The 70797-nt window shown below is 42.5% G+C and overlaps 6 protein-coding genes across 6 annotated transcripts; 3 read left to right on the plus strand and 3 right to left on the minus strand.

The window, feature by feature from the left end:
• Positions 1-4752: 4752 nt before the first annotated feature.
• On the minus strand, positions 4753-21487 carry LOC117526336 (calcium homeostasis modulator protein 1). Its single transcript, XM_034188404.1, has 3 exons — positions 21400-21487; positions 19582-20166; positions 4753-5601 (listed from the first exon to the last, which is right to left on the minus strand). The coding sequence occupies exons 2-3, from the start codon at positions 20125-20127 to the stop codon at positions 5098-5100; spliced, it is 1050 nt and encodes a 349-aa protein (XP_034044295.1). The 5' UTR covers positions 20128-20166; positions 21400-21487; the 3' UTR covers positions 4753-5097.
• A 770-nt stretch (positions 21488-22257) lies between these two features.
• On the plus strand, positions 22258-24172 carry LOC117527029 (inositol 1,4,5-trisphosphate receptor-interacting protein). Its single transcript, XM_034189171.1, has one exon. It carries the CDS (start codon positions 22258-22260, stop codon positions 23917-23919), a length of 1662 nt encoding a protein of 553 aa, XP_034045062.1. The 3' UTR covers positions 23920-24172.
• Positions 24042-28223, minus strand: zp3c (zona pellucida glycoprotein 3c). Its single transcript, XM_034188740.1, has 8 exons — positions 27693-28223; positions 27430-27542; positions 27207-27310; positions 26107-26293; positions 25908-26034; positions 25758-25843; positions 24349-24422; positions 24042-24169 (listed from the first exon to the last, which is right to left on the minus strand). Exons 1-8 carry the CDS (start codon positions 28221-28223, stop codon positions 24042-24044), a joined length of 1350 nt encoding a protein of 449 aa, XP_034044631.1.
• An 884-nt stretch (positions 28224-29107) lies between these two features.
• LOC117526011 (ras-related protein Rab-40C-like) lies at positions 29108-40430 on the plus strand. The gene is made up of 6 exons (XM_034187997.1): positions 29108-30667; positions 30761-30821; positions 32273-32333; positions 32435-32512; positions 32681-32903; positions 37514-40430. The coding sequence occupies exons 1-6, from the start codon at positions 30514-30516 to the stop codon at positions 37801-37803; spliced, it is 867 nt and encodes a 288-aa protein (XP_034043888.1). The 5' UTR covers positions 29108-30513; the 3' UTR covers positions 37804-40430.
• Positions 40431-44862: 4432 nt separating this feature from the next.
• On the plus strand, positions 44863-52292 carry wfikkn1 (WAP, follistatin/kazal, immunoglobulin, kunitz and netrin domain containing 1). Its single transcript, XM_034188741.1, is given in 7 exon segments — positions 44863-44883; positions 45680-45910; positions 49596-50277; positions 50280-50354; positions 50357-50383; positions 50386-50774; positions 50776-52292. Coding segments are annotated over 7 exon segments (1755 nt in total). The 3' UTR covers positions 51106-52292.
• Positions 51673-57515, minus strand: mettl26 (methyltransferase like 26). The gene is made up of 7 exons (XM_034187998.1): positions 57231-57515; positions 54851-55013; positions 53990-54049; positions 53840-53907; positions 53508-53586; positions 52382-52458; positions 51673-52322 (listed from the first exon to the last, which is right to left on the minus strand). The coding sequence occupies exons 1-6, from the start codon at positions 57422-57424 to the stop codon at positions 52402-52404; spliced, it is 621 nt and encodes a 206-aa protein (XP_034043889.1). The 5' UTR covers positions 57425-57515; the 3' UTR covers positions 51673-52322; positions 52382-52401.
• Between the last annotated feature and the right edge of the window lie 13282 nt (positions 57516-70797).

Raw genomic sequence — 70797 nt, forward strand, 5'->3', positions numbered from 1 at the left:
ATCACTAATGATTAAATGCAGAGTGATGCATACGGAGCAAAAAGAGAAAGAAACAGTGCATCATGGGAACCCCCCCACAATCTACGTCTAAAGCAGCATAACCAAGGGATGGTCCAGGGTCACCCGATCCAGCCCTAACTATAAGCCTCGGTGAGTGTATCGTCGAGTGGGGAAAAACGGTTAGAGATGTGAACGGGTTGACGGTGTACACGGGGCTTCTGTTTAGGGCTACGCTTCCTCCTCACAGTCACCCAGTCGGCCTGCTTTCCCGACTGCCCGGGATCTGCCAGGGGGGAACTAGCGGCAGCTAAGCTACCTTGGTCCGCACCGACTACAGGGGCCTGGCTAGCTGTAGAATTTTCCACGGTGCGGAGCCGAGTCTCCAATTCGCCCAGCCTGGCCTCCAAAGCTATGAATAAGCTGCACTTATTACAAGTACCGTTACTGCTAAAGGAGGCCGAGGAATAACTAAACATTTCACACCCAGAGCAGAAAAGTGCGGGAGAGACAGGAGAAGCCGCCATACTAAATCGGCTAAGAGCTAGTAGCTACGCAACCTAGCGGATTCCTAAAAACACACAAAGTGAATAATGTGTAAATAATTTAGAGGTGATTCAGCAGAAGGAGTGCCCCAATCAAGGCACCAAACAGGCCATGAAGCAGCACAGGCAACGCACGACAACAGCGAACGCACGACAACGGTGCTAAAATAAAATAAAAATCAACTAAACACGCTGTGGAGCAGCACAGATAACGCACGACAACAGTGCTAAAAGAGAAAAAAAAAAAATAATAAAAAAAAAAAATAAAAAAAATAAAAAACGAAAGCGTTAGCAAGCTAGTTAGCTTGCCAACGCTTGAAAGTTAGCTGATAAAAGTGCTCCGTCGCGATGTTTTGACCGTTAGAGGTCTTCCTTAGGCGTTGGAGCACAGTAAAAAAGTTAAAAAAAAAAAGTAAAAAGGTAAAAAAGTCTTGAAAAAGACTGTTAATTCAAGTCCAAAGCAGCAGGTAGCAGTCTCTGTGTAAACAGTCCCAACAGAGAGCCAAAATTCTGATGCCAACACGTAAACCAACACAGCAGCATCAGTCCGTGCTGCTAATCCCCGACCGGGTGGGAGAGGCCTCGGCCTCGTCTCCTGACAGCACAACTGCAGAATTCTGAGGAGCAGCCGGACTGATGCCTCACCTGGAAGACTGCTCACTGTGTAACGATGTTCATAATGATAAGAAGTGTGGAATTAAAATAGTGTCCAAAACACAGGAATCTAAATGAACTCTGAACTTTTAGCTACAAGTTTGCATGTTTGCTAATAAAGTAAAGTACAACATTAAGGTTATCTAAATTTGACTGATAAATCTGAAAAATATATGAATAATACATCAATAAATAAATAAAAATCTGGAAAAATAATTCTTGAAAAATATTAAAAATGCAGTGGGGCAGCACGGTGGACTAGAAACTTTAAACTGACCGTAGGTGTGAATGTCTGTCTGTATGTGACACTGTGACAGACTGACGTTCTGTTCAAGGTAAACCCCGCCTCTCTCCCAGTGACCGCTGGGATAGGCTCCACCCCCTGCCACCCTTGATTGCACTAATTGACATTTAGGAAACATTACAAATGCATATTTATTTATTTTTTTTACCCAGTATTCTGTGTACCAGACATATTGCTTGTTGACAACTTCAGAATGTTCTACAGTTGTATGTAAACGTTTGGGCCCCCCTGATAATTTTCATGATTTTCCTTTACAAATCATTGGTTGTCTGGATCAGAAATTTCAGTTAAATATATCATAGAGCAGACAAACACAGTGATATTTGAGAAGTGAAATGAAGTTTATAGGATTTACAGAAAGTGTACAATAATTCTTTAAACAAAATTAGGCAGGTGCATAAATTTGGGCACCCCAACAGAAAAAATACATCAATATTTAGTAGATCCTCCTTTTGCAAAAATAACAGCCTCTAAATGCTTCCTATAGCTATGTACAACTTAAATCCTTCATCAAACTTACTCATAAAAACTAAAATGCATGTAAATAAAGTTTGTACATAGTAAATATTATTTTCAGTGAGAGGTGTGAAGTTTATTTTTTTTCTATTTCTCTTAATTAATAAATGACACTTTGTCAAAACTAGAGTTTTGAAAATCCTAATGGACTGTTTATCTGAGACAAGATGTTTCCATCTGAGAACCACCAGCATTTTGGTGTTCAAGAGTTGAAAAAGAGTTAAAAAGAAAAAGCAGACACACACTGAGGTGAAACCTCCAAAACCCTTCTCAGGTCTATGAGAAATGACCCATTTCTGTGTATGTCACTTTAAATGGAAAGGAGCTGTTGTCTGCTACACACCCTCCTCAAAGGGAGGAGGAGGAGCAAGACCATATGGGTGTGTCTTACAGAGCAAGCATCAGTCTTGAGTGTCCATCCCCCCTTTTTTTCCTTCTGTTTATTTTTTAAACTTTGCCTTCTAAAAAGAGGATCTGGATCCAAACGTGTTTGAAGTGTGTGATGCAAACGGACCGACATCTTGGTCTAAATCTAACCACCAGCTGGATGCTGATTGGCTGAGAGACAATGAGGGCGATAATTTTAGCTTTGTTAAAAAGGAGCACCATCATTTTTTCAACAAAATCTCAGACGATTCCAGCATTTGTTGAGCTGCTTCACCATTTCTGCAGTGCCCTCTAGTGGTCACAGTGGAAAAGGCCTTGTGTTGCATCTGAGTCCTGTCTATGAGGTCTCAGGGACTGGGGGCGTGGCTCTAGACTTCAGATATGGACTTCTGCGTCATACGTAGTTTTCTTTGAAACACGTTGCTCCAGTTCTAGTTTTAATGTGGCGTTCCAAAAGTGTTTTACAGTTAAATGTTGGACAACTGGACTCCTTTAATACAAAAAATAAATAAATAAATAAACAGGACGTACAGGGGTGTGGAAGGTTCCCGGTTCAAATCCCACCCCTGCCACATTTCTGCATGTACGAGGTCTATTAGAAAAGTATCCGACCTTATTATTTTTTTCAAAAATCATATGGCTTTGATTCATATGTTTTTACGTCAGCCAAGCTTGAACCCTCGTGCGCATGCGTGAGTTTTTCCACGCCTGTCGGTTGCATCATTCGCCTGTGAGCAGGCTTTGAGTGAGGAGTGGTCCACCCCCTCAGCGGATTTTCATTGTCAGGAAATGGCGGAATGATTTGGGCTTTTTTTCCATCAGAATTTTTTCAGAAACTGTTAGAGACTGGCAGCTGGGAAACCATTCGAAAAATTTATCTGGCTTTCGGTGAAAATTTTACGGGCTTCACAGAGAATAAGGACTGTTACTATAGCTTTAAGGATGGCTTCAAGGACGCTCGGCGCGCCGCGCTCCGTGCCACGCTCTGTGCCGCCATCGAGAGCCAGAAACACCCGGATCATTTCTAAACGGATGGCTCTGTGGAGCTGGACCTTCGTGTGCACTTTCTCTGGTTATCACAAGAGCTGGACATCAGCCATTTTCCGGCAGATTTCACTTTTAACAAGAGATTTTGTCATGGAAAGCCGAGCGGAGGCTTCGCGCATCACGATGGATTTGCTGATGGAGCGAGACAAAGGAACACCTCCGTTTTGGTCTCACAGGACGGCTTTGAGATGGCGTTCAGACAGCTGTCGGTGGTTTTTCCATTGAGTGATTATCCGAGAAATTGTGGATGTGCCTGGACATGCCAGAACATGTCCCGTGAGGCTTCATCACGGTGTTGCTTTGCGCCATGCGGCACTGTCGCGACGTGCGGAATTCCTCCGCTCCTCTTTCCATGACAAAAACTCCTGTAACAGTGGAATGTGCCAGTTCATTTCCAAACTGGACGCTGTGTTTTATCCGGGACGTCGTCTGACTAGCACAGGAATTGTGAAAAGACGAGGACATCAGCACTTTTTCGGCACATTGAGACAGACGTGCGGAGGAATTCCGCGCGTCGTGGCGGTGCCGCATGGCGCACAGCAATGCCGTGATGAAGCCTCATGGGACATGTTCTGGCATGTCCAGGCACATCCACAATTTCTCGGATAATCACTCGATGGAAAAACCACCGACAGCTGTCTGAACGCCATCTCAAAGCCGTCCTGTGAGACCAAAACGGAGGTGTTCCTTTGTCTCGCTCCATCAGCAAATCGGTCGTGACGCGCGAAGCCTCCACTTGGCTTTCCGTGACAAAATCTCTTGTTAAAAGTGAAATCTGCCCGAAAATGGTTGATGTCCAGCTCTTGTGATAACCAGAGAAAGTGCACACGACGGTCCGGCTCCACAGAGCCATCCGTTTAGAAATGATCCGGTGGTTTGTGGCTCTTGATGGCGGCACGGAGCGCGGCGTGCCGAGCGTCCTTAAAGCTGTAGTAACAGTCCTTATTCTCTGTGAAGCCCGTAAAATTTTCACCGAAAGCCAGATAAATTTTTCGAATGGCTGCCAGTCTCTAACAGTTTCTGAAAAAATTCTGATGGAAAAAAAGCCCAAATCATTCCGCCATTTCCTGACAATGAAAATCCGACGAGGGGGCTGGACCACTCCTCACTCAAAGCCTGCTCACAGGCGAATGATGCAACCGACAGGCGTGGAAAAACTCACGCATGCGCACGAGGGTTCAAGCTTGGCTGACGCAATCACACATGATTCAAATCCATATGGTTTTTGAAAAAAATAATAAGGTTGGATACTTTTCTAATAGACCTCGTAATGTGGAGTTGCCTCAGGAAGGGCATCCAGCGTAAAATCAACATGCAGATCCACCTTGGATTTGCTGTGGGGCCCCCGAGTGCAGCCAAAAGGTCTTACTTTACGTGTCCCACCTGCTAAATATTTTGTGCAGAATTTACATGTCAGTGACTGTGGCTGAGGTGGGTCTGCAGGTTGTCCTGAAACCAAACACTTATTGTTCAGTTCAAACCTGTGTTTATTTGCTGTGATGTTTAAGGATTTCTGTCTTGATCAGGTAGATGTCCTACAAATATTAGAGAACTAATGTGGAAAATGTCATTAAATGGTGGACTTACAAAACAAACAAAAAACCCACAGACTTTTGTAAAAGGTTTAGTATTTTCTCTTTGAAGTCCTCAGACCTTACTGTAGTACACCGCCCATTCCTTTTTCTCCACGTCCCGGGTGTGTCCTGCTACAAACCCGTTGCTGAACCCGTTGGCGTTCACTTTGCCTCTGTCCTCATTGTCCACTTGCTCCTTTCTCAGAGCGAGCGCCGGCTTACAGGTGTGCCAGTTCCACAGGACTTTGTTCATGTCGTCCTGGGCCCTGATCCCGAGAAGCTTCTCCTCGTCGCTCCGCTGGCTGTCTTCGTCGTCTTCGCTGTTGTGCCTGCTGCAGTGGTGCTGGTGGAAGCTGTGCATCTCTCCGCTGATGTTCTCAAAGTACTGGTGGATGCAAACCTTGGCGAAGCTCTTGGCGTGCTCCTTGCAGGTCTCGTCGAACATCTTGCGCTCGATGTCGATGTAATGAGACCAGTACTTGGTCTTGAGGAATGCGGCCTGGGTAAAGCACGGGCGAACAGCACGGATCAGGAAGGCCGTGAAGGTCATCAGCAGCAGAAACATCCATCCACACGCCTGTAAAGGACAAACGGTGTCAGTGAGCACACAGAGTACAACAAAGTAGAAAAGAGTCCGAGTTCAGAAACCAAAACGCCTTTGTTCCCGCTTTCCGAGTGGAAGCTGCAGCGCTCTTTGAAAGACTCAAACACAGAATCAGATCTGATTGATATCCAATCAGCCAGCAGGAGCAGTGTCGCTCTCTTAGACAGTGTTGTAGTACTCAAGTCCAGTTTGGGTCTCAAGAGCACCTTCTCACTTACTTGGTCTCGCCTCCTCCAGAGACTCTGTGTTGACTTGGTCTCAACTATTTAAAAATCCCAATGTCAACTCACACTCGACCCTTTAAGGTCTTGCTCCTGACTCGGACTCTGTGTGGTCTTGTCTCCCTACTCTTTGAAACTGTAAATGTTACCACTGACGTTTCAGGTGTAATTCAGCCAAGCTGCCACATGGTGGCAATATACCAAATATTTATTCTTTGTATTTGTGGGTGATTCTTAGACTACGGGCACTTATTTTGTCCTTTGATCATATTGTATGAAAAACAGAAAAAAAGGGGAAATTTCACACTTTTATAGTTATCTTTACAATGAAAGTGTGTTAAGAAATTTGTTCTAGTAGTCTATGATGAATTTTTCACCTTTTTTCAGCATCATTATATGCAAATATTGCCGTTTTGTGCTTGTCCCACACCCAGACTTTTGATCTTCAATGATAAAAATGAATGGTAAAGAAACGTTTTTTCTAATGTTTTAAAATATCAGTAAAATAATCAAAACATAATTGGGGTATTCAATGTCATACAACTGTTGTGATTTTTTTAAACAAAATGTAGTTGTCCCACACTATTGCTGTAATTTCCACCACAACACTGTAATGTCCCTTTAAACAGTTTGTATGAAAGATTGTTTGGGTAGTTTCTATGGAGATAAACAGTGACATCAGAGCACATGTATATAGCGCCAAATCACAACAAACAGTTGCCCCAAGGCGCTTTATATTGTAAGGCAATGGTGTGGTGGAAATTACATTTACAAGGCCAATAGTGCCCGTAGTTAAAGAATCACCCTTGTATCCTGCTTTTGTGTGAAGAACCATTTTCAATCAGTCTACATAAAACATGATAATCAGTGGTATCAAGAGGAAGAAACTTTTTTTGCTCTTGACCTGGATTTGGATGCAGATTTTGACCTTTATGTTTGTATTTTTTTAAACAAGATGTTGTGTGAGCCGCTGAAGAGGAGGTACTGCTGGCCCACCACCACCAGATGGCGCCCTGCTTGGAGTGCGGGCTCCAACCACGAGAGGGCGTCGGACCTACTGGGAGTGACAGCTGTCACACATCATCAACACCAGCTGTCACTCATCAACCACATCCTCCATAAAAGCCGGACTGCAACTCCACCTCCCCGCCGAGAAATCAGCTACCAATCAGGTAACTTCTCTGCTGACTTATCAATCAATCAATCAATCAATCAATTTTTTTATATAGCGCCAAATCACAACAAACAGTTGCCCCAAGGCGCTTTATATTGTAAGGCAAGGCCATACAATAATTATGTAAAACCCCAACGGTCAAAACGACCCCCTGTGAGCAAGCACTTGGCTACAGTGGGAAGGAAAAACTCCCTTTTAACAGGAAGAAACCTCCAGCAGAACCAGGCTCAGGGAGGGGCAGTCTTCTGCTGGGACTGGTTGGGGCTGAGGGAGAGAACCAGGAAAAAGACATGCTGTGGAGGGGAGCAGAGATCGATCACTAATGATTAAATGCAGAGTGGTGCATACAGAGCAAAAGAGAAAGAAACAGTGCATCATGGGAACCCCCCAGCAGTCTACGTCTATAGCAGCATAACTAAGGGATGGTTCAGGGTCACCTGATCCGGCCCTAACTATAAGCTTTAGCAAAAAGGAAAGTTTTAAGCCTAATCTTAAAAGTAGAGAGGGTGTCTGTCTCCCTGATCTGAATTGGGAGCTGGTTCCACAGGAGAGGAGCCTGAAAGCTGAAGGCTCTGCCTCCCATTCTACTCTTACAAACCCTAGGAACTACAAGTAAGCCTGCAGTCTGAGAGCGAAGCGCTCTATTGGGGTGATATGGTACTACGAGGTCCCTAAGATAAGATGGGACCTGATTATTCAAAACCTTATAAGTAAGAAGAAGAATTTTAAATTCTATTCTAGAATTAACAGGAAGCCAATGAAGAGAGGCCAATATGGGTGAGATATGCTCTCTCCTTCTAGTCCCCGTCAGTACTCTAGCTGCAGCATTTTGAATTAACTGAAGGCTTTTTAGGGAACTTTTAGGACAACCTGATAATAATGAATTACAATAGTCCAGCCTAGAGGAAATAAATGCATGAATTAGTTTTTCAGCATCACTCTGAGACAAGACCTTTCTGATTTTAGAGATATTGTGTAAATGCAAAAAAGCAGTCCTACATATTTGTTTAATATGCGCTTTGAATGACATATCCTGATCAAAAATGACTCCAAGATTTCTCACAGTATTACTAGAGGTCAGGGTAATGCCATCCACAGTAAGGATCTGGTTAGACACCATGTTTCTAAGATTTGTGGGGCCAAGTACAATAACTTCAGTTTTATCTGAGTTTAAAAGCAGGAAATTAGAGGTCATCCATGTCTTTATGTCTGTAAGACAATCCTGCAGTTTAGCTAATTGGTGTGTGTCCTCTGGCTTCATGGATAGATAAAGCTGGGTATCATCTGCGTAACAATGAAAATTTAAGCAATACTGTCTAATAATACTGCCTAAGGGAAGCATGTATAAAGTGAATAAAATTGGTCCTAGCACAGAGCCTTGTGGAACTCCATAATTAACTTTAGTCTGTGAAGAAGATTCCCCATTTACATGAACAAATTGTAATCTATTAGACAAATATGATTCAAACCACCGCAGCGCAGTGCCTTTAATACCTATGGCATGCTCTAATCTCTGTAATAAAATTTTATGGTCAACAGTATCAAAAGCAGCACTGAGGTCTAACAGAACAAGCACAGAGATGAGTCCACTGTCCGAGGCCATAAGAAGATCATTTGTAACCTTCAATAATGCTGTTTCTGTACTATGATGACTTCTAAAACCTGACTGAAACTCTTCAAATAGACCATTCCTCTGCAGATGATCAGTTAGCTGTTTTACAACTACCCTTTCAAGAATTTTTGAGAGAAAAGGAAGGTTGGAGATTGGCCTATAATTAGTTAAGATAGCTGGGTCAAGTGATGGCTTTTTAAGTAATGGTTTAATTACTGCCACCTTAAAAGCCTGTGGTACATAGCCAACTAACAAAGATAGATTGATCATATTTAAGATCGAAGCATTAAATAATGGTAGGGCTTCCTTGAGCAGCCTGGTAGGAATGGGGTCTAATAAACATGTTGATGGTTTGGATGAAGTAACTAATGAAAATAACTCAGACAGAACAATCTGAGAGAAAGAGTCTAACCAAATACCGGCATCACTGAAAGCAGCCAAAGATAACGATACGTCTTTGGGATGGTTATGAGTAATTTTTTCTCTAATAGTTAAAATTGTGTTAGCAAAGAAAGTCATGAAGTCATTACTAGTTAAAGTTAATGGAATACTCAGCTCAATAGAGCTCTGACTCTTTGTCAGCCTGGCTACAGTGCTGAAAAGAAACCTGGGGTTGTTCTTATTTTCTTCAATTAGTGATGAGTAGAAAGATGTCCTAGCTTTACGGAGGGCTTTTTTATAGAGCAACAGACTCTTTTTCCAGGCTAAGTGAAGATCTTCTAAATTAGTGAGACGCCATTTCCTCTCCAACTTACGGGTTATCTGCTTTAAGCTACGAGTTTGTGAGTTATACCACGGAGTCAGGCACTTCTGATTTAAAGCTCTCTTTTTTAGAGGAGCTACAGCATCCAAAGTTGTCTTCAATGAGGATGTAAAACTATTGACGAGATACTCTATCTCACTTACAGAGTTTAGGTAGCTACTCTGCACTGTGTTGGTATATGGCATTAGAGAACATAAAGAAGGAATCATATCCTTAAACCTAGTTACAGCGCTTTCTGAAAGACTTCTAGTGTAATGAAACTTATTCCCCACTGCAGGGTAGTCCATCAGAGTAAATGTAAATGTTATTAAGAAATGATCAGACAGAAGGGAGTTTTCAGGGAATACTGTTAAGTCTTCTATTTCCATACCATAAATCAGAACAAGATCTAAGATATGATTAAAGTGGTGGGTGGACTCATTTACTTTTTGAGCAAAGCCAATAGAGTCTAATAATAGATTAAATGCAGTGTTGAGGCTGTCATTCTCAGCATCTGTGTGGATGTTAAAATCGCCCACTATAATTATCTTATCTGAGCTAAGCACTAAGTCAGACAAAAGGTCTGAAAATTCACAGAGAAACTCACAGTAACGACCAGGTGGACGATAGATAATAACAAATAAAACTGGTTTTTGGGACTTCCAATTTGGATGGACAAGACTAAGAGTCAAGCTTTCAAATGAATTAAAGCTCTGTCTGGGTTTTTGATTAATTAATAAGCTGGAATGGAAGATTGCTGCTAATCCTCCCCCTCGGCCCGTGCTACGAGCATTCTGACAGTTAGTGTGACTCGGGGGTGTTGACTCATTTAAACTAACATATTCATCCTGCTGTAACCAGGTTTCTGTAAGGCAGAATAAATCAATATGTTGATCAATTATTATATCATTTACCAACAGGGACTTAGAAGAGAGAGACCTAATGTTTAATAGACCACATTTAACTGTTTTAGTCTGTGGTGCAGTTGAAGGTGCTATATTATTTTTTCTTTTTGAATTTTTATGCTTAAATAGATTTTTGCTGGTTATTGGTGGTCTGGGAGCAGGCACCGTCTCTACGGGGATGGGGTAATGAGGGGATGGCAGGGGGAGAGAAGCTGCAGAGAGGTGTGTAAGACTACAACTCTGCTTCCTGGTCCCAACCCTGGATAGTCACGGTTTGGAGGATTTAAGAAAATTGGCCAGATTTCTAGAAATGAGAGCTGCTCCATCCAAAGTGGGATGGATGCCGTCTCTCCTAACAAGACCAGGTTTTCCCCAGAAGCTTTGCCAATTATCTATGAAGCCCACCTCATTTTTTGGACACCACTCAGACAGACAGCAATTCAAGGAGAACATGCGGCTAAACATGTCACTCCCGGTCTGATTGGGGAGGGGCCCAGAGAAACTACAGAGTCCAACATTGTTTTTGCAAAGTTACACACCGATTTAATGTTAATTTTAGTGACCTCCGATTGGCGTAACCGGGTGTCATTACTGCTGACGTGAATTACAATCTTACCAAATTTACGCTTAGCCTTAGCCAGCAGTTTCAAATTTCCTTCAATGTCGCCTGCTCTGGCCCCCGGAAGACAATTGACTATGGTTGCTGGTGTCGCTAACTTCACATTTCGCAAAACAGAGTCGCCAATAACCAGAGTTTGATCCTCAGCGGGTGTGTCGTCGAGTGGGGAAAAACGGTTAGAGATGTGAACGGGTTGGCGGTGTACACGGGGCTTCTGTTTAGGGCTACGCTTCCTCCTCACAGTCACCCAGTCAGCCTGCTTTCCCGGCTGCTCGGGATCTGCCAGGGGGTAACTAACGGCGGCTAAGCTACCTTGGTCCGCACCGACTACAGGGGCCTGGCTAGCTGTAGAATTTTCCACGGTGCGGAGCCGAATCTCCAATTCGCCCAGCCTGGCCTCCAAAGCTACGAATAAGCTACACTTATTACAAGTACCGTTACTGCTAAAGGAGGCCGAGGAATAACTAAACATTTCACACCCAGAGCAGAAAAGTGCGGGAGAGACAGGAGAAGCCGCCATGCTAAATCGGCTAAGAGCTAGTAGCTACGCTAAGCTAGCGGATTCCTAAAAACACGCAAAGTGAATAATGTGTAAATAATTTAGAGGTGATTCAGCAGAAGGAGTGCTTTAGTTAAGGCACGTAAAGATTACACTGGGAAACAAATCGTAATCTAGATAACTAGATCAATCTAACTGCGCAGATTAAACAGCTAACAGATACAGAAAAACACCGCTGTGCTCCAGAACAGGAAGTGATACAATACCGCAGTGAGAGCCAACCACCACTTAAAACTGAATAATAGTCCGAACTCTTTTGCAGCCGTTTTCCTGTGGTGTTTGCCTTATCTGTGGGATTGGCGTTTGGTGTGATCAGCGACGGCTTCGCTTCACACCCCAACCAGATAAGTGGTTAGACAGGAGCTGCACGAGTGTGTGATTGGAGGTGGAGGTGCTCCCTCCTAACTAAACACAGACTGTGGGATTACTGAGTGTGCGAACTCACACTCATCAATACTGTTTCTGTTCTCTGCCAGCAGTACCGGGTCTGACTGCTGAAGACAGTGGCCACCTGGGGCGCAGGGCTTGGTGGCTCCGGTGTTCTTCAGATCCGTTGGTTTTGGAAGCTGTGTGGGATCTGGCTCTTCTCTCGCCAGATGTCTTCTATCTTCGAGCCTGCCCACACGTCACCTTGTGTATAATTGACATTCCACCATATTGTTATTGTCTGTACTTCGTTGTGCGACAAAACATTAAATTGTTACTTTTTGGCTTATCCATTGCCCGTTCATTTACGCCCCCTGTTGTGGGTCCATGTCACGACACTTTCACAACAGGATTTCTCGGCCAGCGTCATGGATCCCGAGGGGCGTCAACCATCGCTTGAACAGCCAATGGAAGAGCGAGGTGCACAGGCGCCAGCAGGAGGCGTGTTAGGTGAGCTGCAGCACATCTTAACCGCTTTTACTGCTCGGTTGGACTTAGTTACCGAGCAGAGCATTATTCTCAATCGAAGGATGGAGGCTCTCACTGCCCAGGTGGAAGCGCATGCTCAGGGCGCTGCTGCAGCACCTCCTCCTGCTGACCGTATGCCAGAGACAGACATTCCACTGGTCGTTCAACGAACCCCCCCCACCTTCCCCTGAAGCATACATAAGCCCTCCGGAGCCGTACGGAGGCTGTGTGGAGACGTGCGCGGACTTCTTGATGCAGTGCTCGCTCGTCTTTTCACAGCGTCCCGTCATGTACGCGTCATACGCTAGCCGGGTGGCTTACGTTATAAATTTGTTTCGAGGAGAGGCACGCGCCTGGGCTACGGCGCTCTGGGAGCAGAATTCACGGCTCCTAACAATTTACACTGAGTTTGTGAGGGAGTTCTGACAGGTGTTCGACCACCCTCATAGAGGCGAGACCGCTTCAAGTGTGCTGCTGTCGATACGACAGGGGTGTCGAAGCACAGCGAAGTATGCAGTCGACTTCTGCATCGCGGCAGCGCGAGCTGGCTGGAATGCTGTTGCGCACCGCCCTGCCTTTGTAAACGGACTGTCTCTGGTCCTTAAGGAGCACCTGGTGACGAAGGATGAGCTAGATGGGCTTATCGACCCGATTAACAGAACACTGACGGGAGCGAGACAAAGGGCCTGGTCAGGCACAAGCCGTCCTTCTTCCTCCCGGGTCCGAAAGGGAGCCGACTTCCCCACGCTCCACAGCCAGGGCTCTCCACGTGACGACAGCTCCCCCTGCTGACGTTGCTATGGAAACGAGCAGGGCCAAAGAGCGATCAGATCAGAGACAAAGGAGGCTGATCCTTGGGGAGTGTTTTCTCTGCAGCTCAACCGAGCACACACAGAAAGAATGCCCCAAACTGTCAAAACAGCAGCACTTGTCCTTAGAGACTGGGCTAAGGGTGGGTCACAACACCCATGCGGGGAGACCCCGACAATCTGCACGTATCCCAGTCACGATCCTGAGTGGGGATCTAACCCTTCACGCCCCAGCACTGGTGGACACGGGGTCAGAGGGGAATCTGCTGGATAGCAGATGGGCAAAGGAGGTTGGGTTCCCTCTAGTGGCCTTACCGTCACCATTGACGGTGCAGGCACTAGATGGCACCTTCTTCCACTAATCACACACCAGACACAGCCAGTGACATTGGTTGTGTCTGGGAATCACAGGGAGGAGATTGTGTTTTATGTAACACCTTCTACCTCCCGAGTGATTTTGGGTTTTCCATGGGTTTTAAAACACAATCCCCGGATTGATTGGCCGTCTGGGGTTGTGGTTCAGTGGAGCGAAACCTGCCACCGGGAGTGTTTAGGATCCTCGGTTCCACCCGGTGTGACAGCTAAGGAGGAGGTTTTAGTCCCCCCCAATCTGGCGGCGGTGCCAGCCGAGTACCATGACCTTGAGGACGTCTTCAGCAAGGATCTGGCACTCACGCTGCCTCCACACCGTCCGTACGATTGTGCCATTGATTTGATACCGGGCGCTGAGTACCCGTCCAGCAGGCTGTACAACCTCTCACGTCCGGAACGCGAATCAATGGATACCTACATCCGGGACTCGTTAGCTGCCGGGTTGATCCAGAACTCCACCTCCCAGATGGGTGCTGGTTTCTTTTTTGTGGGCAAGAAGGATGGCGGACTCCGTCCATGCATTGATTACAGAGGGCTGAACGAGATCACGGTTCGCAACCGATACCCGTTACCTCCGTTGGATTCAGTGTTCATGCCCCTGCATGGAGCCCAAATTTTCACGAAATTGGATCTTAGGAATGCTTATCACCTGGTTCGGATCCGGGAGGGAGACGAGTGGAAGACGGCATTTAACACCCCGTTAGGTCACTTTGAGTACCTGGTCATGCCGTTCGGCCTCACCAATGCGCCCGCGACATTCCAAGCATTGGTTAATGACGTCTTGTGGGACTTCCTGCATCGGTTTGTCTTCGTATATCTAGATGATATACTCATCTTTTCTCCGGATCCTGAGACCCATGTCAAGCATGTACGTCAGGTCCTACAGCAGTTGTTGGAGAACCGGCTGTTTGTGAAGGGCGAGAAGTGCGAGTTCCACCGCACTTCTTTGTCTTTCCTGGGGTTCATAATCTCCTCTAACTCCGTCGCCCCTGATCCGGCCAAGGTTGCGGCGGTGAGAGATTGGCCCCAACCAACGAACCGTAGGAAACTACAACAGTTCCTTGGTTTTGCAAATTTCTACCGGAGGTTCATCAAGGGCTACAGTCAGGTAGTTAGCCCCCTGACAGCCCTGACCTCCACAAAAGTCCCCTTCACCTGGTTGGATCGGTGCGAAGCCGCGTTTAGGGAGTTGAAACGCCGGTTCTCAACTGCACCGGTTCTGGTGCAGCCTGATCCCAATCGCCAGTTTGTAGTTGAAGTGGACGCCTCTGACTCAGGGATAGGAGCCGTGCTATCCCAGAGCGGGGAGTCCGACAAGGTTCTCCATCCATGTGCCTACTTTTCCCGCAGGTTGACCCCAGCTGAACGGAACTATGACATCGGCAATCGGGAACTTCTTGCGGTGAAGGAGGCTCTCGAGGAGTGGAGACACCTGTTGGAGGGAGCATCGGTACCATTTACGGTTTTCACGGACCATCGGAACCTGGAGTACATCCGGACCGCGAAGCGTCTGAACCCCAGGCAAGCCCGCTGGTCGATGTTCTTCGGGCGTTTTGACTTCCGGATCACCTACCGCCCCGGGACAAAAAACCAAGATCTGACGCCCTGTCCCGGGTGCATGAAGAGGAGGTCAAGACCGAGCTGTCAGACCCCCCTGAAACCATCATCCCTGAGTCCACTGTCGTGGCCACCCTTACCTGGGACGTGGAGAAGACCGTCCGGGAGGCCCTGACACGGAGCCCGGACCCGGGGACAGGTCCGAAAGACAAATTGTACGTCCCATCAGAGGCCAGGGCTGCAGTCCTTGACTTCTGTCACAGTTCCAAGCTCTCCTGTCATCCAGGGGTGCGAAGGACCGTGGCAGTGGTCCAGCAGCGCTTCTGGTGGGCGTCTATGGAAGCCGACGTCCAGGAGTATGTCCAGGCCTGCACCACCTGTGCCAGGGGCAAAGCCGACCACCACAAGGCCCAAGGCCTCCTCCAGCCTCTGCCCGTGCCTCATTGCCCCTGGTCTCACATTGGCCTGGACTTTGTCACGGGCCTCCCGCCATCCCAGGGCATGACTTCCATCCTCACGATAGTGGACCAGTTCTCCAAGGCGGCCCACTTCGTGGCCCTCCCGAACCTCCCGACGGCCCAGGAGACTGCAGACCTCCTGGTCCACCATGTCGTGCGTCTGCATGGGATTCCATCGGACATTGTCTCGGATCGTGGTCCTCAGTTCTCCTCCCAGGTCTGGAGGAGTTTCTGCAGGGAACTGGGGGCCACCGTCAGTCTCTCGTCTGGGTACCACCCCCAGACGAACGGGCAGGCAGAGCGGACGAACCAGGAACTGGAGCAGGCCCTCCGCTGCATGACCTCCACGCACCCGACGGCCTGGAGTGACCATCTGGCCTGGATCGAGTACGCTCATAATAACCAAGTTTCATCTGCCACCAGCCTCTCCCCGTTTGAGGTGTGTTTGGGGTACCAGCCCCCATTGTTTCCGCTAGTGGAGGGAGAGGTCGGGGTGCCCTCGGTCCAGGCCCATCTGAGGAAGTGCCGTCGGGTGTGGCGTACCGCCCGCTCTGCCCTGCTCAGAGCCCGGACGAGGGCTAAGGCCCATGCAGACCGCCGGCGTTCCCCGGCCCCTGCATACCAGCCCGGGCAGGAGGTTTGGCTATCCACAAAGGACATCCCCCTGCAGGTGGAATCCCAGAAGCTCAAGGACAGATATATATATAAGACCTTTTGTCATACTCAAAGTCCTCAGTCCTGGTAGCTTCACTGCGGATTCATCCAGTGTTCCATATCTCACGGATCAAACCCTACCACACATCGACTCTCTGCACCCCCGGACCGGCGCCGCCTCCTGCCCGGATCATAGATGGAGAGCCTGCCTGGACCGTGCGCAGGCTCCTGGATGTCCGTCAAAAGGGCCAGGGGTTCCAGTATTTGGTGGACTGGGAGGGGTATGGACCCAAAAAATGCTCCTGGGTGAAGAGGAGCTTCATCCTGGACCCGGCCCTCCTGGCCGACTTCTACCGGCGGCACCCGGACAAGCCTGGTCGGGTGCCAGGAGGCGCCCATTGAGGGGGGGGTCCTGTTGTGTGGGCCGCTGAAGAGGAGGTACTGCTGGCCCACCACCACCAGATGGCGCCCTGCTTGGAGTGCGGGCTCCAAGCACGAGAGGGCGTCGGACCTACTGGGAGTGACAGCTGTCACACATCATCAACACCAGCTGTCACTCATCAACCACATCCTCCATAAAAGCCGGACTGCAACTCCACCTCCCCGCCGAGAAATCAGCTACCAATCAGGTAACTTCTCTGCTGACTTAAAACTGAATAATAGTCTGAACTCTTTTGGAGCCGTTTTCCTGTGGTGTTTGCCTTATCTGTGGGATTGGCGTTTGGTGTGATCAGCGACGGCTTCGCTTCACACCCCAACCAGATAAGTGGTTAGACAGGAGCTGCACGAGTGTGTGATTGGAGGTGCTCCCTCCTAACTAAACACTGACTGTGGGATTACTGAGTGTGTGAACTCACACTCATCAGTACTGTCTCTGTTCTCTGCCAGCAGTACCGGGTCTGACTGCTGAAGACGCGGCCACCTGGGGCGCAGGGCTTGGCGGCTCCGGTGTTCTTCAGATCTGTTGGTGGTGGAAGCTGTGTGGGATCCGGCTCTTCTCTCGCCAGACGTCTTCTATCTTCGAGCCTGCCCACACGTCACCTTGTGTATAATTGACATTCCACCATATTGTTATTGTCTGTACTTCGTTGTGCGATTCACAACATTAAATTGTTACTTTTTGGCTTATCCATTGTCCGTTCATTACCGCCCCCTGTTGTGGGTCCGTGTCACGACACTTTCACAACACAAGATGTGCCATTGATTTCTTATAAATGAATCAAATTAATCAGTCACACATATTCCTGGAGAACAACAAGCTAATGTTTCATGGAGATCCAGATCAGAAGCTCGATCTGTTCTTGAAGTTTGTGTGTTTTTGTGAAGCTGAATACAAAAGCAGATCCAGAAGCAGCCTCAGGCTAAATGTCGCTCTTAGTGACGTCATTTTAAGAAAAATCTTAGAATTCCTCGAATTCTTAGACATTTCCTAGAATTTTCCCTTGGTAAGATGAAAGTTACTGACAAACCACCTTAGGCCTTAAGAGAGCTCCTAAGGTGCAAATCTGTTAAGAGGAGGGAGGAGGACTTTTAAGAAGCCTAAGAGTGTCTTAAGCAGAGAAGATGGTGGAAAAGAGAAAGAGGGGAAGGAGAGACATTCTCCGTGAGGTGAATGATTCAGATTACATTGTGAAAAATGTCAGTTGCATATATATATATATATATTTGTACACAGAGATTTTCATTGCACTGTCCTGTAGGATTTTATACTTACAACTATTTATACTTTTTTTACTTTATCTGTTTGCACTGAAAAAGGAGAACTTTTCTCCAGTCTCACTTTACATTTTGTATAATGAGAATAAAGGGCATTCTATTCTACAACATTCATACAATAATTACAACCCAGTCTCACGGCGGTTTGTGGGACTGGGTTACGAAAAGCACATTCATTTGTGGGTTTGTGACAGGGGGCACAAAATGTGGTGTGAAAGGGGGTCTGGTTGGGTCATGGTTAACGTTTGGGGAGGGTACACACTTACACTATGGTTAGAGTTAGGAGAAGGGGAAGATTATGAATAGCAAAATAAAAAAAAACATTTAAAAAAAAGTGGGTGCTTTCGTGACAGGGGCACGGGGAAAAAAAAATAGACATTTGTCATGAAATGCCCTGCGTGCAGTACTATTTTCCGTGTAAAGTGTAGTAATATGTACATGTGTGGGGTAGGTATTTGGTTGAAGCCTCATGTGTTTGATGTAAACTGGGATACAGAGTGGAAAAATTGGAGATTGACATTATATTTCAGGGCCGTATATAGGAATGTGAAAGGGGGGGTTCAAATTCTTGAGTTGGGGGTCCAGTGGGCCGCAGGGCCCCCGGTGGGGTTAAGGGGCAACGCGCTCGTGGGGGGCTCAGGGGGGTGAAGCCCCCCGAAGCAGAAGCTTTTTGAGGATTTCGAGGGGTAAAAAGCTACATAAATTTCATTTGAAACCCAAAATGTATCATTTTAGGAAATACATTTTTATATACAAATAGTCCTTGCTTGGGATTGGATCAGTTGCCATAAGAACCACCCAGGAAGAACCAAGATAACATTAATGCAAACTTTATACCTGCCTGTCGGTTGCGAATGACGCAACTGACAGGCGTGAAAAAACTCACGCATGCGCACGAAGGTTCAAGCTTGGCTGATGCAATCACACGATTCAAATCCATATAGCTTTGCAAAAAATAAAAAGGTCAGATAGTTTTCTAACAGACCTCATATTTAGCAGTATTAATATTCACGTTTACATTATGAATATGAACGTATATGTACGTTATGTATTAAAATAGCGGTATTTAATTTGGCGACCATGTTTAACTTGCGAAATTTGCATAATAAATCCCACACGAATATTTGCACCGTTACAGTATTTGTAACAGGAAGGAGAAGCTCCCTTTATTTCTCCAGCATTTCTCACACTTGTCACTTGTGTGCAACAACCAGCATGGAGAGTAAACATACTAAGATAATCAGTACAATAATCTGCATGTGAATGAGGTTCGTTCAAACATTTTGAATCTATGTAACAATTCATTTAATTTTGCTGAGTTTCATCATCATGATATTAAATTATTTTCACAATGACATTTCTTAATACAATTCAGGTTATATGATCAGTAGATTTTACTGTCCATTTATAACTAGGAGTGTAGAGCACATTTGTTTGTTTGTTTGTTTCCCAGTCACAGCTTTTAGCAGACTGCATCATACCTAGCAATGGGTCCTGGAATATTGGACCTGGTAGAGGTCTGTGTTCTCTGAGCCTTTCTAATTTTTTTAAACCTGTTTTACGAGACATTTTTGATTCTGTTGGCTGTTTCAGCGTTTGGCTTTCTGAGAAATCGTCTCTGTCCACCATTTCTGCTCCAGGAAACAAAAATCCCACACTACCTGTGAAATACACTTGATGTATCGTGATGCTGCCACGCTAATTTCCTGATGGCCAAACAGATCTTTGCATGGAATTTTTGCCATCACTTTCAGTCTCTCTGTCTCTGACATTCCTTTAAGGAAGCTGGAATTCCCAAACTTGTCAATGTCCAGATTGATGCTGAAGGCACACAGGAAGCTCTTCCCATCCATGAGTGTCACAGAGATCCAGACCGCCGGAGCGATCAGGGACCTCTGCGTGATGGAGCAGAACATGTAGCGCAAGATTGATGGGTCCTTCCTGCGTCTCCCCGTGGGCCTTCTCCACTCCTCAGCCAGAACCGAGATGTTATTGTTCAGTACAAAACCCAACACGAAGAACCAAATGGGCGGAACAACGAGCAGCCCAATCCCATAGTTGTAGTTGTATTCTGGAATGCAGGGGCAGCTGAATTCGAACACAGAGTACATTTGTGCGCTCGCCAGAGCCATAATCCCACAGATCCCGTTCATAAAAGACTCCTGGTTGGACTGGAGGAACTGGAACATCATACGAAACTTATCCATCGTGGAACGTGTGGAACTCTGTCGCCAATAAAATTAAACCTGCGACAGAAAAGACGTGAATTAAAAATTACATTTTGTTTAAAATCAAAACCATTCATTCATTTTCTGTACCTGTTTATTACAATTAAGGGTTGGGTGGGGGTGTGGGGGAGGCTGGAGTCTATCCCAGTGGACGGGTTTACCCCGGACAGGCCGCCAGTCCATCACAGTGTTTAAAAAAAACAGCTCAGATACAGTTCTGTTGATTTTAATGATTTTATCTCAGATCTCACAAGTTTACTGTAGATTGTTTCTGAGCTGTTTAGAATTGGTACTGTTTGTTTATCTCTTCATATTGAACCATTTAAAATGTTTTGAATAGATTAATGACAGTGATTTAAAGTCCTTTTACAAAGACAACTTAAAACAAGTTTTAACTAGACAATAGCTTAAACCATTTTAAAATCTGGTTTAACTTTTAAATCTTCATGACTAAAACAAGATAAAAGCCATTAAAAGTCCTTATTTGAATTCTAACAGTTTAAAGTATCTTATAGAACAACTTAAATTTAACCAAACTTAAAACTCTATGAAGACACTGATGCAGGCTTTGAAGCAGTTTAAACCAGATTTTAATGTCTTAAGTTATCTGATGGCCATTCTTTGAAACAGCTTAGGTTGGTCCATGCTTAATATAGAATGATTTTAAATGGTTTAACTCAGATAATGTTTTAAAATCTGGTTTAAACTGTTTTTAAAATCTCTTCACAAGTTTACACTGAATTAAAAGCACTTTAAGTCCTTTGGACTAGAACAGTTTAATACAAGGACACCTTAACGTTTAATGTTTGAAGTTAGCTGATTTAAAGTTGTTAAAAACTATTCTTTCAAGCAGTTTAAAATCTCTTCATCTTTAATGTAAGGTGATTGATATTTTTAACTAGATAACGATGCCTTTAAGTGTTTTAAAATCTGGTTTAAACCATTGCAAAATTTCTTCACATTTACACAGTTAAAAGCAGTATAAAATAGTCCTTTTAACAACAGTTTAAATCAACTTTTCAGTAGAATACCTTAAATTTAGATTTAAAACATCCTAACGTTCGTCTCTATGACTTTAAAATAGTTTAAAACCACAACATAAAATAAGAATAATGAATTTGAAAACCTTTGAAAGCAGCAGCTGAACTAAATAGTCACATTTGGTATTTTTCCAGCTGACTGAATCGATTCGTGAACAATTTGATTATTTTTCTTTCAGTTCTTAAAGAGGCCGGCGGTCCACTCACCTACCTGCTGTCGGGTTTGAGTTCCTGGTTTTGTCAGTCGGTAAATAAAAGATTAAAGATCACATAGTAACACACAGATCTTTGTGTCATCATATCGTCACTCTGACTGCCAAAGTCTTGACATGCTCAGGGTCACGCCCGGGGTCACGCCCCTCCCTTCAGTCAGCCACCCTGAATGGGACAAAACAGCATTCCGGAACAAAGAGAACTTTTCCTTTGAATCCCGTCTGGTCCAGATTCATCCGACCGTCTGACAGATGCTTTAAATTCAGCTGCCGTTGCGCTGACGCAAACATGCAAAATTACTTCAAACTATTCAAATTTTAGAGGCTCCAGCTGCAAAATTTGCTTATGGTCAGAAAGGTGACAGGGTTTCCATCACGCAGGAGAACACAGTCCAGAAAACTTGATGAACCAGTTCTTTCCCACAGCAGCTCGCTCTTCTTTGAACACCTTTTAAATTCTTTGTCTCGAGCGCTTCAGGACGTGCAGTTAACCGCGCAGGAAGTTGTCACAGCTGATGGTTTGTGCAGGAAATAACTAAAGATGAACTGCATCATCTGAAAGAGGAAGAGCTCAAGTCTGTGCACGGTTTGTCTCTTTATCTTCTTGTTACATTTCATTACTTTTAAAATTGCTGCTCAACACTTTAATGTTGTCCAATTAGTGATTTTGTATTTAAAATCTCACAATGGATTAAAAAACCACCCCTTTCAGGCCATTAAGGAAGCAGCTTCTCTCACTTTGCACAGTTAAAGTGAAATATGAAAGAAAAAATATTTTACAAAAAAAAAAAAATTTTTTTGCACCTCTGATGGTTTTTTCTTTAAACAAAATTGATATTTTGCAGGAAGCATCAACAATGCAGGATATGGTCGTGCGGGTCCTTGTGGTGGCTCTGGGCCTCCTGGCGCATCTGAAGGATGACCCCACTGTGGAACATCTGGATGATGAAATCCTGAAAGTGCACGAAAGGAAGCTGCTGACTGAAGCAGGCAAACTCAAACAGGAAGTGCCACCTACCGTTACGGAAACGACAGAGCTGAAGACCGTGGGGCAGCAGCATGATGTCCACAAGGATTCCAATTTAAGAGGTGCCAAGAAAGAGAACGTGCCACTCATAGAAAACCACAAAGTCCAGAGCTCCAGAGGAAAGAGCCAAACTGCTGATTTTAGGGATAAACGTGGCTCACAAGGTCAGAGTGCATCAGAGGCTGAAGAATCTCCTAAACATAACCAAATGTGGTGTTCAGCCTTCACCGAGCTGGATTATCTCTGGTACATTTGGAACTTGTCTATCATTTCGGTGATCTATTTCTTCAGGAAGTTCTCCCACAGCAACAATCCCTCTGGAGCCACTGAGGTTCCTCTGCCCAACAGCACCACTCTGGAGCAGTTCCACACCCACTTTATTCAAGTCCAGAAGTGGAGGAAGGAGGAGTTTCTGGAGGGAATAGTTAGTGATCTGTTGGAGTCCATGAGGACCATCTGTGATGGAGGTCTGGAGATCAGAGACTTTCATATGGTGGAGGGTTGGAATGTCTTTGTCCCTTTTACTCCAGTGGAGCCGTTCAGGTTTGATTGTCTGCTCCAGAACCAGACAGATGACCTGCAGACAGCTTGTCAAATCAAACTGGTTCAGAATGAGAGACGCCAAAATGGCTGCCCCTGTCAGAGGTTGGGCGCCGCAGAGGACACGGTCTGCCTGCTGCGCCATGAGAACAAAGACGCACCGGCACACGTGGCCGATGCATGTAATGGACTTTGTGTGAAGAACACGGCTTTCCTGTCCAGACTGCAGGTCACCAGATGGTTTCAGAACATCCTGAGACAAGCATGGATGCAGATTTCCCACAAGTACCAGTTTGACATCATCATTGCCCCAAACGCCAACATGCCGAGCAAACTTGTGGTCAGATTTACATCTAGCAGAAAAATCAGCTTCAGCCTTAGTCCTGTGGTCCGGTTTGACACAGAAGGCCATTTGTTTGCCACGCCTTCCTCTGAAACCAGCTCAGATATGATCTGGACTCTTTCTGCCGCCATCTACGAGGATTGTTTCTTCGACCTCGTCTCACAAGGGTTACCTGCAGACTCGTGCCACCTGCAGACTCTGGAAGTGGCACAGTACCTCCACCAGAGGCAGACGGTGCTCTCAGGCTGGAGTCCCATGCGGAGTTCGCATTTTAAAGCTGCGCTCATGCACCTGCTGTTGACCACAGCGCCGCCCCAGTGGAGGCAGGACAAGATGGCTGACAGGTTAAGGGACTTGCTGGCCTTCATGGAGAGAAGCCTCAGGAAGAAGCTGCTGTGGAATGTTCTCATTGGAGACCCAATGAGCCAAAAGGTCATTGAACTTCCTGCTGCAGTCACTCAAGCTAAGCCAGTGAATATCTTCCACCCCCTAGTGGTGGATGACTGCATCCACACAATTGCAGAAAGACATTTCCGTGAGATCTTAAGAAATGCCAACATGCTGATCAATGATTACATCTGCCATTATAACGCAACCCTGTTGGAATAAGCAGCATGAGGGTGATTTCTGTCCCAGCAATAAAGATTTTCAGGACAGACAATAGAAAGAATAACTTTAATTAAAATTACAGTCAATCCACATCTTTAATATAAACTTCATGCTTTGTTGGTCTAACTGCGCAAGACTTTGGCGACGTCAGGATCCTTTGAGCCGAGAGCAGGTTTCAGAGGGTCCGACGTCACACGTTTGTCCTTGAAGGCAACTTTCCAAGAAGGACTGGAGACAGTTTCCCTGGAAGCTGTTGAAGAGAGAAAGTTCAGATCAAGTTGTCCAGTGTTGACACATTGGTCAAATATTTAGAGCCATCATTAGGTCTGATACACCCTTGAATTAAAGGTCCAAGCCAAACCATGAGTTGGCCAAGTGTCCTGTAATGACAAGTCGTTGCTTGTGTACTCAGGCAGACAGAAGACGTACCTCTCTGCTGTGCTGAGGGACATGACGAGTCACAGCAGGTGCACACCGAGTCATCACCGTGCACTTCCTGCCACCTAATCCACAAAATTCCAATCATCAGATTAAGTCCATGAACTGAGAGCCAGTTGACTATCACTTTGTTCCAGCCTCAGTGTACCGTGGCCTACGCCAACATTTGGGCCTCCTGTTAATTCTAGACTAGAATTTAAAATTCTTCTTCTTACTTATAAGGTTTTGAATAATCAGGTCCCATCTTATCTTAGGGACCTCGTAGTACCATATCACCCCAATAGAGCGCTTCGCTCTCAGACTGCAGGCTTACTTGTAGTTCCTAGGGTTTGTAAGAGTAGAATGGGAGGCAGAGCCTTCAGCTTTCAGGCTCCTCTCCTGTGGAACCAGCTCCCAATTCAGATCAGGGAGACAGACACCCTCTCTACTTTTAAGATTAGGCTTAAAACTTTCCTTTTTGCTAAAGCTTATAGTTAGGGCTGGATCAGGTGACCCTGAACCATCCCTTAGTTATGCTGCTATAGACGTAGACTGCTGGGGGGTTCCCATGATGCACTGAGTGTTTCTTTCTCTTTTTACTCTGTATGCACCACTCTGCATTTAATCATTAGTGATTGATCTCTGCTCCCCTCCACAGCATGTCTTTTTCCTGGTTCTCTCCCTCAGCCCCAACCAGTCCCAGCAGAAGACTGCCCCTCCCTGAGCCTGGTTCTGCTGGAGGTTTCTTCCTGTTAAAAGGGAGTTTTTCCTTCCCACTGTAGCCAAGTGCTTGCTCACAGGGGGTCGTTTTGACCGTTGGGGTTTTACATAATTATTGTATGGCCTTGCCTTACAATATAAAGCGCCTTGGGGCAACTGTTTGTTGTGATTTGGCGCTATATAAAAAAATTGATTGATTGAACATGTTTGGTGGCCACCCACGGTGGGGCATTAGACATCACCCTGTAGCACATAGGTGTCAAAAAGATTCTGGGATGGGCCAATAGGGTGCAGGTTCTCTTTGGATGTTAATCAGTGACCTCATCCAAAGGGAACCTGTAACCTCTTGGCCCATCCTGGAATCAGTTTGATGCAACATGACCGATTGTGCACAGTTCACCATATTTTGCTGTAGTCCAAATTCTACCGTTTTGGAATCTTCAGACAAATGTCATTTACTTTTCAATATGACTGCAGCATTTGTGTTGACCTGTGATCTTTCATGAAGCCCTACTGGACTACAGCTGCCACCCTGGATGGCCACCATACAGTGTGTGGTCACGGTACACTGAGGCTGGATTCTCAGTGTCATGTGTGTCAGTTTGAGAGAAACAGCAGGTTGCAAACTTCAAGGAGGAATTTTTGCTGTGAAACAAAAATTCACCTCAGCTCACCACAACTCACACATACAAAAGACTCACTTTTTCACAGGGTCGTAGTTGCAGGCCTTTGCACTTGCTGACGGAGTCACTTCCTTCAGAGTCATCTCACAGTGCATGTACATTTGCTAAAAGATTTTTTTTTATTAAAATGACTTCACAGCACAGAAATTAATTTCTTGTAAAACTTGCCTGTGAGGATGTGGTGCTGGAAACTATGGAACTAAACATGAAGGCAGCCACACAGAACTCCTGTACCAACATGGAGGCGCTGCGGAGGAACTTTGATTTTTCCGTCACCTTACCGTCAGTCATACACCTGAAAGTTAAAATTAAAGAAGCACATTCATCTTTGAAAGCAACCTGGCGACTTTTAAAGCAGCAGCTTTACCCCTCGTTGTCGATGACCGTGTATTTAGGGCTGGACTCGGGGCTTTGAGATGCTGTCATGAAACATGTGTTGATGTACAGCCGTTGGTGTCCAGAATTGTGGGACGCTGCGTCTGACAGCTTGGCCACAAAACACATGGCCTCTCCCAGAGTGTAGACTTTAGGACCAGTGACCTCTGTCCCTGACGAGGATTAAAGTGAGAAAGGTTTATATTAAAAACAGTTCCCACTTGTATGTGATCAATAAAACTTCATGTATTTGACCTTTTGTGAACTTGCCCATTGACATGTTAATTGTTCAGTATTAAAAATAAAACAAAGGTCTTGTGTTATTTCCTTTTAGGAAAAAAAAAATCTGCCTCAATCTGAGGTACACCAAGTTTTTTTTTTTGTTTTTTGTTTTGTTTTTTTTAACAGTTTTGGAGGTCCTTTGACTCTTAAAGCCCCCCCCCCCACACACACACCAAAAGAGAGCCGCTATAATAGTAATTTTGACTAAGACTTTGCCAGAAATCAAACTAATAAAAAAAAACTTCAATAAGAATAAATTCCAATAAAAAGGTAAACAAGAATCCAAAGTCACCAAGCTGATAATACTGTAGTTCATTTTCTGCCACCTGTCTGTTGATGGTGGCAGAAGACTGAGCAGCTCAACCCACACTTCCCTATCCTCAGCCAAGTCCTGTAACTCTTCCCTTGGGGGGGGTGTCTTGAGGCATTGTGGTGCAGATGTTCCCAAGACAGCTGGGAAATATAAGTCATATAATCTCCAGTGTGTCCTGGTCTTCCTCAGTTGATGAGACCACCAGGGGGCATCTTCACTAGATGCTCAAACCATCTCAACTGGCTCCTTTCTTTGCATTGAAAGGAACCAGTTGAGATGGTTTGAATAAACACTTTAATTTTGATGCAGTTTTTATTTTCCAAAGGTGTGTTTTGTTAAAATAAGTTCATCCTCAGGTTAGAGTTTGTCTCACTGCAGTCAGTACAAATATTTTTATTTGTGTTCTCCTGATGTGGAAGAAACTAAGTTAAGAGCAGCTAAAACTCACTATTTTATATATTATCTATCGCTACATGAGATAGGAAAAAAAAATGTACCATCTTGAGGGACGAGGACAAAAGTGGTTTTAGGTGTCAGGCTTTTGTAAACGGTGCCTCCTTGCAGTTTGGGATGAAAGCCGACTTTATAGGAATGAAACAACCTGCAGTAAAAGAGTGAAATCACAACAGTTTCAGAATACGTCTTACCTCACACACCTGCTCAGTATGTGTTTTGTAGCCGTTACCGCACAACCAGTGAGAAGTTAAACTGAGGTCTCACCTGTGGAAGTTACACTGCAGGGGAATCGTGAACGGCAGCTCTCTGACAACGGGACCAGACACCCAGGGATCATAGCGGAGCACACTGCTGACTGTGAAATAATCGGGGTGACTCTGAAAGGTTAAAACCAGAGCATTTCAATTGATGTCACAGCTAAAAAAAAAAACAAAAAAAAACACACACACAGTAATGGTTTTTAAATACAGTGACCCATTACTATAGAAAACCCTCCCAGAACACAGGTACTGGGTTATTTTACTCACCTGCTTCTTGAATCCACAGTTGGCATCCAGACTGTACTGGAAGTAGTAATACTGGCTGTTGCCTCGGTTCACAGGACACCAGCCCAGTTTCAGATACTTGTAGGCCTGCCTGGTGCTGAAGACGTCAGTCCTGATCCTCACGTACATTTTATCAAAGTGGCACATCATTTCAACAAGCTTGGGCATAGAAGGCTGCCCCGCTGACACAGAAGAAACACTCCTGAATAAAACCTCCTTAGCAGCTGGAGGAAGGGGTCTGGACCCCAGTGCTGGTGAGAACAGCAGCTTTGGGTCCTGGGAGGCCTTCACACGCACATACACAGGAAGTCTCTGGCCTCCATGTCCACCATCCCGGGCTGTCGCTTCAGATACAACCATTGGTATGAGCTCTGTTTCTTCTTTTTCTACCACTTCTTTTACATCATCCCACTCTGAAACTGGATGTTGAAGAGCTGAGCCAAACCCACCACCAGGACAAAAAGCAGAAAACCACACTGGCAACAGCACAGCCACAGCAGGTAGCAGCAACATTTCCCTCCAGCAAGATGACCTTTCACCTCTTCAGGTGAGCACCTGCTTTTAAATTCAGAACTTAAGTGATCGTTTCCACAGCTGCTGCGAATATCAGCAGATAATTATATTCCACAGAGCTGAAGGCATTTAAGGCACAAAACAGTCAGTAAAAGTGCATTAGTTGATTTATTCCTCATTAAAGGGGTCGTGTTGGACAAGATGACTTTTGAATCACCTGTTTATATTTAAATTTATTTTAATATGAATTAAAACCACATTTGAACAACCATAAGACTTGCAAACATTCACTGTTGAACATTTTGTGATTTAGATTCTGTTCACATTGACATTTGAAGTGTCTTGAGTGATATTTTTCACTTATTACACAGACAGATTTTTTTTAACAGTCTCAATTTTTCTGTGAGATTTGGATCAGTGCAGTTAATCTGGTTTCAAAAGTTATCTATAATTAAATGATTGGTGGAATCGATCCCCAAATGCTGCAGAGTGTCTTTGGGCAAGACACTGAACCTCAAAACTGGTCAGCTGTGGTGCATGCAGCTAATGGACACTAATAATAATTTGCATCATTTTTTAACCAAAATTGGAGCAACTTGAACTTTTGACCCCTGTACTTTTGACACCCCCCCAGAAGCTGAAAGGTTTTAACCATGCTAATGCTCCCCTGAAACATTTGATAAAAAAGTCTGAAAGACATAAATGACAGTTCCAGGGGCTTTGCGCTTTCATGTCCGTGACATAATAATAGTAGTAATAATAATAATAATTATTATTATTATTATCATCATTATATTATTATTATTATTATTATTATTATTATTATTGAAATAAATAACAGGAACCTGGATGTGACGTAAAAACGTCACAAAACGGAAGTTCCAACTCGGCCCGTTACAGACGTTTTGTGTTCATATGGATTTCGTGTGATTTCTTTAAAACAAAGTAAATATATATAAATTATCCGTTGTAGAGTTTGTTGTTGCGGTTTGACCAAGAATCCGTTCTTTAACTTTGTATCTTTTCATCCTATTAAAATACGTTATCATCTCCTGTGTTAGTTGGCTAGCTTCAAGCTAACAACAGCTAACGCTGTTTTGATTATTTACATGAAGACTGACGTCGTTAAAACTTAAAAACCGGTGACTGATTTGGTGGTTAGAGTTTATCTTTATTTGTCCTAAAGTCAAGACCGGTTTGATGGTTATAATTTATCGATATTTATTGTAAAGCTGCGATTTGTTTGCTGGTTATATAGTTTGTCAGTATTTATTGTGAAGTCGTGGCTGTAGTTTATCTATTTATTATAAATTTGTGGCTGGTTTGGTGGTTGTAGTTTATGATATTTGTTGTGAAGTCGTGGCTGTAGTTTATCTGTATTTATTGTAAATTTGTGGCTGGTTTGGTGGTTGTAGTTTATGATATTTGTTGTGAAGTCGTGGCTGTAGTTTATCTGTATTTATTATAAATTTGTGGCTGGTTTGGTGGTTGTAGTTTATGATATTTGTTGTGAAGTCGTGGCTGTAGTTTATCTGTATTTATTGTAAATTTGTGGCTGGTTTGGTGGTTGTAGTTTATGATATTTGTTGTGAAGTCGTGGCTGTAGTTTATCTGTATTTATTATAAATTTGTGGCTGGTTTGGTGGTTGTAGTTTATGATATTTGTTGTGAAGTCGTGGCTGTAGTTTATCTGTATTTATTGTAAATTTGTGGCTGGTTTGGTGGTTGTAGTTTATGATATTTGTTGTGAAGTCGTGGCTGTAGTTTATCTGTATTTATTGTAAATTTGTGGCTGGTTTGGTGGTTGTAGTTTATGATATTTGTTGTGAAGTCGTGGCTGTAGTTTATCTGTATTATAAATTTGTGGCTGGTTTGGTGGTTGTAGTTTATGATATTTGTTGTGAAGTCGTGGCTGTAGTTTATCTGTATTTATTGTAAATTTGTGGCTGGTTTGGTGGTTATAGTTTATGATATTTGTTGTGAAGTCGTGGCTGTAGTTTATCTGTATTTATTGTAAATTTGTGGCTGGTTTGGTGGTTGTAGTTTATGATATTTGTTGTGAAGTCGTGGCTGTAGTTTATCTGTATTTATTATAAATTTGTGGCTGGTTTGGTGGTTGTAGTTTATGATATTTGTTGTGAAGTCGTGGCTGTAGTTTATCTGTATTTATTGTAAATTTGTGGCTGGTTTGGTGGTTATAGTTAATTGTTAGTTGTAAAGTCACATCTGCCTTTTTCCGGACCGCCTCCATTGTGTCTGTGGAGCTTCATAGCTCTTGGTACTGGAACCAATGCGTGGGATGATGGGGACTCAGAGTAGTCCTGTCAAGAGTTATGATTATCTCCTCAAGTTTCTTTTGGTTGGAGACAGTGATGTTGGAAAAGGGGAGATTCTGGACAGTCTGCAGGACGGCTCGGTGGAGGCTCCTTACGCCTACAGCAGTGGTAAGTGTTTTTGAAAAACTGTTTCTTTTAAATAAATTTACAAAAGGACCCAATCATCTAACAGCTTCCAACTGTGATTGTGTGAAATCTCAGGGATTGATTACAAAACTACCACAATCCTGCTGGATGGGAGAAGAGTTAAGTTGGAGTTATGGTAAGTTTGAGCACTTATGGAGCTGTCAAGAAAATATCTGGTGTTTTTTCACTGCAAGTCCACATTAGCACTGGAAGGTTTGAGCTAAAATTTATCACAATATACAAATAATGTTTCTGAATGCAGTGGTAAGAATATTTGCATGAGTTGAAAGATGGAACGTAGAGACTAGGTTGAGACTAACTTGGAGAGGTGGAAAGAAGGGGAATGAAAGTCAGCAGGCGCAAGACTGAGTACATATGTGAGTGAGAGGGAGTCTGGTGTGCTTTTTAAAGGAGTAGAGGTGGTTAAGGTAGACTAGTTTAAATACTGTGAGTCATCTATCCAAGTAATGGAGAGTGTGGTAGAGAGGTGAAGAAGAAAGTGCAGGCAGGGTGGAGTGGGTGGAGAAAGGTGGCAGGAGTGATTTGTGACCGAAGAATATCTGCAAGGAGAAAGTCTATAAGACAGTAGTGAGACTAGCTATGTTGGGCGGCTTAGAGACGGTGTAGTGCAGCAGCTAAGAGAATCTTTAGAGCAAAATCCTGCAAATAGTGATACAAGCATCAAATTCGGCACAAATACTCATTAGGCATTACTCTTTGAAAAAACCGACTGGCCACTTGAATTTTCAATAGGCGGCCAGGTAGGGGTCAATTGAAGACTCACACAGGGGTCAAAATTAAAAATGCTCCAACCAAATTGAAAATGACACTGCATTGTTTGTCTGAACATAAAGATTCCAAAAAGGTATAGTTTGGACTATATATGACGGAATGTTCAGTAGTTATGGGGTAAAAACAGCAAAAATGGTGACAAAAGTCAGTTTCAGTTTGTACAGGGGTCAAAAGTTAAAGTTGCTCCAATTTTGGTCAAAAATAATGCACATTATTAGTTGAGTTAACAGAGTTTTAAAAAGGAATAGTTTGGACCATGTATCATGCTTAGTTATGTTACAGGGTAACATATGTCACATTTCATAGAATCCAATGGGCGTTGACCTTGTTTGACCTTTACTTTGGAGACCAAACATTCAACACAGTCAAAACTATTCCTTTTATTAATACTACAAACATATAGCTATCTAGGTATCAAATAGCAATTTACATTTTATTAAATCTGGTCTAAAGCACAGTAGATCAGTAACGTAACAGACCAGTAGATAGTAGTGAGTGGAAATACTGAAAATGTTACCAAGTGACACACTCTTGTGCACCTCAGTAATGTAAAATGTTAATACATAAAATAATATGAAGGCATATACATACAATCAAAGTGTCTCAATTTAGTGCATGTGTGAATTATGGTGCGAGAAGGTTTACACTGCAACCTATTACTTTTCACAATAACAGTCACAGTCGGCAACTGTCATAAGCCCGAGTATGAATATCACAGCTGCCCAGTCAGTAAATTTAGTAAAGTACCAGTTCGTGCAGTGTTTGGGCGTACTGAGGTGTTTGTGTCCTGAACAGGGACACGTCGGGACAGGGCAGATTCTGCACCATCTTCAGGTCTTACTCACGCGGGGCACAGGTCAGGATTCCTCAATCAATTAATTGTCTTAAAAGTTTTCAAATTTGCTTCTTTCCTGTATTTTTGTTTGTTTTATAAAAATTTTGACTTCTGTCCTTCAGGGCATCCTACTTGTGTATGACATCACTAACGGTTGGTCATTTGATGGCATTGATCGATGGATCCGGGAAATTGATGAGGTAATCCTTTGTCTTTCTGATTTTCTATGAAGCTTGAGGGTCGTGTGATGTCCTGTGTTAGCATCCTTACCACTCCTTAGGTGTAGCCGTGGCTTTGTCCCGTGTCCTCTCAGATATTTACCTTCAGCGCTTTGAGTGGGCAGTGACAACGTACCTCTGCTTTCCCAGCATGCCCCGGGTGTGCCCAGGATCTTAGTGGGAAACCGGCTTCACCTGGCGTTTAAGCGACAGGTTCCGACGGAGCAGGCGAGAGCGTACGCAGAGAAGAACAGCATGACGTTCTTTGAGGTCAGCCCGCTGTGCAACTTCAATGTCATCGAGTCCTTCACAGAACTGTCACGCATCGTGCTGATGAGGCATGGAATGGAGAAATTCTGGAGGCCCAACAGAGGTGAGATAATAAGGTTTATTCATTTTTTAAAAATGTTAGTATGGGTATTAGTATGGTTAGTACAACCCCTGGCAAAAATTATGGAATCACCGGCCTCGGAGGATGTTCATTCAGTTGTTTAATTTTGTAGAAAAAAAAAGCAGATCACAGACATGACACAAAACTAAAGTCATTTCAAATGGCAACTTTCTGGCTTTAAGAAACACTATAAGAAATCAAGAAAAAAAGATTGTGGCAGTCAGTAACGGTTACTTTTTAGACCAAGCAGAGGAAAAAATTATGGAATCACCCTGTAAATTTTCATCCCCAAAACTAACACCTGCATCATATCAGATCTGCTCGTTAGTCTGCATCTAAAAAGGAGTGAACAAACCTTGGAGAGCTGTTGCACCAAGTGGACTGACATGAATCATGGCTCCAACACGAGAGATGTCAATTGAAACAAAGGAGAGGATTATCAAATTCTTAAAAGAGAGTAAATCATCATGCAATGTTGCAAAAGATGTTGGTTGGTTCACAGTCAGCTGTGTCTAAACTCTGGACCAATACAAACAACATGGGAAGGTTGTTAAAGGCAAACATACTGGTAGACCAAGGAAGACATCAAAGCGTCAAGACAGAAAACTTAAAGCAATATGTCTCAAAAAATCGAAAATGTACAACAAAACAAATGAGGAACGAATGGGAGGAAACTGGAGTTAACGTCTGTGACCAAACTGTACGAAACCGCCTAAAGGAAATGGGATTTACATACAGAAAAGCTAAACGAAAGGCATCATTAACACCTAAACAGAAAAAACAAGTAAATGCACAAGTTTATGTTGATATTTTTGGACAATTGAAAGGATGTTTGGGGATGATGAAATCATTTTTCAAGATGATATGCATCTTGCCATAGAGCAAAAAACTGCAAAAAACATTCCTTGCAAAAAGACACATAGGTTCAATGTCATGGCATAGAGGTCAGTGTCAATGAGCAGATCTGATTTGATGCAGGTGTTAATTTGGGGGATGAAAATTTACAGGGTGATTCCATAATTTTTTCCTCAGAATTGAGTGATTCCATATTTTTTTCCTCTGCTTGGTCTAAAAAAAGTAACCGTTACTGACTGCCACAATCTTTTTTCTTGATTTCTTATAGTGTTTCTTAAAGCCAGAAAGTTGCCATTGAAATGACTTTAGTTTTGTGTCATGTCTGTGATCTGCTTTTTTCTACAAAATTAAACAACTGAATGAACATCCTTTGAGGCCGGTGATTCCATAATTTTTGCCGGGGGTTGTATGAATGTTAGGTATTGTTCATGTTGCTTTCCCCATCTTATTACTTCATACAAATGAACTGAAATATTCTTATGAATTGTTTTAATCAATTAATATTGGTTGGAATGTCAGACAAGTCTAAGGTCTGTGTCCCAGTTCAGGGTCTGTTTCCCACAAACTCTTCAGGCTTTCTACCCTTCAGACACAGTTGGAGGCCTGGAAGTAATGGTCCTATCTCATTGGTGTGACTGTTGGGAAGAAGTTGGAGACGTGAATTAGTGACCAGATACGGCAAACGGTGACAATGTCCCAGTTGGTATCTTACTGAAGTGGCCACTCACAGCTGAAACAATGACACGTTTGCACACAAAGTGTTCAGTTCCTATTATCCTGCTCTTATCTATGTGAATGGACTGCGGAAATTCCTCCACTGTACCCAGTAAGGACAAGAAAAAATAAAATGAGGAAAAAAAAAAAATCATACAGCACACTCACCGACTTGCAGAATTGCAGACTTGCAGAATTATGTCCCTGCAGGATCTACTGTCCTATCTTCCATCTCCGGTATATAACCCACTGTTTAAATGATCCTTTTTAGTTCTCTGCTCCGAGGTTTTGCACAGCAATGGTTCACGTGCTGGAACAGCCTTTTTTTTCATGAGGCAGTGATGTGCAGCAGCACTTCAGGAGTAGTGTGGTCCCTTTGATTTTGAATTTAATTTATTTGGCAGTAACATGTAAGTCCCTTTCCCTGTTCCCTATCTTTTTTTTTTTTTTTTTTTTTTTTACTCGGGGTCTCACAGCATATCTGAGTGGGATTTGCATGTTGATTTGGCACAGGTACGTCCTCCTCCGTCCTCTTGTGTTTTGGCTGTAAGGGACAGCTGTCATATTTCCACAGCATGGCATTAGGAGAAAGATTTTCCAAATTTAAAGACGTGTGCTGTTGGAGCTGGAACTGAGCAGGTGGTTGTTTAATGAAAAACATAGCAGAGAAAACAACGAGCACCCACAGGGACCAGGAGTGGAGGTGCACGGCTCAAAAACTAAGTCAATATAAAAATATCCTTCTTAATAAAAGTTTTAATGACTCACGGCAAGACAACAGGATCAGGAGCAACAGACGCGTTTCGACTAGGTCTTCATCAGTGTGTGATGTAGTCGAAACGCGTCTGTGCTCCTGAGCCTGTCATCTTGCCGTGAGTCATTAAAACTTTATTAAGAAGGACACTTGAGTGTTGCTGGCTATATTTTTATATTGGTTTAATGAACACTGTCGCATATTCCTCACTCACAAAGAGCCATCAAAGAACTCTCCCACCACAGCGCCTCAGAGAGAGTGTGAGCACTCAAACATAAAGATTCAAAGCCACTATTAGGGATGTGATTGTACACAACTCACGATTCAATTTGATTCCGATTCTTGGGGTGACAGTTCGATTCAGAATCAATTTTCGATTCAAAGGCTCTGGAGAAAAGTTTATTAAAAAATATTTATGTTTAAGAAAATGCAGCTTTAACAAGGTTAATCAGTAATTCTAGATGTAAGATTTACGTATCTGCTTTGCTCGTTTAGAGTTGCTGGCAGGTTTAGTGAAGCGCTGGTCAGTAGTTGGCAGATACCGCTCTGCTCCCCTTTTTAGCTCTGGGTGATGGCGTAGCATGTGGGCTTGTGGATTTGAAGTGTTTCTGAAGTACTATCATTTTGCAGATTTTGCACACTGCATAGTCATGTCAAGCTCCTTCTTACGCAGCAAATAATAAAATCCAAATGCGCCCCAACATTGGCCTTCAGCAAAGACTTCTCCTAAATTAGCTCTTCGGCCGCCATGCTAAGCTAATGTTTGAAGCACGCTGGACCCTCCCCTCACGGGGACGCTGTAGTATGGAGGCCGTTGCCTGACAAACAGTACACGCAAGCAAGAAAATGTTTAAAAAATGCTTTTTAAAAATCAGCACGCCTAGAAATTATGCTGTGCTCTCAGCTCCTGTAAAGTTGTGTTCCTCAATTAAAAAAAAAAAAAAATTATAATGTCATAAAATGCGTAGTTGAGAAAACTCAAACGGGGAGTCCTGGCTGGCAGCAGTTCAGCCGCTTCCAGAAGCGGCTGTTCCTCTCCAATCATCTCTGCCACAGTGGCATGCTCCCCCCAGTTCTCTTCTGAATGAGAGTCCTAGCAAGTGCGAAGGACACCAGTGACGGCTCTGGCTGAACACTGGGAGGAGTCTTGTTGCCTTGCCAACTTTGAGAAGTTCAGAATCTAGGCACAAAGTTGGTGGACACCCTGCAAGGGAAAAGTGCCACCCAGCAAAGGTGATGCAAAATCAAGCGATTTCCCTCACAATTGCCATCCACAGGCTGGTCCTATCTCACTGGGCACGGCCCAGTGAGATAGGACCCTAACTGCTCTGAAATGGGACTGTCTCACCCACAGAGTGTTTTGGTGTTACGTTATTTGTTTCCTCTCCACTACCCTCCTGTTGCCTGGCAGACTTAGCGTGCTGTGCATAACTTATAGTTAAGTAATCACTTACAGTAATTACTTACAAACATTGCTTATTGATAATTGTACATGTGGAGCCTGAAAGTGTTTTTTTATATACATATATGTGTATATTATATACACAACAAAAATATAAACGCAAACACTTTTGGTTTTGCTCCCATTTTGTATGAGATGAACTCAAAGATCTAAAACTTTTTCCACATACACAATATCACCATTTCCCTCAAATATTGTTCACAAACCAGTCTAAATCTGTGATAGTGAGCACTTCTCCTTTGCTGAGATAATCCATCCCACCTCACAGGTGTGCCATACAAGATGCTGATTAGACACCATGATTAGTGCACAGGTGTGCCTTAGACTGCCCACAATAAAAGGCCACTCTGAAAGGTGCAGTTTTGTTTTATTATGGGGGGATACCAGTCAGTATCTGGTGTGACCACCATTTGCCTCATGCAGTGCAACACATCTCCTTCAAAAAGTGTTGCGTTTATATTTTTGTTGAGTGTGTATATATATATATATATATATATATACACACACACACACACGTGTGTGTGTGTGTGTGTGTATCGCTGAATTGGGACGTGGTCAGTATCTAATGTGATGATGCTGCCCGTCTCACACCTGAAGAAACCACAAGGTTTATTATTTTAACTGTGGAAATAAAATGATAGAATAACAATATAAACATTTATCTGTCTTAAAAACCAGGACACCCCAATGTTCCTGAAGGTCTTGTAGTCCTGTGATTGGAGGCACACAATGACCTATCTGGTTATAAATGGATGCAGACATGAGGTCATGATGTTTTACTTTGTGGTTTGCTGTCTTGTCCCGCAGTCTTCAGCCTCCAGGATCTTTGCTGCCGTTCCATCGTTTCCTGTACGCCCGTGCACCTCATTGACAAACTGCCGCTTCCTGTGGCCATCAAGTCTCATCTCAAGTCCTTCTCAATGGCCAACGGCATGAACGCCGTGATGATGCACGGACGCTCGTACTCTGTGGCACACAGTGCAACAGCGGGTGGTGGCGGAAGCAAAGGAAATAGTCTGAAACGCTCAAAGTCCTTCAGGCCACCCACACAGTCCACCGAAGAGCTCGTCCTCGTCTTCCTCCAAGGGAAACTGTAAGATATCATAGCGGCCAGCAGGTGCCGCCAAGAACCCCTGTTCATCTGGCGTTGCTCCAAGAGGTCGGACATCCAGAGCAGAGCGTGGAGCGCTGCCAGCACTCGTTCTGGTCGTCTTTGGACCCGCTGGTGCCGTCTTATGATGTTTGTCTGCCTGTGACCTGACTACAGATGCCGGTGAGGACCATCAGTCACCTTTTAAACACTACACGTCAGCACGGCAACGTGCGCCCGCGTCATGGAAAACCTTTCATATTTAAGTTGGATTTGTAAATACTCCATCTGTGTGTTTGTCCATATTTAGTGATTGTTCAAGAGTTCAGACTTCTGATGCTCCTGCTGAATGTTTCTCACATCTTCATGTGAATTAGAAGATGATTTGGGGGTTTTATACCTGTTATGATTTTACAAAATTACAGCAACTTCAAGGCTGTGGAGGAATAAAGAAACAAAAACAAATCTAATAAAATGTTTAATTAGGATATAATTTAAAGTAGGTTTGTGAGGATTTGTCACTTTGTTTTATTGAACTTTAACAAAGGATGACTGGATTCCAGCTGCACAACTAAATGAATCACAGATTATTTTCACAGTTGATTGTTTTTTTAGTTTAGTCTTCTTTGACAACAGCCTGAATATGTTTGGGTTTGCGGACAAAAGAAGACATTTGAGTACTCGTTTTTGAGCTTTGGAACACTGACATTTTTCACCGTACCATAGAATTACCCCAAACAACTGATTGATTATGGAGAATAGTGACATTTATCAAATACAAACTTATCATTAGGTGTAACCCCAGGCTGGACAATTTAAAATGTTTTTAAATGGCTTCCAACTGGTTAACAGCTTATTTTTGTATTTTATAACTGCTCCAAAGTGAAACATCTTAAAATGTTAAATATGCCTGTCTGGTTGTAAACTTCAAAAAATTTCTATATCAAGGACACAATGATTTAAATGACTTAAAGCATTTTAAAAGCCAACATTTGCCATTCAAACTGGCTACATTTTTAAAATTGACTGAGAAACAAAAATAATTTTAAATTAATTTAAGGCATCACTCTGAAATAATTTTTTAAAAACTTTCCATTTTACTAAAAAAAAATTTTTTTTAACAAAATATAGTGAGATTAAGTGATAATAAAATCCTAAACAGTTCTGGTTCACAGATTCAGACAGTTGTGGTGCAGATGATTTTGGGGTCACTAATTGAGAGCGACATGCTAATGTTTTACAGAAGCATTTAAGCTTCATCTTTAAATCTTTTTCATCAGTTGGGTTTTTGGACCAATAATGGAATCAGGTTCTGCTGCTGAGGCTTTGTACAAACAGAAGTTTCGGTGGGCAGCGTTTTGCCTTCATCACGTGTCTTTTGGAACCTTGCTGTGATGCACATCTCAAATCCTGAAAGGTCACGAGGTCACAGTGAGATATTGTGTAAATTAATGTATTTATGAATGTAAAACTATTAATGGACTTTTCTGTGGTGGACGTTCGAGTGAGAGGTGGAAACCATCGCTCCTTTTCTGAGTTCAGAACGTAACATTTTGCTGCTTAAAACCATTTAAAGGTTTCTCCAGAATGTAAAATAGAGTTACGACTGATTAAAAAAAATGTTTGTTTTTTTTTAAGTTACAAATATAATACTGCAATATTCATTGGATTAAAAATGGCACATATCTAAAATGCTATATTTTTTCCCACTTTGGATAAAAATTCAGATTGTGAGGGAAAAACAAATCCAGCTGGGAGGATCTTGTAGGACATTTATTCCCATGATGCTTTGGTGTTTCTTGTGCCAAACTCACTTTTCACCTAAACTTTTACCTCCTTACAGTTTGCCTTTGGTACCAGTGATGCATCATGGGATTAAACATCAGAAAAGTCCTTAAAGACGCCCCGACCTGATCAGATTTCAGATCCATTTTTTTAAACACTGGAAGATAATTTAAACTTAAAAAAATAACCTCCAATGATCAAGTTACAAGAACCTTGTCAGATGAACTTTTAAATTTTATGAACATTTTATTGTTAAAAAAAAACAGTTTGGTTTTCTCACTGTTATTTTTTATTTTTTTTTTCTCCTAATGAATCAGTTTCTGGAGGCTTTACTCTGGAATTGTGTTGTTTCCACCTCTGACTAACCTGTAGGGGAAAACAGGGCACAGTGAATCAGTAGCTATATCTGCAAAACTTCATATATATTTACAGCAGTTATGCCATATTTTTATGCATAAAGACATCACCCCTTATAAATGAGTGTTTTGTTTTGGATACATTAAGGGTAAAACAAAGTGGCAAGTGAAGTCAGTTTTTTCCTATCAAAAGTAAATTTGTGGATGTCAGTGTCTTGTATTTATTTCTCACAACAGAGGAAAAGTGGCCCAAAAACTTTGTTCTTAGAAGACGACCCCGTCCAACTGATGAGCATGTGTTATGTCTTCTCCAGACTATCAGCTATTTGATCACATGACTCGTGGGGCACAGTGAATCAGTCCAGAAAGTGATTCACTAAGCCCCACCATCAAGTGGATGACAAATATTACTTGTTGAAGCTTATACATTTATTTTTCCATGAATTACTTCTATAATTTGTGTATTTAAACAACTGTTTTCACATTTGAACAGAAATGATGACCAGTTGATTTATAGTAGTTTTTAAAAGACTTATATCACTATATAAGACACTCACACATTACATAGTTGTTTGCTGGAGTATATTTTGTATATGCATCAGCATATATTTAATAATTTTTGAAGAAATCTTTATAGTCGTTTTTTTTTTTTTTTTTTAATTCTAAGTTGATTCACTGTGCCCTGTGAATTAGTGTCCGGGGCACAGTGAATCACAAATGTTAAAATTGATTTTAAACACCTGTAAATTACACTTGGGGAGACATAAATAACACAGCCTTATAAATGATAACTTGTATTAAATTCACAATAAAATGACAATCTATGCATAATGTGTTTATGCTGCCACAAAACACATTTTGATCCACTGTTCCCCGGCTTCCCCTACTGCCCTGGTGGCTCGGGGTCGCGGCTCCAGCTACCTAAGGTCTTTCAGAGTCAGTCCATGTTAATGTGTTATGTCGAGAAAAATAATATGAATGTTTAAGGCACTCTGTCAGTGTTTGAGCATTTCTAGTGGACCGTCGTGTCCACATGTGGATCCGGAATTAATCCGAAATTTGTCTCCTTGAATGTCTGAAAACAAAAGTCACCAATCAGAATAAAGACTTGAACTCCAGGCCGGTTTTGTCTTTTCCGTTGATTGGTGCAGCTTAATCTGGGGTCAGTGTGGGAATGCTGGGATTATTTTTTGTTGCCTTTGTGGCCCTGCTGGTGCGTCAGCACCGTAAAACCCGCGGGAGGTGTTGACTTGATTAACACCTCGCTTGGTATTGGCCAATTCCAGGAAACCGGTGCATCGCTGTGGCCACATGAATGCTGTGCGGTCCAAAAGTCATCCTAAGGTCACAGGGTCACGTTCAGACAAAAAGATGAGGGCTACTGCTTCTCAAAACCTCAGAGGAGTGTTGCCAGGTCTGCTCACCAGAAGCAGTATGTCCTTGATTTTTGTGGAGTAATTTTCTTGACAAGAAGCAGATAAAGCCGTTTATTTGTGCTTGTCACCAATAACACAACTATCCATCCATCCATCCTATTTGTGACGCACAATTTAAAAAATGAAGCTCTCTTAGACTTTTCGTAAGCATTGAGTTTTCAGTTCTCCTGTTCTGTGGCTGTCAGACTCAGACTGACTCGGCGGGTTCGACAGTTCGGGGGGGATCCGTGTTTACTTTGGGAGACTTGGATGAGGAGCATTGTGAGGGAATGTCAGCTTGTTTTTCCTGAGCAGGATCCCAGCATGCAGGAGCTCAGAGGCCACGCCCACTGATCACCTGGCTGCAGCTACCTGGGGATGGAACTGGATGGACCCGGGTGGGCCGCTGCTCTTCCTATGTCGGGGACTTTTAGTTTTTTGGCCTGCCGTAAAGGTTGTGCTCCTGAATCTGACCCAGTGATGACTTTGACTTTGGTAGTTGATATTTAAACGCTCACATATTGTGGGAATTTGAAAAAAAGAGCAACGGTGTTGGTAGGATTATGTCAAAACTACTGCACGGATTTGGAAGAAATTTCACCACATAAATATTTCGGCCCATTAATGTGGGAAGTGATTATCCGGATCTGGAGTCTGGATAAAATTTCACTTTGTATAGGCTTTGAAGGATTACATAAAAAACAAAGTTGAGAGATTCTCACAAATTTGCACACAGATAGATATTAGGGCATGGAAGACTAAAACTAGTCTTCCTTGATCATCAGACAGAGTTTAAGTGTTTAGCTGTACTCACTTATTTAAAATATCTTCTTAAAGGTGTTCCAGAAAAAGTCAGAGAAAATCCGTTTTATTTGGCCGCAAAGAGAAGCAATATCCCAGGGGTTACAAAGCATGACCATCAGTTTTAAACACTTCAGGGGGTCAGTGGCCTTTCCAAACTGAGGCAAATCTTACACCAATAATAAACACTGTCAATGACGTCACATTTGCAGATGTGATGACATCACTTCATGGAAAACCCTCAGGCCTGTGAGTTCAGCTCTGGGTCATCAGGCCCTGAGTCATGGACATTTAACCCCCTGCAAAACCCCAATTAATCACTATTTTTTTTGTCCACCAGTATGTTCCATTTCTTCAAAAATTAGTTCTTTATTCAAATTACACCCTTAAATCCAAATTCTGGGCCTTTAGTTTTCCTTTTAGAGAAAACATACATTTGCACACAACAGATTTCCCCTCTAATATCTGTTAACCGTTATCAAAAATGCACAGCAAACCATCTGCTGGCATTTCCATATGATCAGGATTATTTGTGATTAGCATGTCATCTTTTTGGCAAACATTACACTGAATTTTGGAGGGTGATCCGGAGGACGGATCAGCGGATGTCAAAAATCTGGGATTGCTGTAGTTCATTCCTGCAGTTTTCAAAATTCCTGTTTGGGAAAGTGACTAATAAAAGCACAGACTTATCAACATTATTGTTGCTAACAGCCACTCATTTTACACATGGATGGTAACTATCCAAATCAGGGAATTTATGTCTTTTTTCCTTTCTTGTGGCTTCTTTTTTCTTCAGAAATCTGGCTTAGATTCTTCTGAACTTTTTAATTATTTAGGCCAATTTCCAAACTTCCTTTTCTCCTCAAAGAGTTTGGAGAAAATTGTATCTGCCAGTTGAGGTTCTTTTCTAAATAATCATGACACCCTGGAGTTGTTTCAGTCTGGTTTTAAATCCTGTCACAGTACTGAGTCGGCACTGCTGCGGGTCCTGTTGGATCTACAGCGGCCTTCGATACAGTTGACCATCAAATCCTCTTGTCTCACCTGGAAACTGGGTGGCATTAAAGGGTTGGTTTTAGACTGGTTTAGATCCTCCCTATCAGAGAGAATTTTTGGGTCCGTATTGGAGCTGCTGAATCTTGTGGCAGTGCCCCTTACATTGGGGTGCCTCAAGGCTCCATACGTGGTCCGCTTCTTTTTTCTCTGTATCTACGCCCAATGGGATCAATTTTAGGAGACATGATGTCTCTTTTCATTTTTATGCTGATGACTGTCAAATTTATCTGCCACTGAAGCAGCAAAATGCATACTCTGGCGAACCTCTCCTAGAGTGCATTGGTGACATTAAGGCATGGTTGTCCTAACATTTTCTTACACCTGCAGATAAAAAGACTGAGGTGCTGCTGTTTGGACCTAGTGACACTTACAAAAATCAAGTTTATCTGGGTCCCATGAGTCCGTATCTGACACAGACGCAACAAACCTGGTGTAAAACTGGACAGTGATCTTAAATTTGATGCTCAGATTAGGTCATTGTCAAGTCTAGTTTCTATCACTTAGACAACTGGCCAAGGTGAAGCGATTTCTTTCACGGCATCAGTTTGAGATTTTAATCCATGCTTTTATCACTATCGCCTGGACTATTGCAGTGGCACTTTATATTGGGCTGAAGCATGACTCTGCTTACCTGCTTACAGACGGTTGCAAATGCTGCTGCTCGACTTTTGCTGGTTTAGAAGGTGCGAGCACATTACACCGGTTTTTGTTTAGAATTGATTTTAAAATTCTTTTATTTGTTTTTTAATGTCTTCATGGCGTTGCCCCGCGATATCTGTCTGACCTGCTCCATTTATACGTCCCTTCTCGCTCACTCAGATCAGCTGATTTGTTACTGTTGGTTATCCCAAGGTCAAGAGGAAGCGTGGAGGTGACCGAGCTTTTCAGTCCGTTGCCCCAAGACTGTGGCTGATTGTCTCTCTGTTTTCTAAATCTTCTCTTAAAACACATTTCTTCTCTTGGCTTTTAAACGCAGTTTGACACGTTGGTTTTTTAGTGTTTCTGCTTGTAACTGTGGTTTAGTTATTTATTTTAACTTGCCTGTTCTTGTTTGTGGTACAACGCTTTGGTTGTTGGTATTCATTTTAAAGTGCTTTATAAATAAATTGAGATTGAGATTCTTTTGAACAGTCCAAGAAGCTTCTTCTCCTACTCTGGTTTTGTTTTCATGGCTGACTGCTGCCTTCTGCAGACCTGGCAACATGGCAGGGGGCTAAATGATTCCCACTTTAATGGAAAATGAGCTGCTTATGTCTTCCCACCTGCCTGTGGAATCTGGGAGCTTGTGTGGAACGAGGGGCCGCCGTCTAGACAAGCACGACATAACACGTCTTCGGCCCCGGGGTTTGTTTTCACCAAAGGATGTACAAAATCATCATTTTCTAATAATTCTTCCTAAGAATTTTGACAGGAAGATTTAAATCAAATACCACATTATTTGTGTCACCTTGAAAATGATTCAAATCTGGACAAATGTAAGGTGGTTTACAAAATGTTATAATCCAAAGAAATAATGATAAAAATTTGTTATGATGTCAAAGTTAACTCAGAAAAAGTCTGCAAATAATGACAATGTGTTGGTCTGCCTGTAGGGGGCGATATTTGCTGATTTTGCATTTAAGTTCTTTGCCTGCCACCTTTTTTGGGATCATGAGCAACATTTCTGTGAAAGTCTGTGAAATGTAAAAATTGTCCAGGTGTAGCAAAAACGGAACAATCCAAATAATTTATACTTTTCAGTTGTTTGCACTGTTCATGCAGGGAGAATGAAAAATAACGGAGGCGAAAAGTGCAGCTCGCTCGAACAACCAGGGTGACTTGGCCTTGAGCGCTAAGAGGCCGCGCGGCTACGTTGCACCGTGATTGGACACCGAGTTTGCACAACATGCACAAAGTCTAGCTCTGCTGCAGTGGACGCTTTGTGGATGTCGTCCGATACAGTGCGGGCAGCTTATAGCGTACGAGAACACACGATGAAAGCTTATTTACAAAACTGAATATCTGAAAGTTTATTTTTTATTGGACTATGTGTCCACCAAAGCAAACTGGAAAGTAGAGGTTTGTGGGCTCATTCGGCCCCTCGACCCACGTTTGACAGCCTTCTTTGAACTTTCACAGCGTTTGGCCGCGCTTTGCGCCGGTTGTTCTTGATGTTTTGGGGGTTTTACTGTGTTTGTCCAGTTGCTTTGACTCTGAGGCGCTGGGGGCTTGGGGTGGGGTCGTGGGCTGGATCCACGCTGGCCTCTCATTGTGCTCCTTCAGTCTCCTGCTTCCCCCGCTGCGGGAATCTATTCAGAGTTTTGCGTCGGAGTTTAAAACATTTTTTTCTGGGATTTATTTGTGCAGCAGAAGCAGTTTGCACGGTTTTACTGCGCAGAGAAGTGACGTTTTTCCGCTCTCATCTCGCGTCCAGAGGAGGTATGGGAGGCGCGCAGAGGAGCAGCCATGCTAAAACTGCCTGCAAAAGAATGCAGCTCTCAGAGACAGACTGTGGAACAGTGCGCACCAGGAGCCGTGTTTGGGATGGATCCAAGTCTGCTTACTGACCGTCCTGTTTTGGGAGCTGCCCCCAGTTTCTTTGGGCGCAACAGCGGCTGCACCGGACGCAGAACACGAAGGATTTTGTCCCAACAAGCTGAATTCCAACCTGTGGGTCGACGCGCAAAGCACCTGCGAGAGAGAATGCAGCGTGGACGAGGTGACGTCATAAAGAAAAACCCCATTTTATTATAACCTCATCAAACAGAGGAGGGGCGGAGGTCATGTGACCACGAGATACCTCAATTCAATTTATTTTATTCGTATAGCGCCAAATCACAACATGGCAGCCCCAAGGCGCTTCACACAGTAAGGTCTAACCTCAGAACACACGAGTGGGGAGAAAAATGATACTGAGGAAGAAACCTCAAGCAGACCAGACTCAGAGGGGCGACCCACTGCTTAGGCCATTCTAACAGTTACAAAGTTTTCTTAAACCGAATAAACAGGAAACAGAAAAACCAGAAGAGCAACAAAAACAGAGTCCTTAATTGAAATTAAGAAGCAGCCCATCTTGGGTCTGTAACCTGTGTCTCCAGGTGCAGAACAGGTAGGTCTTGAGAAGGAGACGAAACACAGTTTCATACTACACCAATTAAGCCTGGACTCGAATCTCTCTCGGGAATCTGACTGTTTTATCTCCACAGGGAGATCATTCCACAAAACAGGCACACGATAATTTGCACAAAAACAATAAAGTCTATCAGTTTGAACATTAAATATCTTGTCTTTGTGATGTATTCAATTGAATATAGGTTGAAGAGGATTTGCAAATCATTGTATTCTGTTTTTATTTACATTTTATAACTGGAGTCCTTCATTTTGAACAGGTCCTGGACATGTGGTAAAAGCTTATTTTTTACTTTAAACATAATTTGTATTATGCTATAATCAATCAGGTCCCAAAATTTTAAAATGTGTAAACAGACAAACAATGGATTTGTTGGCTCACGATATGGTTTATTACTTAGAATTCTTATGGCTTTCTTTTATGGTAAAATACTTAATTTGTACAACCCCATTCCAATGAAGTTGGGACGTTGTGTAAAATGTAAATAAAAACAGAATACAATGATTTTCAAATCCTCTTCAACCTATATTCAATTGAATACACCACAAAGACAAGATATTTAATGTTGAAACTGATAAACTTTATTGTTTTTGTGCAAATATTTCCTCATTTTGAAATGGATGCCTGCAACATGTTTCTAAAAAGCTGGGACAGTGGTATGTTTACCACTGTGTTACATCACCTTTCCTTCTAACAACACTCAATAAGCGTTTGGGAACTGAGGACACTGATTGTTGAAGCTTTGTAGGTGGAATTCTTTCCCATTCTTGCTTGATGTACGACTTCAGTTCTTCAACAGTCCGGGGTCTCCGTTGTCTTATTTTGCGCTTCATAATGCACCACACATTTTCAATGGGCGACAGGTCTGGACTGCAGGCAGGTCAGTCTAGTACCCGCACTCTTTTACTATGAAGCCACACTGTTGTAACACGTGCAGAATGTGGCTTGGCATTGTCTTGCTGAAATAAGCAGGGACGTCCCTGAAAAAGACGTTGCTTGGATGGCAGCATGTGTTGCTCCAAAACCTGGATGTACCTTTCAGCATTGATGGTGCCATCACAGATGTGTAAGTTGTCCATGCCATGGGCACTAACACACCCCCATACCATCACAGATGTGTAAGTTGTCCATGTCATGGGCACTAACACACCCCCATACCATCACAGATGTGTAAGTTGTCCATGTCATGGGCACTAACACACCCCCATACCATCACAGATGCTGGCTTTTGAACTTTGTGCTGGTAACAATCTGGATGGTCTTTTTCCTCTTTTGTCCAGAGGACACAATGTCCAGGATTTCCATAAACAATTGAAATGTGGACTCATCAGACCACAGCACACTTTTCCACTTTGTGTCTGTCCATTTCAAATGAGCTCAGGCCCAGAGAAGGCGGTGGTGTTTCTGGATGTTGTTGATGTTTGGCTTTCACTTTGCATGGTAGAGTTTTAACTTGCACTTGTAGATGTAGCGATGAACTGTGTTAACTGGCAATTGTTTTCTGAAGTGTTCCTGAGTCAATGCCATAAGATCATTTACACAATGAGGTTGGTTTAATGCAGTGCTGCCTGAGGGGTCGAAGGTCTCAGCCATTCATGTTGGTTTTCAGCCTTGCCGCATACATGTAGACGCTTCCAGATTCTCTGAATCTTCTGATTATATTATGGACTGTAGATGATGGAATCCCTAAATTCCTTGCAATAAATGTTGAAAACATTGTTCTTAAACTGTTGGACTATTTTTCATGCAGTTGTTCACAAAGTGGTGATCCTCACCGCATCTTTGCTTGTGAACAGCTGAGAGTTTTGGGGGATGCTCTTTTATACCCAATCATGACACTTACAATTAGTGTCCTCAGTTCCCAAATGCTTATTGAGTGTTGTTAGAAGGAAAGGTGATGTAACACAGTGGTAAACATACCACTGTCCCAGCTTTTTTGAAACATGTTGCAGGCATCCATTTCAAAATGAGCAAATATTTGCACAAAAACATTAAAGTTTATCAGTTTGAACATTAAATATCTTGTCTTTGTGGTGTATTCAGTTGAATATAGGTTGAAGAGGATTTGAAAATCATTGTATTCTGTTTTTATTTACATTTTACACAATGTCCCAACTTCACTGGAATTGGGGCTGTATTTATTTTGTAAGTGGTTCCCCAAACTTCAATACAGTAGGTCATGTATGGAACAAGTAAGAATGACAGAAGGTAGCTAATGAATGTTGGGGAAGAAGTATTGTGCTTTAAACAAAATGGCATTGATCTTTGACATTTTTGATTCAACATAATTTGTATGTGTTTTCCAACTTAATTTCTCATCAATGAAAACCCCAAGAAGTTTAGTTTCATTTACAAGTTCAATATTGTGTACTAGTAAATTTCTACATAAATTCCTGGGCTTATTTCCAAATATGATACACCTTGTTTTACCAAAATGAAGCAACCATTTATTTGAATCAAACCATTTTTTTGAACTTCTGTAGTTCCCTCTCCATCACATCCAAAATCTGTCCCAAATGATGCCCACTACAAAGCACAGTCGTGTCATCAGCAAATAAAATGCAACTCACAAACTTAGAAACCAAACATATGTCAATCATATATAAAAGAAACAACAAAGGCCCAAGGACTGAGCCCGGGAGCACCCCACAAAGGCACTTTTAAAGGTCAGAATTATCCCACCAATATGAACACATTGATACCCGTTGTGCAAATAAATTGCTATCCAATCATGAGCTAATCCTCTGATACCATACTTCTGATACCATTCATTCATTCCTCCCACATCCAAAGACATGCAGGTTAGGCAGACTGGAAACTTTTAAATTGTCCATAGGTGTGAATTTGCGTGTCTATATGTGTCCCTGTGACAGACTGGCGTGGTCTCCAGGGTGAACCCCACCTCACGCCTCATTGCTACTGGGAAAGGCTCCAGCCACCCGGTGACCCAGAACTGGAGTAAGCGGGTATAGAAAATGGATCCCAGGCAGGTCTTTGTGATGTCATAAGGCAGCTTTGAAAGAAAAGAACACTAGAATTTAAATAATCCTTCTTTAATCAAATAAATATTTAATGACAAAACTTTATAATGTTGGTTTGAGCTATTGCCTTCTTGAAAATCCCACTTTATGACATCACAAATATCTAGGTCGTATCAGTAAAGTTAATAAAGTCTCACCCTCAGTGCACACAGGTGAACTTTTTTAAGTTGATTTCTCAGCAGCCTTCTGTGAGTGTCATTATTTCTAACTTTTTTAAACGTGTTTTTGTGCAGGACTGTGCTGACTTTGAGAAATGCTGCACAAACGTGTGCGGCCTGAACAGCTGTGTGGCTGCACGTTTCTCTGATGGTACGCCTGCGCAGCCCCATGTGTCGGATGAAGGCGAGGGAAGTGTCGCCCCGACCTCCACTGCCACCTGTGATGGCTTCATCTGTAGCCAGCAGGGGGCAACCTGTGACATCTGGGACGGCCAGCCGGTGTGTAAGTGTCAGGACCGATGTGAGAAAGAGCCCAACTTCACCTGTGCTTCAGACGGCCTCACCTACTTCAACCGCTGCTACATGGATGCCGAGGCCTGCATCCGGGGTATGACTTTAACTGTGGTCACCTGCCGCTTCTACCTCACCGGACCCCACACCAGCCCGCTGCCCCAGGACACGACGGCTCATCCAACCCCAACATCCACCCAGGAGGACCCCATGCCCCCCACGCTCTACTCCAACCCTCACCATCAATCCATCTACGTCGGTGGCACCGTCAGCTTCCACTGCAATGTGATTGGAGTCCCCAGACCGGATGTAACGTGGGAGAAACAGACTGGACGGCGTGAACGATTAGTCATGAGACCCGATCAGATGTATGGCAACGTGGTTGTCACCAACATCGGACAGCTGGTGATTTATAACTCCCAGGTGTGGGACACCGGCATCTACAGCTGCATCGCACGGAACGCAGCTGAGTTCTCCGGGCGGACTACCCTCTGTCCGTTATTCGCCGAGCAGAAGATGATTTCTCTGAAGATCCTGAGATGCCGATGGGCGACCGTTCTCGCCAGCAGACTGCCGGCTGAATTAGACTTGAGAGTGTGCAGCGGCGAGCGGCATGTGGACTGGTACTTCGACAGCAAGCTGGGTTCCTGTATGTCCTTCAGCAACAGCGGGTGTGAGGACAGCCGCAACCGCTTTGAGACCTTTGAGGAGTGTCAGGCGTCTTGCCAGCGAGAGGGGACAGGCATCTGCTCGCTGCCCGCAGTTCAAGGTCCCTGCAAAGTTTGGGAGGCACGCTGGGCCTGGAACTCCCTCGTGAAGCAGTGCCAAGCCTTTGTGTACGGTGGCTGCCATGGAAATGCCAACAGTTTCCGTACCAAGAAGGAATGCGAGGCCAACTGCCCACAACCCAAAAGGAAACCCTGTCAGACCTGCAGAGTGAAGGGGAAGATGGTTGCTCAGCTTCTGCCAGAGTGACTTTGCTATTGTGGGGCGGTTGACAGAGCTGGTTGAGGACTTGGACTCTGGATTGGCCCGCTTTAGCTTGGAAGAGGTTCTCAGAGACGAAAAGATGGGTTTTGACTTTCTTCAACACGAAGACCTGGAGGTGATGATCACCAAGATGGACTGGAGCTGCCCCTGTCCCAACATCACGTTGGACGACAGCACTCTGCTGGTGATGGGGACGGTGCAGGACGGCATGGCTGTCATCCAGCCAGACAGCTATGTCAAAGTCATCACGGACCGCAGGCTGAAGAAGCTGCGTGAGGTTCTGGAAAAAAAGACCTGCGAGTAGAAACCAGCCGTGATCCCGCAGGCAGCTAATCCCCGAAAACAAGCAAGCAATAATATTTTATTTATGTTACAGGCGGTACTACATCCCACATTAGTTTCATAACTGCTGTTTTTCCAAATTCACCAATAAAAAGTTATATTATAATGTTAAAGAGGTAGCAACAGAAATACTAACAAGACAAGTTGACTAGCACGGAAATATCTTGGAGGCTGAAGAAACAGTTTAGAGGGAAACTCTGGGTTCATCGTGCAGCACCCACTGCACACGTCATCACACACCACCAAGAGTGGCTCAAACAATCATTTCCCATCTGTACCTCAAACTAGAAAACGTTGCAGTTATATACCAAATGTTACTGTATTCCACTGCATTCCCTGACAAATCCTCAGGCCATATTATCCAAATATTACGGTAAAAATACGTGGACCCGGGTAACGGTATTTCTGTGCAGGGCTGGAGATAAAACAACAACAAAAAAAAAGAGACGATATCGAGACTCTCTTCTGATCTTTTTTTTTTTTTTTTAACTTAAATCCTGAACACGTGCAAATGACGAGTGGGAGCCGATAAACGTGAAGATTTTTAATAACTACAGTCACAATTATCCAATAAAAATCACAGTACAGCTAATGTGTGAATAAGAGCGAAATTGAAAAAGCTTCCAAAATCACAGTTCTCTCACACTCACACACACACTGCAAAAGTTTTAGACAGGACCAGTTTTGATCAAATGGGTTTGATGATCATCTGACTTTAAAATATATGTAAATTCAGATTTTCTCAACTGCACAAGCTCAGAAACAATTATTACTACTACTACTAATAATGAAGTGTTAAAGGAGAAACTTGGTCACATATTTTAACTTTATAGTCTGAACATTTACCATGCCTAAGACTTATGCACATCATTGTACATTTTACATTTTGAAATGCACGGACCTTCATGGCGCTGATCCTCATGTCATCTCAGATGTCAGATTAAGTCTTGTCTTTGATTAAGTCACTCTGGAATAATTACACTTTGGATTAGAGATACAACATCTGAAATAATTTAACATTATTGTTTTTTCTGTTCAACACTAATCGGTGTAAATGTTTGGATTCTCTGTTATGTACAGTTTGAGTGTTAAATGTACACTTGTACTTAGGTCTTTGTAACGCACTTCTTAGTTTTACTCTTTATTAAAAAAAAGTGAAGCGAAAAATGTGTTTGTTTACTGAAAAGATGAAATAATTCTGGTGAAATGATTTTAAGTGTCTGAACTTCACATGTGACCTTTGGACCAACAGGAACCATCAAACCAAACTCTCCTTCCTGAACAGAAGACACTTGTTGTTTGCTGGCATGTCCACCTAAAAAATACAATGAAAATAAAACAAAATCAGGACTCACCAATCAAATCCCACATTTTAAAAAAGTTCACTGTTTCAACATAAGAGAAGTCAGAGAGCATCCTTTAATTGTGCTTTAGGATTAAAGTATCTGACACTAAAATGATGAACATCACAGATGTATAATGTAGAATTCATCAGAACAGATCCAGATCACTTGTATTAAATATCTACAGTGGAAAAAATACGACGGACAGAACCGCCAACCATCAGCAGGTAAGTCAAGTAATTAATTAATGGTTAAAAGGCACCATCTCGTTAAGCTTTGGCGGGCGGAGCTCCAGAATCCACCTCAGGATACAAATCCTCATAAGTGATGAGAGTCACCATACCAGTGACTCTGTGCACATTGAAAAGGTTTTTATTTGATCTTCAGAGTTACAGTCGAGTCCGAGTTAACGAAAACATGAAAAAAGACAATTAACAGTCAATAAATAAAGTTCTCATTCATTCTTGTCTTCGTCAATGTTTACTGGAAAGAACATCATCTCAAATCACAAAAAAGCACACGTGAACAAGACGTACGCACGCACACACAGATACACAAAATCAACCCCTCCCCTCCAGCAATCAATCAATATGATCATACAGAGTGAATTCTGCCTGGCAACAGAAGCAGCAGCTTGCAGGTAAATTTTTTAATGTGACAAACTCTCACATTCCTGAAGTGTTAAAAACACCTGTTTTTTTTTTGGGGGGGGGGGGGGGGCAGCAAATGTGGAGAAAATCTTAGCCAACAGGTTAATTGTGTTTTTTAAAAACCTGATTTTATTTACTGTTCAGTTTTTTTTACGTCAGTTTACGTCACACCAGCTGCTTTGTGTGTGTTTCTGTATCAATTCTGAGATGTTACTCTTTCCAATAACCAATAATTAGTGTAGATTCAATCACTTTTTTTTCCATTTCTTCACATATTTTTGGTCATTTTGCCAGTTAAAAAAATAAAACCCCATCAAGAAGCAGCAGTCGGGCTGAAAAATGTCAACATGAACGTGACAATGGAGACTTACTATTTTCTCCAGGAATAAACTGTTTGTTTGTGCCATCGATCTGAGGAGAGAAACGTCTCTGAGACCCCAGTCTGGATTACTGTGAAATCAAATAAATAAATAAAAATTCAAAGAAATCTGTCACCACAATTAATTTGATGATTGATTTATAAAGATTTTAATTTAGAATGAATGTTTTTATTCTGTAAAACGTAAGTTCAACAGTCAAAGGTCAGTGTGTATGTGTGTGTCTGATCTTAAGATCTTCTGATGAAATACTCATTTGTTTGGACAGAAAGTAGCACTTTGCTCCTGGTGAACATAAAGTTATAAGTGAAATAAATTATTCAGACCGTTGTCGCAGGCTGTAGTCGAAGTCTATGTTGCTCTGAGGGCTGATCTGTCCGTTCACGGCGTAAGGCTGGGTGCACAAAAACAAACACCTTTCATTTTCACGACTTCAGGGGGATAAAATTTGTAAAGAAGAAATCAGAGTGACTCACCCCATATGTCAGTAAAAGACCCTGAGGCTTCAGTACGACTCCTGACCCTCTGAACAGACCCTAAAATAATAATAATAATTACATAAATAAAATCATTCAATAAGTAAGACAGAAGAATGGCTTTTCCTCTCAGCATCTGGTCTGGATTTAAAAAAAAAAGAAAAAAAAAAAGGAAGCAGCTGCAGCTAGTAAATGTTTTATCGGAGGCCTCACCACAAGGGGGCGCTGTGTGCACAAGTTCATCAAAACAAAAATCAAATTCGAGTATTTCCAGAGCCGTTAGTCTTTGTGTCTGAACTCTAAACAATACTCATTTATTTTTATCTAGTTTAGACATAAAATAAATTATTTAGCACCATGTGACAGCAAAACAGGAGAATATGTTTTAATTACATATGTTATATATACACTATTTTTTATATACTATACCATATTTTCTATTTTTGGATACATATTTCATGTACAGTATGCTACTCATAATAACTTCCTTATTTATACTGTTTATATTTCTCACATACCCACAGTGTCTCTACCTTAAGTGTAATATACTTATTAACAGTGCAATATATTTATTCTACGGTTGGCTGACTTATATACACCTACTGGCTCCTTTGTAAATACATGTATATATTCTTATATTTACTTTTTTACACCTTTGCACTATGGGAATTGTCTTTTAATTTTGTTGTACCTTGTGTATAATGACAATAAAAAGCATTCTATTCTATTCTGTGATCATTTTGTATTCATTTTTTGGTGCCAAATAGGCCACAATTTTTACTACACTCTGAATTGCCGTATTAAACAACAAAAACACATCAAAGTGGTGAGTTTTTTTTTTTTTTTGTCTTTTGGTCTTACTTCAGTACAGGCCAGTGGAGAAATATGCATCATGTTGATGTTTACGACCAGGTCCAGGCTCTCGGGTTCAATTCCTCCCCAGTGATGGTACGACTGAGAGGCATCCAGGTGGATGGGCGGTTTGACATTGCTCAGCCGGTAGCGCCTTCTGTACGCTTCTATACTGAGAATGGAAACAGAAACCAACAAAACAAATACTTTACTGGAGTGAGTGAAGCAAGCAAAAAGGTTTGTGAAAATTAATCAGCTCAAAAGAAGAAATACGGCCCTAAATTTCCAAAAGAAAAAGTTGTTATAGTGAAGGCTGACCCGTATAGGAGTAAATTTACTTACTTTTTGAAGCAGTTTTGTACCAGATGTTCTTGTACTTAATGTAGTTGAGTAAATGTACTTCGTCATTTTGTGCCAGACACATTATCATTATTATTATTATTTATTTTCTTTATATATAAACCTGTTCATGTTTTTGTGGCCACAGTTATCTCAGGTCTTACACACTCCAGGCAGCTCAGAATTGGGAAAGGGAATTTACCAGAAACCATGTGAATCCGAGAGACAGACAAGCTGAATCTTGGCTTCCTTCTATTCTGAACACAAAGACAATGTAACAACAATATATATATATATATATATATACACATACATACATACATACATACACACACGAGGGTAGGCTGAAAAGTTTTAAGGCTGACTATGATGCAGTTGTCGAATTGAACAAATTCAGGGTTATTTCTCTACATAGTCTCTCTGTAACTCCACACACTTCTTCCAGCGGTGCTTGAGTGCTTTGATTCCCTTGGCATAGAAGCTTTCATCTTGAGAGTCAAAATAGTCCTCAACGGCAGCCATCAATCACTTCATCACTGCTCCGATAGTGCTTCCCAGCCAAGTTTTTTTTCAGGTTTGGGAACAGATGAAAGTCTGAGGGTGCCAAGTCAGGGGAGTATGGTGTAGCCATGGCCACTGTTGACTTGTGAGCTGGGGCATTGTCTTGATGTAACAGCACCCCTTTCCTCAGCTTTCCTGGTTGTTTCTTTTTGATAGCCTCGCGTAACTGTCTCAGTAGGTTAGAATAGTACTGTCCATTTATGGTTTGTCCCTTTTCAAGATAGTCCACGAACACAATGTCCGTGGCATCCCAGAAAACTGAAACCATGACCTTCCCCGCAGACGACGATCTGCGTCAGAAGACGTGGCACCCACCGAGCTGACACCTTTGACATTCCAAGTTCTTCATGCAGAATGTGTTCAATTCTCTCACGGGATATTCCCACAGCATCTGCTAGCTGATTAATCGTCGATTGTCTGTTGTCCATCACCATTTCATGAACAAGGTCAATGTTTTTCTGGGTTGTGGCTGTTGCAGACCGTCCAGACCTTTGGTCATCTTCAAGGCTCTCTCTGCCCCTCTTAAATTCAGCTGCCCACTTCTTCACTGTAGATATGGAGGGAGCTTCATCCCCTAATGTAGCAACCATATCCTCATGAATGTCCTTGGGCTTTAACCCCTTCTTATGCAGGTACTTAATCACACCGCGATGCCAGATTTTGTCCATTTTTGCCGTTTCCCTCTACCACGAACATTCAAACATGGCTATGAACCACAAACTACCTCACAACCTGGAAGATAATAACACAGTTAGTCATCAGAAGAGTTGAACTTAATGCATGCCAAGTTTTATTGAAATGGCATTTCTCCTTCTTGGTGAGCCTTAGAACTTTTCAGCCTACCCTCGTGTGTATATATATATATATATATATATATATATATATATATATATATATATATTGCAAATGCATAATTTTCAAAATTTTTAGATACTTAGATGATTTTTAGATGTTATTTTGCTCATCAAGAGAAAAGCACAGAATACATTATCAACCCTTTAATATTGTTTGGTAAATTCCGGACTTCTGGCTGAATTTGAATGTTATATAAGCAGTATTAAGCTTAAAGACTCTCCCAAATGTCATAAAACTGACAACTTTTTAAAGAGAATTAATGTTAAAAAATGCCTATACTTTTGTTATTGTACAATTTATTTACTTTTTTCTTTTCTGTGTTTACTGTTTGTTGTTGTATTGTGTGTCTTTTATTGAAATTAAGTTTTGGGGGGAAAAAGACCGACAGCATTAAGCTGGTTTCAAACCTCCAGCCAATGCAAAGGAGTCGGTATCGGGTTATTTGGTCACGTGACTTTTAGTCAGGATTCTGACATTTTGCCGATTGGCTGAAACACGCCGCTCTTTGATTGGCTTACAACGTAGCACTGGTTACATTTTCGGCGGTTACGCCACAGCCAATCACAGAACGTGGCGTTTACCGCCACCTAGTGACGGGGAGTCAACACGCTAGTTTGTATTAAAGTTCGTGTACCTGTTCAGGGAGCTGCGGTCGAACTCTGACGGCTGCCAGATGACGTTCGGTAACGCCTGAGCGAAGTGGACCACGTGCTGTCCGGTACCGGAGGAGATCTCCAGAGCCTGCAGGTTCCGGTCGGTTCTCAAACTCTCCCGCAGCACCGTCAGGATCGGCTCCTTGTTCCGGTCCGCAGCGGCGGCACTCAGCATCCTACCGAGAGTTCGGCGAGACTGTTTAAAAACCTTCTGCAGCTCCGAACCAAAGACACGGACCCAGAACTCAGAACAGAACAACCGCCGCTTCCCACTTCCGTATTTTGTCATGTGACCCATCTGAAATCCAATAAGAACGCGAAGCGGGGCGCGTCACGGGCTGTGCTGCATTCACAAACAAGCAGGATGTCGGAATTTCACGCGTCACACGGTGAGGGCATCTTCATCGTTTTAATGAAAACATTCACGTTGTCACCGTCTCAGGTTCGTGAAAACTTTATTCTACTGTTCGGAGAGGTCAAAGTCTAAATCCAGTGGGTTCTGGTGTGGACCCGGTCTAATGTGGTCCAGATGTGGACCCCGCCCCCTCGCCTTTGTATTTATTTATTTATTTATTTTTGTTTGTTTGCATTTTTATATGACGTTCAATCAATCAATCAATTTTTTTTTTATATAGCGCCAAATCACAACAAACAGTTGCCCCAAGGCGCTTTATATTGTAAGGCAAGGCCATACAATAATTATGTAAAACCCCAACGGTCAAAACGACCCCCTGTGAGCAAGCACTTGGTTACAGTGGGAAGGAAAAACTCCCTTTTAACAGGAAGAAACCTCCAGCAGAACCAGGCTCAGGGAGGGGCAGTCTTCTGCTGGGACTGGTTGGGGCTGAGGGAGAGAACCAGGAAAAAGTCTACGTCTATAGCAGCATAACTAAGGGATGGTTCAGGGTCACCTGATCCAGCCCTAACTATAAGCTTTAGCAAAAAGGAAAGTTTTAAGCCTAATCTTAAAAGTAGAGAGGGTGTCTGTCTCCCTGATCTGAATTGGGAGCTGGTTCCACAGGAGAGGAGCCTGAAAGCTGAAGGCTCTGCCTCCCATTCTACTCTTACAAACCCTAGGAACTACAAGTAAGCCTGCAGTCTGAGAGCGAAGCGCTCTATTGGGGTGATATGGTACTACGAGGTCCCTAAGATAAGATGGGACCTGATTATTCAAAACCTTATAAGTAAGAAGAAGAATTTTAAATTCTATTCTAGAATTAACAGGAAGCCAATGAAGAGAGGCCAATATGGGTGAGATATGCTCTCTCCTTCTAGTCCTCGTCAGTACTCTAGCTGCAGCATTTTGAATTAACTGAAGGCTTTTTAGGGAACTTTTAGGACAACCTGATAATAATGAATTACAATAGTCCAGCCTAGAGGAAATAAATGCATGAATTAGTTTTTCAGCATCACTCTGAGACAAGACCTTTCTGATTTTAGAGATATTGCGTAAATGCAAAAAAGCAGTCCTACATATTTGTTTAATATGCGCTTTGAATGACATATCCTGATCAAAAATGACTCCAAGATTTCTCACAGTATTACTAGAGGTCAGGGTAATGCCATCCAGAGTAAGGATCTGGTTAGACACCATGTTTCTAAGATTTGTGGGGCCAAGTACAATAACTTCAGTTTTATCTGAGTTTAAAAGCAGGAAATTAGAGGTCATCCATGTCTTTATGTCTGTAAGACAATCATGCAGTTTAGCTAATTGGTGTGTGTCCTCTGGCTTCATGGATAGATAAAGCTGGGTATCATCTGCGTAACAATGAAAATTTAAGCAATACCGTCTAATAATACTGCCTAAGGGAAGCATATATAAAGTGAATAAAATTGGTCCTAGCACAGAACCTTGTGGAACTCCATAATTAACTTTAGTCTGTGAAGAAGATTCCCCATTTACATGAACAAATTGTAATCTATTAGACAAATATGATTCAAACCACCGCAGCGCAGTGCCTTTAATACCTATGGCATGCTCTAATCTCTGTAATAAATTTTATGGTCAACAGTATCAAAAGCAGCACTGAGGTCTAACAGAACAAGCACAGAGATGAGTCCACTGTCCGAGGCCATAAGAAGATCATTTGTAACCTTCACTAATGCTGTTTCTGTACTATGATGAATTCTAAAACCTGACTGAAACTCTTCAAATAGACCATTCCTCTGCAGATGATCAGTTAGCTGTTTTACAACTACCCTTTCAAGAATTTTTGAGAGAAAAGGAAGGTTGGAGATTGGCCTATAATTAGCTAAGATAGCTGGGTCAAGTGATGGCTTTTTAAGTAATGGTTTAATTACTGTCACCTTAAAAGCCTGTGGTACATAGCCAACTAACAAAGATAGATTGATCATATTTAAGATCGAAGCATTAAATAATGGTAGGGCTTCCTTGAGCAGCCTGGTAGGAATGGGGTCTAATAACATGTTGATGGTTTGGAGGAAGTAACTAATGAAAATAACTCAATCGGAGAGAAAGAGTCTAACCAAATACCGGCATCACTGAAAGCAGCCAAAGATAACGATACGTCTTTGGGATGGTTATGAGTAATTTTTTCTCTAATAGTTAAAATTTTGTTAGCAAAGAAAGTCATGAAGTCATTACTAGTTAAAGTTAATGGAATACTCAGCTCAATAGAGCTCTGACTCTTTGTCAGCCTGGCTACAGTGCTGAAAAGAAACCTGGGGTTGTTCTTATTTTCTTCAATTAGTGATGAGTAGAAAGATGTCCTAGCTTTACGGAGGGCTTTTTTATAGAGCAACAGACTCTTTTTCCAGGCTAAGTGAAGATCTTCTAAATTAGTGAGACGCCATTTCCTCTCCAACTTACGGGTTATCTGCTTTAAGCTACAAGTTTGAGAGTTATACCATGGAGTCAGACACTTCTGATTTAAAGCTCTCTTTTTCAGAGGAGCTACAGCATCCAAAGTTGTCTTCAATGAGGATGTAAAACTATTGACGAGATACTCTATCTCCCTTACAGAGTTTAGGTAGCTACTCTGCACTGTGTTGTTATATGGCATTAGAGAACATAAAGAAGGAATCATATCCTTAAACCTAGTTACAGCGCTTTCTGAAAGACTTCTAGTGTAATGAAACTTATTCCCTACTGCTGGGTAGTCCATCAGAGTAAATGTAAATGTTATTAAGAAATGATCAGACAGAAGGGAGTTTTCAGGGAATACTGTTAAGTCTTCTATTTCCATACCATAAGTCAGAACAAGATCTAAGATATGATTAAAGTGGTGGGTGGACTCATTTACTTTTTGAGCAAAGCCAATAGAGTCTAATAATAGATTAAATGCAGTGTTGAGGCTGTCATTCTCAGCATCTGTGTGGATGTTAAAATCGCCCACTATAATTATCTTATCTGAGCTAAGCACTAAGTCAGACAAAAGGTCTGAAAATTCACAGAGAAACTCACAGTAACGACCAGGTGGACGATAGATAATAACAAATAAAACTGGTTTTTGGGACTTCCAATTTGGATGGACAAGACTAAGAGACAAGCTTTCAAATGAATTAAAGCTCTGTCTGGGTTTTTGATTAATTAATAAGCTGGAATGGAAGATTGCTGCTAATCCTCCACCCCGGCCCGTGCTACGAGCATTCTGACAGTTAGTGTGACTCGGGGGTGTTGACTCATTTAAACTAACATATTCATCCTGCTGTAACCAGGTTTCTGTAAGGCAGAATAAATCAATATGTTGATCAATTATTATATCATTTACCAACAGGGACTTAGAAGAGAGAGACCTAATGTTTAATAGACCACATTTAACTGTTTTAGTCTGTGGTGCAGTTGAAGGTGCTATATTATTTTTTCTTTTTGAATTTTTATGCTTAAATAGATTTTTGCTGGTTATTGGTAGTCTGGGAGCAGGCACCGTCTCTACGGGGATGGGGTAATGAGGGGATGGCAGGGGGAGAGAAGCTGCAGAGAGGTGTGTAAGACTACAACTCTGCTTCCTGGTCCCAACCCTGGATAGTCACGGTTTGGAGGATTTAAGAAAATTGGCCAGATTTCTAGAAATGAGAGCTGCTCCATCCAAAGTGGGATGGATGCCGTCTCTCCTAACAAGACCAGGTTTTCCCCAGAAGCTTTGCCAATTATCTATGAAGCCCACCTCATTTGAGACTTTATTTAAAAATGCTAGACACAGTTTCGCAGAAGTACCGGGTAGAAATTGGAGACTTGTTTCAGAAATGCAAACAGACCGTATCGGAGTTCCGCGCGCGCAGGGGTTGATGGGATGCCAGGTACGGACCTGTATCTGCAGAGACCGTTCTAAAGATACGGAGGGTGTCTTACCAACCAATCAGAATGCGCAAATATGTCCGTACCATATTCGGCTAAAGGTCTGGCAAGGCTTCAAAACTCATCCGTACATTGTCCGTATCTTCAGTGAACCCATGGAGCTGTATCTGAGAACTAGAGAGCGCAGTCCCAATGCTGCACACTAAACGAAAACGTCCCTTCATGGACAGCGACATGACGTCTCCTAACCGGGCAAAATATTGCTGAAGTGAGTAAGACCCTTCGGCTGCTCCCTTGTTTGCACTCGGGGTTGCCACAGCAAATCCAAGGTGGATCTGCTTGTTGAATTGGCACAGGTTTTATGCCAGATGCCCTTCCTGACACAACTCCACATTACATGTGGCAGGGGTGGGATTTGAACCCGGAGCCTTCTGAACTGAAACCAAGCGCATTAACCACTTGGCCACCATCCCTGCTACAAAATATTGATGAAGTACCCGGATGTTAATGCATCTTCAATGGGGATTCACGACTGAACACACTCAGAAAAACGCTCGCAAAATACGTGTTAAAATGCCATTTTGACCTGGATATGGAGCCAGTAAAATGAATTTACGTTAAATTATGTCAGGGAAGTATTAAACTTACTCTGACACACACACATTCCCAAATGTTAGTGTTGAAAGTGACACAGATCTGCGCTGTTCAAGCTGCTGAGGCGTCCTGCTGCAGCTGGAGAGACAGCAGGTGCATTTTGCGGCAGCAGCATCTCGTCTCAGCACTTCCTGTGGCATCTGTGTGTGTCGTGGCAGCTGCTGCTGTTTTTTGTATTTCTCACTGCACTTCCTGTGGCATCTTTATGTCCCGGAGCACATGCTGGTGTTTTATTTACCTGCCAAGGCACGTCTTATTTATTTCAGATGTGTACATTTAAAAGCACAAGCAGACCAGAGATAAAATAATAATAATAAAATTACAAGTATTAAGAAATGCTTTCAAAATCGTTCATCATAACAAGTGAATGAGAGCAGATGATAGTGTTTTCAGTTGATTTAGTTATTTCAGACATGTACTTGTAAATGCATAGGCAGACCAGAGATGAAAAATAAAAATACAAGTATTAAAAAATGCTGGCATCTGTATACTTTGGCGGCAGCTGCTGCTGTTTTTGTATTTTTCGTAGCACTTCCTGTGGCACTTCTGGTGGCATCTCTATGTGCCAGAGGATATGCTGGTGTTTAATTTGCCTGCCAAGGCAGATATCTGTTTTCAGTTCATTTATTTATTTCAGACATGTACATTTAAAAGCATAAGCAGACCAGAGATAAAAAATAACAAAAATACAAGTATTAAAAAAATGCTTTCAAAATCGTTTGTTCATAACAAGTGAATACAGGACTATTCCAGAGTGCAGCATTGACAAGAATAAGTAAAAATCAGATCCAACCAGTGAAACAACACTATAAAAAATGTCTGTGAAATTAACAGCGAAATCCTATGAATGCAGACATAAAACCTGTAAAAAGAAAATAATGGAGTTGTATTTACATGACAGCAAAAATTTGTAAAATGTGGAATGAAAGTGAACTGTGAATTTAACAGTAGAAATATGTTAAAATACTCATATGCCATTGTAGAATTTACAAAGAACTGTAGTTTAAAGACAAACTGTAACAGCACCAAAATAAATAAATAAAAGAGGTGATGTGTCTGTTTAAGCTACATTTTGAGGATATTTAAACATAAGGTGACAGATTTGATCTTCAAAACAGGCAATTTATATTTTAATTGTTAACATGCAAAAATAAACAGATTAATTTGGCATTATAACAATTATTAATTAATAACAGATAGATAGATAGATACTGTGTTTTTTCGTAGCAGGCAGATTCTGGTGTTTTCAGTATTTCTTGCAGCATTGCCGGTGGCATCTTTATGTGCCACAGAAGATGCCAGTATTTTCAGTTAATTTATTTGTTTATTTATAGCAGCTTGTTGACAGATGCCTTTTGTCAGCATTAATCCATATAATAAAGGCATTAAGTGGCCTCTGTGTGTTTGTGTATCCGGAGCATCAATTTAATCCAGAAGGAGTTGACTTTCATACTTTGGCAAACTTATGTTTTGTTTGTTTGTTTTTTTCATGAGGCTTCAAGTAGTGAAAACAGCAAGGTGATCAGACCAATATTTTTTGAGAAATAGGTTATTTTTATTTTGAATCCATGCCTGTTTGTTTCACTTCCACAATAAGAGTCTGTATTTCAAAATAAAAGCATGTGAGGTTGCTGCAGACGACACAATTCATCAGTCTGTCCATCCTGGAACATCCCAGAGAGCAGATTAAAATCTGAATATTTTCTGTTTGCATATGACCCCAAACCCAGAATTAACATGTTCACACTCGACAAAAACAGGAGAATTGGGTCCCAACAGTGTGTCACACACAAAAAAAAAGGAAAGAAAAAGGGTGAGATGATCTAATGTGAACACTGTCACAGTGCAAATATAAAACTTCGGTTATTCGTAATTTCTTTCTTTCTTTCTGGTTAAGCAGCTTCAGAAAAGGTTATTGACAACAAAGTTCATTTTAGAAAATTTAACACAACTGAAACAGATTAAACCTTCAATAAAGACTTTCATAAAAGCCAAAACATTTCTGCTAATATATTAGTAACACAGAACATTGTCTAGCCTCAAGTTCTGTAAATAGTACACCAAATAATTCTCAGCAATAATAGCTGTTATCCTCAAGTACTGTGACCAAATAAAAAAATCTCAATAGTTGTAGTTGTCAGCCATGAGAACAGATAATTTGCAAAATTATCAGGGGCATCAGACAGGAACGGTTGGACACAAGTGCGGGACTCGACACAATAGCTCTGGTTGAAAAAGGCGTTTACTGAGAAACTCAGTGGGCTTCGGTACACGATAAGGCAGTCCAAAACAAGCAAACAAAGCAGGATCATCAGGCAAAAGCGTGGTCAGTACAAACAGGCAGGTGGTCAGATACACAACGTGGAAACAGGACTTGGTACACAAAACTCAGAGCCAGAAGCGAGGGCACAAGGCGCAACGATCGAGCAACTAACTAGTGCAATCAGTGAGACTTATATACACCTAGGTGATGAGCTACTGATAGGAAACACCTGTGCAGAAGGATCCAGAAGTGGGTGTGGTCAAAACTGCCACGCCCACCACCCAGCACCCAGAGACAGGGAAGGCACACAGAAGACACAATCACCAGATAAATACTAACATAAAACATGGCAAAAGAAACGAGCAACCACAGAGCATGACAAATAATAAATATCATTATTCACAAAACAATTTTTCTATGTCAATACTTAAAAAACTGTAAACAGATTTTCCCCCAAATTCAGCTGTTCTGAATAGAATTATTTAATTACATCTGCCAAGGACGTAATAAAAATCATTATTATATTAATTTATTTATTCATCTGTCTTTTAGCAGGATTTCGTCAAAACTACTATACAGATTTTTATGAAATTTGCACCACAGATAGATATTAGGGCCTGGAAGACTCCACTGGATTTTGGAGGTGAGCCAGGTCCGGTTTGGCGGATGTCAGAAATCTCATGCTGCTCTTGTTTCTCCTATAGACCTCAGATCCTGAGACTTACTACTTACAATAACAACTCATCACACCCACTGAGAACCCGCCTTCATTACTTTTGGACTCAGACTTTGTAATATAATCCCGACATTGATCATTTCTTAATAACATTTACATTTACTCTGATGGACTACCCTGCAGTGGGGAATAAGTTTCATTACACTAGAAGTCTTTCTGAAAGCGCTGTAACTAGGTTTAAGGATATGATTACTTCTTTATGTTCTCTAATGTCATATACCAACACAGTGCAGAGTAGCTACCTAAACTCTGTAAGTGAGATAGAGTATCTCGTCAATAGTTTTACATCCTCATTGAAGACAACTTTGGATGCTGTAGCTCCTCTAAAAAAGAGAGCTTTAAATCAGAAGTGCCTGACTCCGTGGTATAACTCACAAACTCGTAGCTTAAAGCAGATAACCCGTAAGTTGAAGAGGAAATGGCGTCTCACTAATTTAGAAGATCTTCACTTAGCCTGGAAAAAGAGTCTGTTGCGCTATAAAAAAGCCCTCCGTAAAGCTAGGACATCTTTCTACTCATCACTAATTGAAGAAAATAAGAACAACCCCAGGTTTCTTTTCAGCACTGTAGCCAGGCTGACAAAGAGTCAGAGCTCTATTGAGCTGAGTATTCCTTTAACTTTAACTAGTAATGACTTCATGACTTTCTTTGCTAACAAAATTTTAACTATTAGAGAAAAAATTACTCATAACCATCCCAAAGACGTATCGTTATCTTTGACTGCTTTCAGTGATGCCGGTATTTGGTTAGACTCTTTCTCTCAGATTGTTCTGTCTGAGTTATTTTCATTAGTTACTTCATCCAAACCATCAACATGTTTATTAGACCCCATTCCTACCAGGCTGCTCAAGGAAGCCCTACCATTATTTAATGCTTCGATCTTAAATATGATCAATCTATCTTTGTTAGTTGGCTATGTACCACAGGCTTTTAAGGTGGCAGTAATTAAACCATTACTTAAAAAGCCATCACTTGACCCAGTTATCTTAGCTAATTATAGGCCAATCTCCAACCTTCCTTTTCTCTCAAAAATTCTTGAAAGGGTAGTTGTAAAACAGCTAACTGATCATCTGCAGAGGAATGGTCTATTTGAAGAGTTTCAGTCAGGTTTTAGAATTCATCATAGTACAGAAACAGCATTAGTGAAGGTTACAAATGATCTTCTTATGGCCTCGGACAGTGGACTCATCTCTGTGCTTGTTCTGTTAGACCTCAGTGCTGCTTTTGATACTGTTGACCATAAAATTTTATTACAGAGATTAGAGCATGCCATAGGTATTAAAGGCACTGCGCTGCGGTGGTTTGAATCATATTTGTCTAATAGATTACAATTTGTTCATGTAAATGGGGAATCTTCTTCACAGACTAAAGTTAATTATGGAGTTCCACAAGGTTCTGTGCTAGGACCAATTTTATTCACTTTATACATGCTTCCCTTAGGTAGTATTATTAGACGGTATTGCTTAAATTTTCATTGTTACGCAGATGATACCCAGCTTTATCTATCCATGAAGCCAGAGGACACACACCAATTAGCTAAACTGCAGGATTGTCTTACAGGCATAAACACATGGATGACCTCTAATTTCCTGCTTTTAAACTCAGATAAAACTGAAGTTATTGTACTTGGCCCCACAAATCTTAGAAACATGGTGTCTAACCAGATCCTTACTCTGGATGGCATTACCCTGACCTCTAGTAATACTGTGAGAAATCTTGGAGTCATTTTTGATCAGGATATGTCATTCAAAGCGCATATTAAACAAATATGTAGGACTGCTTTTTTGCATTTACGCAATATCTCTAAAATTAGAAAGGTCTTGTCTCAGAGTGATGCTGAAAAACGAATTCATGCATTTATTTCCTCTAGGCTGGACTATTGTAATTCATTATTATCAGGTTGTCCTAAAAGTTCCCTAAAAAGCCTTCAGTTAATTCAAAATGCTGCAGCTAGAGTACTGACGGGGACTAGAAGGAGAGAGCATATCTCACCCATATTGGCCTCTCTTCATTGGCTTCCTGTTAATTCTAGAATAGAATTTAAAATTCTTCTTCTTACTTATAAGGTTTTGAATAATCAGGTCCCATCTTATCTTAGGGACCTCGTAGTACCATATCACCCTAATAGAGCGCTTCGCTCTCAGACTGCAGGCTTATTTGTAGTTCCTAGGGTTTGTAAGAGTAGAATGGGAGGCAGAGCCTTCAGCTTTCAGGCTCCTCTCCTGTGGAACCAGCTCCCAATTCAGATCAGGGAGACAGACACCCTCTCTACTTTTAAGATTAGGCTTAAAACTTTCCTTTTTGCTAAAGCTTATAGTTAGGGCTGGATCAGGTGACCCTGAACCATCCCTTAGTTATGCTGCTATAGACGTAGACTGCTGGGGGGTTCCCATGATGCACTGAGTGTTTCTTTCTCTTTTTGCTCTGTATGCACCACTCTGCATTTAATCATTAGTGATCGATCTCTGCTCCCCTCCACAGCATGTCTTTTTCCTGGTTCTCTCCCTCAGCCCCAACCAGTCCCAGCAGAAGACTGCCCCTCCCTGAGCCTGGTTCTGCTGGAGGTTTCTTCCTGTTAAAAGGGAGTTTTTCCTTCCCACTGTAGCCAAGTGCTTGCTCACAGGGGGTCGTTTTGAATTATTGTATGGCCTTGCCTTACAATATAAAGCGCCTTGGGGCAACTGTTTGTTGTGATTTGGCGCTATATAAAAAAATTGATTGATTGATTGATTGATTGATTGATTGACAGATCTGTAGAATGAAATATCAGTAAAGAGTTTGTAACTGATGGGTTAAACTCTATATTCAAAATGATCATTTTTTTGTTTTACCTTATACACATTATAGCAACACTGTACCTGTTGGCGCAGCCATCGCTGTAAGAGCTTGTGAAGGCGGACAAAGACAGAGAACAAATATAACGCTGAGACATGGATTTAGTTTTGTCTGCACGCGATCATTTTTGTGAATGAGCTGCCGCCATTTATTGATTCCACACCTGTGTGTAGCCGCATCCACACTCACTGGGTCACAGGGTCAATTAGGGACATGATATATCAACAGTACCACTGTAATAAGATAACTTCAAAAAGCACAATGTTTTCAAGTGTGATCTTGTTTTAATGTTGATCCTGTCTATGGCTGATGCTGAGACCCTAATCCATGTGTTTGTCTCTTCTAGATTGGACTACTGCAGTGTTCTATTTTCTGGTTTACTGCAGTCCAGCATTAGGGGTCTCCAACTGGTTCAAAATGCTGCAGCCAGACTTTTGACACGAAGCAGAAAGTTTGACCACATTACACCCATTTAGGCGTCTCTTCACTGGCTTCCTGTCCCAGTGAGATCAGATTTTAAGGTTCTGCTACTAACCTATAAAATTGTTCACAGACTGGCACCTCCCTACCTAGCTGACCTAATTAAACCTTATGTACCGGCCCGGGCTTTACGTTCTCAGGGTGCCGGTTGAGTACCATGATCTTGCTGACATCTTCAGCAAGGATCTGGCACTCATCCTTCCCCCGCACCGTCCGTACGATTGTGCCATTGATTTGGTTCCAGGCGCTGAGTTCCCGTCCAGCAGGCTGTACAACCTCTCACGACCTGAGCGCGAATCAATGGAGACCTACATCCGGGACTCATTAGCTGCCGGGCTGATCCGATGGGGGCAGGTTTCTTTTTTGTGGGCAAGAAAGATGGCGGACTTCGTCCATGTATTGATTACAGGGGGCTGAATGAGATTACGGTTCGCAACCGATACCCGTTGCCATTATTAGATTCCGTGTTCACCCCCCTGCATGGAGCCAAAATCTTTACTAAGCTGGATCTTAGAAATGCGTATCACCTGGTTCGGATCCGGAAGGGAGACGAATGGAAGACGGCATTCAACACCCCATTAGGTCACTTTGAGTACCTGGTCATGCCGTTCGGCCTTACCAACGCCCCCGCGACGTTCCAAGCCTTGGTTAACGACGTCTTGCGGGACTTCCTGCACCGATTCGTCTTCGTATATCTGGACGATATTCTCATCTTTTCTCCGGATCCTGACACCCATGTCCAGCATGTACGTCAGGTCCTGCAGCGGTTGTTAGAGAACCGGCTGTTTGTTAAGGGCGAGAAGTGCGAGTTCCACCGCACTTCTTTGTCCTTCCTGGGGTTTATCATCTCCCCTAACTCCGTCGCTCCTGATCCGGCCAAGGTCGCGGCGGTGAGAGACTGGCCCCAACCCACCAGCCGTAGGAAGCTGCAACAGTTCCTCGGCTTTGCTAATTTCTACAGGAGGTTCATTAAGGGCTACAGTCAGGTAGTTAGCCCCCTGACAGCCCTGACCTCACCAAAAAAAGTAAAAGTGCTATTTGACTTCCTCCATTGTCCGTTCATTTGCGCCCCCTGTTGTGGGTCCGTGTTCCAACACTTTCACAACAAGAAGATTCAGAAGAGGCCGGCATGAGGACTTTATGCGGACATTCCACTGTTTAAGGACATTTTGTAATGAAAGATGTGCACGCAAATTCGCCGAGTCGTTTCCATCTGTGTGCGTCGCGACAGGAAAAACACCTCCGTGTTGAAAAACATTTGTAAAATTCAGGCGGCTTTTGATGGCTTTCAACAAGTGAGAAACTGAGAAATTGTTTAACAGCTTGGGCATGTTCCAACTTGTCTGTTAAGGTTTCCAACGGAGGTGTTTTTCCTGTCGCGACCCCCCGCGGTCGGGTCCGGCCCGACATGCGACTCTGCCCTCACGTTCTTTCATTACAAAATGTCCGTTAACAATGGAATGTCCGAATAAACTCCTCATGCCGACTTCTTCTGAAAGTTCTCTGTTCTCTGACGACTTACTGGGTCAACAGAGCCTAAAATGTGGAAGTTTTCAACTTGAAACGGCGAGACGCTGCTGCCTCGAAGCGCAGATCGCTGTCAGGCGCCGTGGGCCGTCCTTACGGCAACACTACCAGACCAAAATCTCTCATCAGCCGTTAAAATTTTTACCGAAAACCAGCTGAATTTATCGAATGGTGTCCACTCAGTTGTGCCTTACAGTTTTGAAAAAATTTTGATCAAACAAAGCAGCAGTCTGAGCCATTCCTAAACAATGAAAAAATCGACGAGAGGGTGGGCGACTCCTCACTCAATGACTGCCCACAGGCGAATGACGTAACCGACAGGCGTGAAAAAACTCTCGCATGCCCACGAGGGTTCAAGCATGTCTGATGTAATCACACGTGATTCAAATCCATGTGGTTTTTGAAAAAAATAATAAGGTCGGATACTTTTCTAATAGACCTCATATATATATGTATATATATATATATATATATATATATATATACACATACATATATCATATTGTGGAAACTAAAATTATAAATATTGCTTTTCTATTAAAGTAAATGTTCCTTCTTCTATTAAATGTTTGACTAAATGTTTAAAGTTCTGTTTGTTTGACCGACTGTAACCCTTCTGTCACTTAAATGCTAAAGACTCGCTTGGTGTGAAACTTACTCATCAACAGCCTTTTGTGACACATTTGATAAAAACCATTCCTTAGGCTGCCTCCTCAGCCAAATGGCTCCGTGTTACTCTGCTAAAACCCTGATCAGTCACAATGCAAGAAGAAGCACTGTAGACAGTCTCACAGT

Source organism: Thalassophryne amazonica, chromosome 15 (genome assembly GCF_902500255.1).
Source record: "Thalassophryne amazonica chromosome 15, fThaAma1.1, whole genome shotgun sequence".
Taxonomy (NCBI): Eukaryota; Metazoa; Chordata; class Actinopteri; order Batrachoidiformes; family Batrachoididae; genus Thalassophryne; species Thalassophryne amazonica.

Coding starts and splice junctions, on each gene's coding strand:
- LOC117526336 (XM_034188404.1), bottom strand. CDS start 20,127: ATGGATAAGTTTCGTATGATGTTCCAGTTCCTCCAGTCCAACCAGGAG. Junction 5,602..19,581: donor ACATCAAGTGTATTTCACAG/GTAGTGTGGGAT, acceptor TGTCCTTTACAG/GCGTGTGGATGGATGTTTCT.
- LOC117527029 (XM_034189171.1), top strand. CDS start 22,258: ATGCAGGATATGGTCGTGCGGGTCCTTGTGGTGGCTCTGGGCCTCCTG.
- zp3c (XM_034188740.1), bottom strand. CDS start 28,223: ATGTTGCTGCTACCTGCTGTGGCTGTGCTGTTGCCAGTGTGGTTTTCT. Junction 26,294..27,206: donor TGTCCTCGTCCCTCAAGATG/GTACATTTTTTT, acceptor CACTTTAATCCT/CGTCAGGGACAGAGGTCACT. Junction 26,035..26,106: donor ACGGTCATCGACAACGAGGG/GTAAAGCTGCTG, acceptor TTTAACTTTCAG/GTGTATGACTGACGGTAAGG.
- LOC117526011 (XM_034187997.1), top strand. CDS start 30,514: ATGCGTGGGATGATGGGGACTCAGAGTAGTCCTGTCAAGAGTTATGAT. Junction 30,668..30,760: donor TCCTTACGCCTACAGCAGTG/GTAAGTGTTTTT, acceptor GTGAAATCTCAG/GGATTGATTACAAAACTACC. Junction 30,822..32,272: donor AGAGTTAAGTTGGAGTTATG/GTAAGTTTGAGC, acceptor TGTCCTGAACAG/GGACACGTCGGGACAGGGCA.
- mettl26 (XM_034187998.1), bottom strand. CDS start 57,424: ATGCTGAGTGCCGCCGCTGCGGACCGGAACAAGGAGCCGATCCTGACG. Junction 54,050..54,850: donor CTCCACTGGCCTGTACTGAA/GTAAGACCAAAA, acceptor TTATTATTTTAG/GGTCTGTTCAGAGGGTCAGG. Junction 53,908..53,989: donor GTCTTTTACTGACATATGGG/GTGAGTCACTCT, acceptor TTGTGCACCCAG/CCTTACGCCGTGAACGGACA.